Below are 72,089 nucleotides of genomic sequence, written 5' to 3'. Positions count from 1 at the left end.
AGGAGTCAATTCTGATAGAATTCCACATTCTTTCAGATGGTCATCAAATTCATAGCTCAGATATTCACCGCCTCTATCAGACCGCAGTGCCTTAATCTTCTTGCCTAATTGATTCTCTACTTCACTCTGAAATTCCTTGAATTTGTCAAAGGATTCAGACTTATGCTTCATTAGGTAGACATAACCATATCTACTGAAGTCATCAGTGAAAGTGATAAAGTAGCTGAAACCACCTCTAGCATTTATACTCATTGGTCCACATACATCTGTATGGATTAAACCCAATAGTTCATTTGCTCTTTCTCCAACTTTAGAGAAAGGTTGCTTTGTCATTTTGCCAAGTAAACATGATTCGCATTTACCATAATCCTCTAAGTCAAATGGTTCTAGAATTCCTTCCTTTTGAAGTCTTTCTAAGCGTTTCAAGTTTATATGGCCTAATCGACAATGCCACAGATAGGTGAGATCTGAAACATCCTTTTTGGCCTTTTTGGTATTTATGTTATATACTTGTTTGTCGTGATCTAATAAATAAAGTCCATTGACTAATCTAGCAGATCCATAAAACATCTCTTTAAAATAAAACGAACAACTATTGTCTTTTATTAAAAAGGAAAATCCCTTAGCATCTAAGCAAGAAACTGAAATGATGTTTTTAGTAAGACTTGGAACATGGAAACACTCTTCCAGTTCCAAAACTAACCCGGAGGGCAACGACAAATAGTAAGTTCCTACAGCTAATGCAGCAATCCGTGCTCCATTTCCCACTCGTAGGTCGACTTCACCCTTGCTTAACTTTCTACTTCTTCTTAGTCCCTGTGGATTGGAACATAAGTGTGAGCCACAACCTGTATCTAATACCCAAGAAGTTGAATTAGCAAGTATACAGTCTATAACGAAAATACCTGAAGATGGAACGACTGTTCCGTTCTTCTGATCTTCCTTTAGCTTCAAGCAATCTCTCTTCCAATGCCCTTTCTTCTTGCAGTAGAAGCATTCGGATTCAGAAGTGGGTTGACTGACCTTCCTCTTTATAGATTTGGCGCCAGTTTGCTTAGTTGGGCTGGCCTTGTTGCCACCTTTCTTAGCATTCCTCTTCTTTCCAGATTTCTTGAACTTGCCCCCACGCACCATAAGCACATCCTGCTTATCACTTTTGAGCGTCTTTTCAGCGGTCTTCAGCATACCGTGAAGCTCAGTGAGCGTTTTGTCCAGACTATTCATACTGTAGTTCAGTTTGAACTGATCATACCCGCTATGAAGAGAATGGAGGATGGTGTCTATAGCCATTTCCTGAGAAAATTGCTGATCCAGCCGACTCATATTCTCAATGAGTCCAATCATTTTGAGAACATGTGGACTTACGGGCTCGCCTTTCTTAAGCTTGGTCTCAAGAATTTGCCTATGAGTCTCGAATCTTTCGACTCGAGCCAGATCTTGGAACATGTTCTTCAACTCACTGATGATTGTGAAAGCATCTGAGTTGATGAACGTTTTCTGCAGATCCGCACTCATGGTGGCGAGCATTAGACATTTCACATCCTTGTTGGCATCAATCCAACGATTGAGGGCTGCCTGAGTGACCCCGTCGCCTGCGGCTTCGGGCATCGCCTCTTCTAGGACATACTCCTTTTCTTCCTGCATAAGAACTATTTGCAAGTTCCTTTGCCAGTCAAGGAAGTTCTTCCCGTTCAACTTCTCCTTTTCGAGAATTGATCGAATGTTGAATGAATTGTTGTTTGCCATATTTAAAACTACAATTGAAAAGAATAAACAAATAAATAACCATTCATAGTTTCTCTTAATAAACTTAAATTCTAGCATACATGCATAATTCAATGTTTATTAAACATTTTATTCAAGTTATGTGTTCCGGCAGGTGTGAATAAAATGATTCCAAGATCCTAAGATCATTGAAGAACTAAGCACAGTTTGTCGACTTAATCCTAAAACATCTTAGGTAAGCAAAAGCCTTTTGCTAATAGTCTAGAAACTATTCTTGGTTGATAGGTACGTCTAAGAACTTATTAGGTAAACCTATCGATTTTGCCACGACATAAAAGGACTCCTTACTTATATCGTTGAGTTTCACCAAAACTAACATGTACTCACAATTATTTGTGTACCTTGCCCCTTTAGGACCAATAAGTAACACCTCGCTGAGTGAAAACTATTACTAGATTGATGTAAAGGATATCCAAGCAAGTGTATATTTTGGCATGGCACCTTTTAACTCAATTTTTAAGTTTGGAACTTAAGGCTCTTACTATGTTGGTTAGATTTTAAGTGAACAAAACTCTTTAATCATGCAACATAATCAAGCTTTTGATCTCATGCATTTTAAGACATATTTAAAAGCAATAAATAACTTAAAACATGCATAAGATAAATGTGATCTAGTATGGCCCGACTTCATCTTGAAGCTTTAACTTCAAAGTCCGTCTTGAAAATCTCCGTGGGAGGCACCATTTTCTTCAAATAGGATAAGCTATAATTAAAACTAATTACAACTATTTGATGGTACGCAGACCATATTTGAATTGAAAAACAACTTTGGTACTTTAGACCAATTACATTCAAATTAATGGTACGCAGACCATATTTTCTATCCTATTTGGGCCATACTAGTCACTTCATAACCTGCAAAACAGTACATATACAATATATACCATTCACCCATTCATTATCATGAATGGCCCACATAGCTGTTTAGTAAAACACATTATGCATCACGTAAACATTTGCAGCAATTAATCAAGGGCACCAATAATCTACCAATTATTCAGTCCTTATTAATTCTAATCAAGTTGTTTTAACCTTAAGGATTTGTAGACCTAATCTAGAGTTTATGACTAAAAGGGCTCCCACTTAAACCAATAAATTCATATGCTTTACTAATTTTAAACATAAAAATGTATTTCTAGTCTAACCGGAAACATACAAATTTAATTAAAATTTAAAGCTCATATAATATTATAATTGAATCCAAAAAGTTTAATTTAATTTCAGTCGTATTTAAATTAATTCATGATTTTAATTTTAGTAAAATAATTAGAATAAATAAAATTTATTATAATTACAATATTCAAAATTAAAATCCAAGAAAATAATTTAAATTATTAATTTTAAAATTAATTAAAATTACGTAAACTGAAAATTTCAAATTAAAATTTCAAAACGATCTAAACGCAACGCAACAACCCCACGCAACGTACGCCCATGGGCCACACGCACACAGCCATCGCTGGCCATGTGCGCGCAGCCCATGCGCTGCGTCGCATCGCTGCTGCTGCTCTCCTTCGCAAGGCATCACGCGAGCTGGTGCTCGCTGCGCGCGCGCCAGCGCTCGATGCACGTGAGCCATCGCTCGCTGCGTTCGCTCGCCAGCGCTCGCTTCATGCGAGCCAGCGCTCGCTGCGCGCGCTCGCCAGCGCTCGCTTCATGCGAGCCATCGCTCGCTGCGCGCGCTCGCCAGCGCTCGCTTCATGCGAGCCATCGCTCGCTGCGCGAGGCATCGACGCTGGGCGTAGCACTCGTGGCACGCGAGCTTGCGCTCGCTGCGCGCGAGGCTTCGCACACTTGCGCGAGGCAGTGCGCGTTGTGGCGCAGCTCGCTTGCTGCCCACACGCGACTGCTTTGCCTTGCTTTCGCCCTCGCCCATTCGTCCATTGCTCACAGCCCACGACACAAGGCAGTGCTGCTGCCTTGTGCTCGTGCACCATGGCCTTGCTCATTGCATTCGTGCCGCATGGGCGACGAGCTCCCTTGCTCGTCGTCACATGCTCGCACTATACAACACCCCTTAAGGGTAACACGTAGCGTCCATTGCTTTGTGCGTGCAAGTTATATGAGCGAATCGCATAAAATTTAAAATTTTATATTTAAAATTAATGACAAATTAATAAATAATATTAATTTCATAATTTTAGGGCGAAAAATCGAAAATTTATTATTCAATTGATTTCCGATTAACATGGATTCAAGCCTAGGTCATAAAAATTTAAAATTTATCATAAATTTACAATTTTTATGGTGGTTTTTAATCATAGGTATCTAATTAAATTATAATTAATTATTAAAATCAAATTAATTCTAAATTATTCAAATTTTCAACAAATTAATCATAATTACAAATTAGATTGCATAATTAACAAGGCTAGGCATTCAAACTTGTTAAACATATACAGTAGGTCAATCAAAAATTCAAGATTTATCAACAAGAATCGCAAATATTTAATTTAACATCTTAAATTTACGAAATTTTGCATTCGAAAAACTAAAACCTCCGAAAAGTCATAGTTAGGCTTCGAATTTGAGAATTCTGGGTTCGGCAGAAAAAGATTTGGATGAGTAACCAAGAAACTGCCGAAAAACTGCGTACGTATAATTAAATAAACGCAATTTGCAATTAATTAACAATTACGAAAATTAATCACCCCTTTTAATTCTTGCAAATTTGTAATATTTAACCATGTTCATGCAATTTAGATTATGAAAATAATAAGAGGCTCGTGATACCACTGTTAGGTTATGATACATATGACAATTCATAAATCATGCGGAAAAACCATAAAGCCAGGAAAACATATTATTTACACATAATCATTTAGCATAGTTTAGATGCATACTCTTTGTTGCGTGCCTTCCCTAGCTGCGCCCGAACCGAACAAGAACAAGTCTTTAGGACTCCAAGTGTCGTCCCTCCGTAGATAGTCCACAGCACGTCCGGATCCGCCTTAAGATTGACCAACTAGAATCGCCCTTAAGGTACTATTATTTTCGGCACTTTTTAGGCAATTGTATGACTGAATTTTGCTCTCAAAAACTCACTTTGAATACTTGAATGCTCGATCTAAATATGTGACCCTAGGCACCTATTTATAGAGTTATGGAAAAGGATTTGGAATCCTATTAGGATACTAATTTATTTAATTATAATCCTACTAGGACTCTAATTAAATAAACTAAATCTTTTCGGATTAGATTTAATCATATGACAAATCCCGGTAGCTTTAGGATTCGAGTAGCACACAAACACACACGCACGCACAGCAGCCCACGAGGGGCGCCATGCGCGCGCGCGCAGCCCATGAGCTCGCAGCCCACTGCCGCAAGCCCACACGCTGCCGCAGCCTTGGCGCGCGCTGGGCCTGCCTTGCGGTGGGCCTGGCGCAGCCTTGGCTGGTGCATTTGTGGCGCGCTGGCTTGCTGGGCGATGGCCCGGCTTCGTGCTGGGCCTTTGTCTGGCAGGCCTCGTCCGATGCTAATTCGTACGATACGCTTCCGATTAATTTCCCGATTCCGGAATTCATTTCCGATACGAACAATATTCAATATTTCCGATTCCGGAATCAATTTCCGTTTCGAACAAATATTTAATATTTCCGTTTCCGGAATTATTTTCCGATTCCGATAATATTTCCGATTCTGACAATATTTCCGTTTCCGGCAATATTTCCGATTCCGGCAATATTTCCATTTCCGATAATATTTTCCGATACGTACCATGTTTCCGTTTCCGGCAACATCTACGACTTGGACAATATTTATATTTCCGATACGATCCATATTTCCGTTTCCGGCAATATCATCGTTTCCGGAGTATTCATTTCTTGCCTGTGACGATCTCAGCTCCCACTGAAACCAAGATCCGTCGATTCCGAATATCCATACATGGAGTATTTAATGCCATTAAATACTTGATCCGTTTACGTACTATTTGTGTGACCCTACGGGTTCAGTCAAGAGTAAGCTATGGATTAACATCATTAATTCCACTTGAACTGAAGCGGCCTCTAGCTAGGCATTCAGCTCACTTGATCTCACTGAATTATTAACTTGTTAATTAATACTGAACCGCATTTATTAGACTTAACATTGAATGCATACTTGGACCAAGGGCATTATTTCCTTCACAGCGATGGCGTGCGAGTGCTTGTTGCGACGTGCGACGAGCGCTGCGCCCAGCGATGGCAAGCAGCTCGCTATTGCGACGTGCGACGAGCGCTGCGCCCAGCGATGGGCTGCGGCAGCATGCTCGTGCGTCGAGCGCTGGCTCGCGCAGCGAGCACCAGCTCGCGTGATGCCTTGCGATGGTGAGCAGCAGCAATGCGAGGCAGCGCATGGGCTGCGCGCACATGGCCAGCGATGGCTGTGTGCGTGTGGCCCATGGGCGTGCGATGCGTGGGATTGTTACGTTGCGATTAAATCGTTTTGAAATTTTAATTTGAAATTTTCAGTTTACGTAATTTTAATTAATTTTAAAATTAATAATTTAAATTATTTTCTTAGATTTTAATTTTGAATATTGTAATTATAATAAATTTTATTTATTCTAATTATTTTACTAAAATTAAAATCATGAATTAATTTAAATACGATTGAAATTAAATTAAACTTTTTGGATTCAATTATAAATTTATATGAGCTTTAAATTTTAATTAAATTTGTATGTTTCCGGTTAGACTAGAAATACATTTTTATGTTTAAAATTAGTATAGCATATGAATTTATTGGTTTAAGTGGGAGCCCTTTTTAGTCATAAACTCTTGATTAGGTCTACAAATCCTTAAGGTTAAAACAACTTGATTAGAATTAATAATGACTGAATAATTGGTAGATTATTGGTGCCCTTGATTAATTGCTGCAAATGTTTATGTGATGCATAATGTGTTTTACTAACCAGCTATGTGGGCCATTCATGATAATGAATGGGTGAATGGTATATATTGTATATGTACTGTTTTGCAGGTTATGAAGTGATTAGTATAGCCCAAATATATAGAAAATATGGTCTGCGTACCATTAATTTGAATGTAATTGGTCTAAAGTACCAAAGTTGTTTTTCAATTCAAATATGGTCTGCGTACCATCAAATAGTTGTAATTAGTTATAGCTTATTCTATTTGGAGAAAATGGTGCCTCCCACGGAGATTTTCAAGACGGACTTTGAAGTTAAAGCTTCAAGATGAAGTCGGGCCATACTAGATCACATTAATCTTATGCATGTTTTAAGTTATTTATTGCTATTAAATATTTCTTAAAATGCATGAGATCAAAAGCTTGATTATGTTGCATGATTAAGGATTTTAGTTCACTTAAAATCTAACCAACATAGTAAGAGCCTTAAGTTCCATACTTAAAAATTGAGTTAAAAGGTGCCATGCCAAAATATACACTTGCTTGGATATCCTTTACATCATTCTAGTAATAGTTTTCGCTCAGCGAGGTGTTACTTATTGGTCCTAAAGGGGCAAGGTACACAAATAATTGTGAGTACATGTTAGTTTTGGTGAAACTCAACGATATAAGTAAGGAGTCCTTTTATGTCGTGGCAAAATTGATAGGTTTACCTAATAAGTTCTTAGACGTACCTATCAACCAAGAATAGTTTCTAGACTATTAGCAAAAGGCTTTTGCTTACCTAAGATGTTTTAGGATTAAGTCGACAAACTGTGCTTAGTTCTTCAATGATTTTAGGATCTTGGAATCATTTTATTCACACCTGCCGGAACACATAACTTGAATAAAATGCTTAATGAACATTGAATTATGCATGAATGCTAGAATTTAAGTTTATTAAGAGAAACTGTGAATGGTTATTTATTTGTTTATTCTTTTCAATTGTAGTTTTAAATATGGCAAACAACAATTCATTCAACATTCGATCAATTCTCGAAAAGGAGAAGTTGAACGGGAAAAACTTCCTTGACTGGAAAAGGAACTTGCAAATAGTTCTTATGCAGGAAGGAAAGGAGTATGTCCTAGAAGAGGCGATGCCCGAAGCCACAGGCGACGGGGTCACTCAGGCAGCCCTCAATCGTTGGATTGATGCCAACAAGGATGTGAAATGTCTAATGCTCGCCACCATGAGTGCAGATCTGCAGAAAACGTTCATCAACTCAGATGCTTTCACAATCATCAGTGAGTTGAAGAACATGTTCCAAGATCTGGCTCGAGTCGAAAGATTCGAGACTCATAGGCAAATTCTTGAGACCAGGCTTAAGAAAGGCGAGCCCGTAAGTCTACATGTTCATAAAATGATTGGACTCATTGAGAATATGAGTCGGCTGGATCAGCAATTTTCTCAGGAAATGGCTATAGACACCATCCTCCATTCTCTTCATAGCGGGTATGATCAGTTCAAGCTGAACTACAGTATGAATAGTCTGGACAAAACGCTCACTGAGCTTCACGGCATGCTGAAGACCGCTGAAAAGACGCTCAAAAGTGATAAGCAGGATGTGCTTATGGTGCGTGGGGGCAAGTTCAAGAAATCTGGAAAGAAGAGGAATGCTAAGAAAGGTGGCAACAAGGCCAGCCCAACTAAGCAAACTGGCGCCAAATCTGTAAAGAGGAAGGTCAGTCAACCCACTTCTGAATCCGAATGCTTCTACTGCAAGAAGAAGGGGCATTGGAAGAGAGATTGCTTGAAGCTAAAGGAAGATCAGAAGAACGGAACAGTCGTTCCATCTTCAGGTATTTTCGTTATAGACTGTATACTTGCTAATTAAACTTCTTGGGTATTAGATACAGGTTGTGGCTCACACTTATGTTCCAATCCACAGGGACTAAGAAGAAGTAGAAAGTTAAGCAAGGGTGAAGTCGACCTACGAGTGGGAAATGGAGCACGGATTGCTGCATTAGCTGTAGGAACTTACTATTTGTCGATGCCCTCCGGGCTAGTTTTGGAACTGGAAGAATGTTTCCATGTTCCAAGTCTTACTAAAAACATCATTTCAGTTTCTTGCTTAGATGCTAAGGGATTTTCCTTTTTAATAAAAGACAATAGTTGTTCGTTTTATTTTAAAGAGATGTTTAATGGATCTGCTAGATTAGTCAATGGACTTTATTTATTAGATCACGACAAACAAGTATATAACATAAATACCAAAAAGGATGATTCAGATCTCACCTATCTGTGGCATTGTCGATTAGGCCATATAAACTTGAAACGCTTAGAAAGACTTCAAAAGGAAGGAATTCTAGAACCATTTGACTTAGAGGATTATGGTAAATGCGAATCATGTTTACTTGGCAAAATGACAAAGCAACCTTTCTCTAAAGTTGGAGAAAGAGCAAATGAACTATTGGGTTTAATCCATACAGATGTATGTGGACCAATGAGTACAAATGCTAGAGGTGGTTTCAGCTACTTTATCACTTTCACTGATGACTTCAGTAGATATGGTTATGTCTACCTAATGAAGCATAAGTCTAAATCCTTTGACAAATTCAAGGAATTTCAGAGTGAAGTAGAGAATCAATTAGGCAAGAAGATTTAAGGCACTGCGGTCTGACAGAGGCGGTGAATATCTGAGCTATGAATTTGATGACCATCTGAAAGAATGTGGAATTCTATCAGAATTGACTCCTCCTGGAACACCACACTGGAACGGTGTGTCGGAACGGAGGAACAGAACCTTGCTAGACATGGTCAGGTCAATGATGGGTCAGGCCAAACTTCCATTAGAATTTTGGGGACATGCACTAAATACAGCTGCACTCACTATAAATAGAGCTCCGTCTAAAGCTGTCGAAAAGACTCCATATGAATTATGGTTTGGAAAGCCTCCAAATGTGTCTTTTCTGAAGATTTGGGGATGTGAAGTATACGTCAAACGATTAATTTCAGACAAACTTCATCCAAAATTTGACAAATGTATCCTTGTGGGCTATCCAAAGGAAACAAAGGGGTATTACTTCTACAATACATCTGAGAACAAGGTGTTTGTTGCTCGAGATGGTGTCTTTTTGGAGAAAGATCACATTTCCAAAATGACAAGTGGGAGAAAAGTAGACCTCGAAGAAATTCGAGTCGAACAACAAACTCTAGAGAATGCTCAAGATGACATTCAGGATGAAACTCAGAGATCTTTAGAAGAATCTGGTGAGAATCATGGTCAATCTAGAAATGTTACCCCGCGTAGATCGCAAAGATATAGATCTCAACCAGAAAGGTACTTAGGTATTTTGACGAACGAGAGCTATGACGTTCTATTACTTGAAAGTGATGAACCTGCGACTTACAAACAAGCTATGACGAGCCCTAGCTCCAAGCAATGGCAGGAAGCCATGCAATCTGAATTAGACTCCATGTCTGAAAACCAAGTATGGGATTTGGTCGATTTGCCAGATGGCTACCAAGCCATTGGAAGCAAATGGGTTTTCAAACTGAAAAAGGACAAGGATGGGAAACTTGAAGTTTTCAAAGCTAGATTGGTTGCAAAAGGTTACAGGCAAGTCCACGGTGTGGATTACGATGAAACCTTTTCACCAGTTGCAATGCTAAAGTCTATTCGGATAATGTTAGCAATCGCTGCATATTACGATTACGAAATATGGCAGATGGATGTCAAAACTGCTTTCTTAAACGGCGTTTTAACAGAAACTGTGTTTATGACACAGCCTGAAGGTTTTGAGGATCCAAAGAATGCTAAAAAGGTATGCAAGCTAAAGAAGTCAATCTACGGATTGAAGCAGGCATCCAGGAGCTGGAATATACGTTTTGATGAAGCAGTCAGTGACTTTGGTTTCATCAAGAACGCAGACGAATCTTGTGGATACAAGAAGGTCAGTGGGAGCAAGATTGCTTTCCTAGTATTATATGTCGACGACATATTACTTATCGGAAATGACATTCCTATGTTGAACTCTGTCAAGATTTGGCTTGGGAAATGTTTTTCGATGAAAGATCTAGGAGAAGCACAGTACATATTGGGCATCAAGATTTACAGAGATAGATCTAAAATGATGATTGGACTTAGTCAAAGCACTTATATCAATAAGGTGCTTGATAGGTTCAAGATGGCGGACTCCAAGCGAGGCTACCTACCCATGTCTCATGGAATAACTCTAAGCAAGACTCAGTGCCCAAAAACACTTGATGAGCGTAGACGAATGAATGGGATTCCATATGCATCATTGATTGGTTCAATAATGTATGCTATGATATGTACACGCCCGGATGTTGCGTACGCACTCAGTGCTACGAGCAGATACCAGTCAGACCCAGGAGAGGCGCATTGGACTGCTGCCAAGAATATTCTGAAGTACCTGAAAAGGCACAAAGATGACTTCCTGGTCTATGGTGAAGATGATGAATTAATTGTTAAAGGCTATACGGACGCAAGTTTCCAAACCGACAAAGATGATTTCAGATCACAGTCTGGGTTTGTCTTCTGCCTCAACGGAGGTGCAGTAAGCTGGAAAAGTGCTAAGCAAAGCACCATTGCGGATTCTACAACTGAAGCGGAGTACATTGCTGCACATGAAGCAGCAAAGGAAGCTATATGGCTAAGGAAGTTCATAGGTGAACTTGGTGTAGTCCCCTCCATTAAAGGACCAATAGCCCTGTATTATGATAATAACGTAGCTATTGCACAGGCAAAGGAGCCTAGACACCACCAGAGAGTCAAGCATGTACTTCGTAGATTTCACCTTCTACGAGAGTTCGTTGAAAGAAAAGAAGTCGAGATAAACAAGATTGGAACTGATGACAACATATCAGATCCATTAACTAAACCTCTGCCGCAGGCGAAGCACAACTCGCACACTGCAGCTATGGGAATCAAGCATATTGGAGAATGGCTTTGATGTCCCTGTTTAATGTTTTAAAGTTTTAGAGTTTAAATCTTTGTAAAACATTATTGGTTAATCATTCACAACAAATGAAAAGAATTCATTTTTCCATTTAATTAGTGGTTTATTAAATGATGAGTCCCTTCAATTTGACGATATATTCAAGATAGACTGTCAGGACCAGTCCTGTGACTAAGAAATGTCTATCAAGTGAACTTGAATGTCAAAGGTTGAAAATGGTCCCTAGTCGGAGTTTTCTATAAAATTGGACGCATAGAAAACGTTAGACGGTTAGAATGCAAGATAACTAGTAGTTCTGTTTCTTGAACTATGTGGACATGGAAATGTCATAATCATTTGCATAGATACTTACTTTGGTAAGACTCGTATCGGACAAGACCTATGAAACTTTACTGTAAGAGATAAAAATCTGTCATAAGTAAATTTCATTAAAATTATTAGACACTAAATCCTCAATACCTGAGTGATTTGAGATTACTTGTTTGAGAACTGGTTGCTTTGACGTTGACCAACCGTCGCACCGTAAAAGGAGGCTATAAAGGCAACGCTCAGGTAATCACCTATCAAACGAAGTCTAATCTCAAGATCGCAAGATTGGGATTGTCCTCCCATAAATCGGGATGAGATGCTTAAAAGTTGTACAAGGCCACTCGGAGAGCTAGAAACTGTGAAATGCATGGCCGTGCTCGGATGAATCATAGGCTATGATTATCTGTTTATTTGATCAGTTGAACTTTGAAACCGAGGAACACCTCTAGACATAATAAGGATGAAAACTCTTACCTTATGTTCAAGAGCAAGCATCGAGCGACAAAGGAATTAGGAAATGCACACTTGTCCCTAAGGACAAGTGGGAGACTGAAGGAAATAATGCCCTTGGTCCAAGTATGCATTCAATGTTAAGTCTAATAAATGCGGTTCAGTATTAATTAACAAGTTAATAATTCAGTGAGATCAAGTGAGCTGAATGCCTAGCTAGAGGCCGCTTCAGTTCAAGTGGAATTAATGATATTAATCCACAGCTTACTCTTGACTGAACCCGTAGGGTCACACAAATAGTACGTAAACGGATCAAGTATTTAATGGAATTAAATACTCCATCTATGGATATTCGGAATCGACGGATCTTGGTTTCAGTGGGAGCTGAGATCGTCACAGGCAAGAAATGAATACTCCGGAAACGATGATATTGCCGGAAACGGAAATATGGATCGTATCGGAAATATAAATATTATCCAAGTCGTAGATGTTGCCGGAAACGGAAACATGGTACGTATCGGAAAATATTATCGGAAATGGAAATATTGCCGGAATCGGAAATATTGCCGGAAACGGAAATATTGTCAGAATCGGAAACATTATCGGAATCGGAAAATAATTCCGGAAACGGAAATATTAAATATTTGTTCGAAACGGAAATTAATTCCGGAATTGGAAATATTAAATGTTGTTCGTATCGGAAATGAATTCCGGAATCGGGAATTTAATCGGAAGCATATCGTACGAATTAGCATCGGACGAGGCCCGCTAGACGAAGGCCCAGTACGAAGCCAGGCCATCGCCCAGCGAGCCGCACGCAGCAACGCACGCCTCGACCAGGCCCAGCGCAAGGCCAGGCCCAGTCAAGGGCGCGCGCGCACGCAGCACCGCACATGGGCTGTGCGCTTGTCGTGGGCCGCAAGGCCTGCGCGGGTGCACGGCTTGTACGATGCATGTGCGGGAAATCCTAATTCTATTAGGATTCGTGCGAAGATTAAAATCCTAATCTTATTAGAATTGCTTTGTTATTTAGAGTCCTAATAAAGTTCTAATTAACAAATCCACATCCTAGTAGGATTACAATTCCTTTTCCATACCTCTATAAATAAGGGCCTAGGGTCATTATTTACATACAAGTTTTCAAGTATTCAAAGCTAGGATTTTTAAGCAGAAAAATCAGCCATAACTCTTGCCCATTTAGCCGAAAATAAGTAGTACCTTAAGGGCGATTCTAGTTGGTCAATCTTAAGGCGGATCCGGACGTGCTGTGGACTATCTACGGAGGGACGACACTTGGAGCCCTAAAGACTTGTTCTTGTTCGGTTCGGGCGCAGCTAGGGAAGGCACACAACAAAGAGTATACATCTAAACTATGCTAAATGATTATGTGTAAATAATATGCTTTCCTGGCTTTATGGTTTTTTTCCGCATGATTTATGAATTGTCATATGTATCATAACCTAACAAAATGTGTTTTTAATGAATTGTGTTTGGAAGATGTGTTTAGGAAGTGAAAAGGTTTTTGAACTTTGCTTCACTTGATCCTGACTTTGTATTTGAATTAGCTTTGAAGGTCTTAGGGCCAAATAAAGAGTTATTGTGTTAAATTCCGCTTGAACATGCTTAGCTTTGAATTGGCACACTTGGAATAAAAACAACAGCAATTTTGAATTTTTAATTTTGATTTGATTTGATTTTTAGGATGCCCTTAATTGAGGAAATTTTGAATTTTTTTGTATTAAAGTGGCCGGGCCTCGAAATGAGGTTGCCTACGTGTCCCGTTAGGGAATCAGGCCGGACGTAGTTCTGACTACCTTACAGGACTTGAATTTGAACATGGAACTTAGACATAGAACTTCTTGAGTTGATCGAGGTTGGTCAGAGATCTGAATTTTGTTCCGTCGATGTCTGTTAGTCCGACTGCTCCCCCGGAGAGGATTTTCTTGACAATGTACGGGCCTGCCCAGTTGGGTTTGAATTTTTCCCTTGGGTCCATGGTGCTTTTGCGAAGGGCTTTCAGGACAAGCTCGCCTTCCTTGATGTTTCGGGTTCTGACCCTTTTGGTTAAATGTCTGGCCACTCGGCGCTGATACACTTGTACATGGTGAGCGGCTTGAAGCCGACGCTCATCGAGCATGACTAGCTCGTCATATCTGGCTTGTACCCATGCAGCTTCTGAGATTTTTCTTTTGAGGACTATCCTTAGAGAAGGTATCTCTAGATCGATAGGTTGTACTGCTTCCATCCCATAGACCAATGAGAACGGAGTTGCACCAGTTGAAGTGCGAATCGAAGTTCGATATCCCCACGATGCGAATTGCAGCTTCTGGGGCCAGTCTTTGTAATTGGTTGTCATTTTCGTGATGATGGTTTTGATGTTCTTGTTGGCTGCTTCGACTGCCCCATTAGTTTGCGGGCGATAAGGCGAAGAACGATGATGTTGAATTTCCAGGAGCATGGGTCCGTTGGGATTGTTGTATTGAAGATTGTACAGTATCCCCTTTTGAAGTTTGAACTATTGAAGTTTGAAGACGTTTTTAGAACTTGAACCTTTGGAATTTGTAACTTGAATTTTGTACTTTGGAATTGTAGATGCCTTGCTTGGCATAACCTTGCTCAGTTAGAGATTATAGAACTTGAATTTTGTACTTTGGAATTGTAGATGTCTTGCTTGGCACAACCTTGCTCGGTTAGAGATTATAGAACTTGAATTTTGAATCTTGTATTTTGAATTTTGTACTTGTTGAATGGGTCTTCACATTCTCCTTGGAAATGGGTTCCCTGATCACTGATGAACTTGTGAGGAACACTGTATTTGTATATGATGTTTTCTTGAATGAACTGGGATACTTGCTTGGAACCCAATACCTTGAATGATCTGGGTACTTGGACTCTTGAATAAACCCGGCCTCTAGTTTCTTAGAGACCTCTTCTTTAATTTTGAGGGAAACATCCGGTTTCATGCGACGGAGTTTCTGCTTGATGGGTTTTGAACCTGGAATAAGGGGAATTGTATGCTGACGGATGCTTGGATCAACCCCTGGAATATCATGATAGGACCATGCGAAGACGTCTACATACTCTGAAAGTAGCTTGATAAGATCGTCCCGCTCTGCTTGAGAAAGAGTTAAACCAATCTGAACTAGTTTTGAATCACTGCTGTTAGAAAGGTTGATTTTTTCTGTTTCCTCAATTATGGGCGTCCTGTTTTCATGATTTTCGATAGCTTTTAGAAATTCAAAGTCAGTTTCTTGTGAAGCAAAGTTGTTTGGATTAGGATTGTGTTTTGAATTAGGACTCGAAGAGTAAATTGAAGTGTTATTGAAATCAGCAATCATTACATCGACTGTTTTGACTTGAAGTTCGGCCTTTAGAGGCTCTTGATTGATGCAAGACTCTAGTTCTAGACACTTAGACTCATTGCTAGACTTAGATCCAGACTCATCCTCCGACTCAGACTCGCTCATCATAGATCCTTCGCCCACAGTAATCTTGAACATTTTGCCATTTGGAGCAGATATCTCTAGGGACTTGAAGCTTGATTTGTAGAAGGTGAACTGGCTTCTCGTTCGATGCCGGCTATGAAGGAGGCTAGGGCTGATGGATTTCTTTTCAACCTCTCTCCTCTTCGGCGAACCCACAAGATCCTTGGACTCCTATTTAGAACACACCAGACGATTTTAGAACTTGGACTTCCCGACACATGATATGATATGCATGCAATGAATGAGACCTAGACTTGACTCTAAGTGCCACTCCGGAGATTCGGGATTTCGGATTTTTGTACTTGTATCCGGGATTTGCAACCCGTTGGAAATGTTTGAGAGGAGCCTTCATTCTTTTGTGGAAGTTGACTCTTTGTACTAGAACTTGGAATATCGAAAAATGAATATTTCGACCTATTGGAAATTGGACTATTTTAAAGGGAATTTCAACCCGCTCAAGAATTTGGAAATTGGACTTGTACTAGGAAATTGAATTTTGTATTATTTCAAGGGAATTCAACCCGTCAATATTTTAGGGGGATTTCAACCCATTGGACTTGGAATATTTGAAGGGAATTTCAACCCGATTGAAAAGGGAATTGACTTTGTATTATTTCAAGGGAATTTCAACCCGTCAATATTTTAGGGGAGTTTCGACCCATTGGATCTGGAGTATTTGAAGGGAATTTCAACCCGCGGGAGAATTGGGATTTGTATTATTTCTGGGGATTTTCAACCCGTTGGAAGATTGGACTTGTATTATTTTAGGGGAGTTTCAACCCGTGGATAGAATTTGAACTTGTATTATTTCAGGGGATTTTCAACCCGTTGAATGGAATCTCGAACTTGTATTATTTCTGGGGAGTTTCAACCCGTTGAAAATGTTTTGAATTTTGTATTGGGGAGCAATGGAAAGCACGATTTCTTTGTAGCTTGAAGATGAATTTGGAATTTGAATTTGGCTTGAAGTTTGAACTTTGAAATGGAAAGGACGCACTTTTGTATGTGGAACATGAGGCTTTGTATTTGGAAAATCCGGCATTATGCCGCCGTGGATTTGAAACATTGAATTTAGGAACTTGAAATTCCGGTGTCATGCCGCCGTGGACTTGGAACCTTGAAGTATAGGACTTTGAGGTTTGAAATATAGAATAGAAAAGTCGGCATTACGACGGCATGAATTTGGAATTTGACCCTTGAAGCTTGAAATTTGGAAGGTCGAGTTGGAAAGTCGGCATTATGCCGGTATGGGCTCGGATATTTGAACTTGAGACTTTGAGATTGGAATTGGCAACTTGAGTTTGAGGTTTGAAGACTTGAATGTTTGAAATAGGAAATCCGGAATGACGCCGTTGGATTTGAACTTGAAACTTGAAACTCGAAATTTGAACCAGAAAATCCGGCATTATGGCGCCGTTGGATTGAGTCTCGACTTGAAACTTGAAACTCGAAATTTGAATTTAGAAAGTCCAGCATTATGGTGCCGTTGGATTTGGATTTGAAAATTGAGGTTCTAGAAAATTCGGATTTGAACTTGAAACTCGAAATTTGGACTAGAAAATCCGGCATTATGACGTTGATGGATTTGAATTTTGAAAATTGAGGTTTGGATTTGAAAATTTGGATTGAACTTGAAACTCGAAATTTGGACTAGAAAATCCGGGATTATGACGCCGTTGGATTTGAATTTTGAAAATTGAGGTTTGGATTTGAAATTTTGGATTGAATTTGAAACTCGAAATTTGGACTAGAAAATCCGGCATTATGACGCCGTTGGATTTGAACTTTGACTTGGAAACTTGAGGTTTGGACTTGAAAATCCGGCATTATGACGCCGTTGGATTGAATTTTGAACTTGGAACTTGGAATTTGGAATTGAAAAATCCGGCATTATTCGTTGGATTGAATTTTGAATTTGGAACTTGGAATTTGGACTTGAAAATCCGGCATTATGACGCCGTTGGATTGAATTTTGAACTTGAAAAATCCGGTATAATGACGCAGTTGGATTGAATTTTGAATTTGCAACTTGGAATTTGGACTTGAAAATCCGGCATTATGACGTCGTTGGATTGAATTTTGAATTTGGAACTTGGAATTTGGACTTGAAAATCCGGCATTATGACGCCGTTGGATTGAATTTTGAATTTGGCATTTGTGCGTGAGGCGTGTTTAAGGGTTTTGAATCAAATGGAGTGACACTCCTAAAGACCCTAAAATCGGCGATTTAGATGCATGAGGTTTGAATGATGCTCCTAGGGGTTTTGCTTCCTAGTTGGAGGCTAATTGGTTTTGGCAAGCTAGAACTCGAGGTTAGCCATTCACGCGTGCAAAGACGCCCACACAATGCACAAGTAGCACATTGTCACACTAGTCATGAATATGAATGCGACATGCAAAGTTCTCAACCTAAGGTCGGTCTAAGTTTTGTATGATGCAAGTGGTCGGCTTTGGGTGTCAAAAGGTACTCGGCTAAGAGACGGATCCGGCGACAAGCTGTCACATCCGCCTAAGGGAAGTGTGTCTCGGCAGACGGCCTCCATACTTGACATCGGGAATGTCAAGTAAATGCCAAGTTTCGGTAGGCGCGGAAATGGTCACACACTTTGGTCGGGAACCGTATAGAGCGTCACAATTTCGTTGCCCCCGGGGCTAGCCCGAATGTAGAACACATCCGTTTGGGCAAAGGTAGAAATTCATTTTGCACAATATGGTTTTCGAAAATGCATGAAATGCCTAGAAATTGAAATTGAAAACGTACTTGAATTTGTATTTGTAAAGCTCGTTTTTCGGCACTTGTTCACGAGGTTTGGGAGCGTCCTTCTAGATTCAAAAATAGACTAACTCCCAACACGAAAAGTTGAGCAAAAGTGGGCGACGAGCCACTGTGAGCCACTGTCCTGGATGCAGGTAGTGGCGTTGGGCGCAGGGGCTGCGCCTGGCGCCAGTGTTGGCATCCAGTACTTAAGCAGATCAGTGGCTTGTTGCTCGAAATCTGCCCGCATTTTCGAATTAAAATTAGTAGAATCCCCAGTTGAGTCGCCAGAATTATAGGGGAGTTTTTTTGTGCAAAACTTGTTTCCCGTTCTACAAGAGGGGCGGTTCTTTAGAAAACCGTAGAATTTTTGTACCTCGAAGGAGTCGCCACCAAACATTGTTTAAAGTCTCGTTTGGAAAGACCGCAAGTGACTCTATTTTGGATAAGGCCTTGAATCCTTGAAACGGATGGGTGAGATCCGGGCACGGGAACAAAAATGCTTATTCCGCGAGCTTTAGAAATATTCAAGTGCGTTGGCACAACATTTTTTTCGAAAATATACCCTAGATTAGACTATGTGGGTTTGAATTTAGAGCAAATAGAATCTCTAATGTTATGGTGTTCACTTTGCTTTAAAGATTGATTTAAGGAACCTAAGGCCAGTTTGTCCAAAAATATCTTTGTTAAGCGTGATGTACCCTTTATATTTTGTTGTATTTAGCATGTGCGGTGATGAAAGCAATAAAGCAAATAAAGCAACATCACAATACTAAATAAAGTGCGGAATTAGTAAATACAAGACCCCCTAGAAAAAGACTAGGGAGTAGGTCCACATTGCCTAGAAATGGACTAGGCAAGTAAAGATGCGGAATTGAAAGTGCGGAACTGAAATTGCTGTATTGAAATTGCGGTATTGAAATTGCGGTATTGAAATTGCGGTATTGAAAATGTGGTATTGAAATTGCAATATTGAAAGGTGCATAATTGAGATTTGTACTTAGGCACATGAGATTCGAACGCCAAGCGGCTCCTTAAAAATAAGTGCGCCCGACACGAATTCAAAGCCAAAAATCTCAACTTGGGAGAGGTTGCTCAACCCAAATATCCTAGATTTTGCATGTTAAACTTGAACTTGAAAGCTTGAATATTGAAGTTTTGAATTTGAAATAATTGAAATTTGAACTTGAAAGGATCCTAGTTTAGGGAAATAACCATGAACAACCCTAAACATGGTGGGATCTTGAAAATTAAAAACTTGAACTTGTATATTGATAATGGAGTTTTGAATCTCAAAAGACTAAACCTTTAAATATTAAAAGGTGTCATCTTTGATTACCCCATGTTTGAAGGTGATTCTAGTCCAAGAGGTGATTGTAAACAACTTGGACATCCTTGAATCTTGAAAATTTGTATTTTGTATTTTGAAAAAGTTTGTATTTTTAGAAAACATGTATGATTGTTGCAAGTGGTGTTTTTTAATGATTAAAAACACCAACTTGCTAATCATTTAGAAATCAAAGCAACATAGTTGATTAGAATGGGATTCGGATTTACCTAGTTAGGTTTAGGGAAGAGCTCCCAATTGCTTTTGAATTTAGGAATTTTGTATGTGTTTTTGAGGAGTTTTTGAGTTGTATTTTGAGGCGTAATGTCGAAATTACGACGTTGTATTGTTGTCCTCCTCCTCATTATGCTGAAAATGAGGGGTATTTATAGGGGGAATGGGTGCAAGGCGCCAGCACACGCCAGCGCCAGCACACGCCAGCGCCAGCACACGCCAGCGCTGGGCGCTGGTGACGTGGCTTGAATGCCGCCAAAGCAAGGACGCGGGCTCCGTCCTTGTTTTGTCTTTTAGTGTTGTACCTGTTGTACGAATAGTACTAGGTTTGGCGTTTTGTATTTGCTTGGAGGTTAAGGCATCATTTAGCGTCTAAAAACAAGCCTTTCTCGGGTTTTGAATTCCGGTTTTACGGGACGGGGCCCGTTATGCTCGGTTTTGTGGGTCGGCACCCGAATTTGACTTGCCTTATATGATTTTGAGTGGAAAAGGCCTAGTAAAACCAATGGGATGGTCTACTAGATGAGTTTGTACTTGGATTTTGAAATTGAATTTGGAAAGTTGTATTTTGTACCGAGAACCGAAAGGGGAACGGTCTCGGGGGTTGGATTTTTGATCTTGAATTTTGGAAGTATTCTTAGCAATTGGGATTTCCGCCTGGGGTTATTCCAATCACCTAATAAGGATAATGGTGTCGTCATCATCCCAAAGGGGAGACACAAATTAGGTGTCTGCAGTTAGGAAAAGCGCAAGTTAATGTATATTCAACTTTTGCTAATGTATATGCAGACTCGACTTAGGACGCCGATCCAGGACAAGAATGTTTGAATTTTTGAACAGATTGACTCAAAATCGGCACGAGGCGCTGACTCGGACTGCTGGATATTGCGCGGTTTGCGGCTTTGGAATCTTGAATAATTGAGGCTGTACTCTGCTGTCTGAAGCACTAAAGAGTGCGTACTTGGAATCATAAAGGGGACGGTGGCCTCCTCCTCTGTTGCAGCCGGTCTACTGTCATAAGGAAGCTTTTCGGACCATATTTTGCATCATTCCATCCCTGCTTTTATTTGTATACCGCTTCCTCACGAAAAGAAAGAAAATGGCCATGTCCTTTGAAAATGCCTTGAACTCTTGGCTTGGTTCGTTAGGCAAGATGGAGAAAAGGGAGCTCGATGGCATGCATCTTGGGGTGCTCGCCTCTTTCCGGTTTGTAAAGCTTGATGTGCACTTCATTCTTGCTGCTTTGGAGGCTTGGGATCCGAATCATCATGTCTTCCGCTTTGTAAATAATGAGGTATGTCCCCTCCCTGAAGAGTTTAGTTCCATATTGGGGTGGCCCATTATGCCGGAGCCATGCATGCCTAGTGTTGAAGAACACTTTTTCTTGGGCTTTGAAAGATATTTGGGCTTGAAGCCCCCACTTTTGAGTGCTGTTGTATATGGTAGAGGGGTGGATTTGTCCCTCCTTGTCACCTATTTTGCTGGGCTTGATGTCCCCAAGGCTTTCCGCTTGAGGGCCTTGAGTTTTTGTATTTTTGCTCGCTTCCTCTTTTCGAAACAGGGGTTTGGCAATGATGATGCCTCCCTAATAGAGATTGTAGAGCAGTTTACTAATGGTCGGGACCCAATGCCACTTGTGATTGGTGAAACATTGATGGGCCTTGACATGTTGAAATCGGACCCCTTTTCCTTGCCGTCGGGAAGTCCGGTATTACTCCAAGTAAGGATCTGGAGCTTTCTTGTATATTGAACTTGTACTTGTATTTTGATGGTTGAATATTGAAATGATTTTCTTGTATATTCCCCAAGGTCTGGCTTATGGAGAGGCTCATGCTGGTGGCACCACCGGAGAACATGGAAAGCTATAATAGAAAGGGATTCACTGTGCGGCGCATGGTGTATGGTCGGCTTTCATTGGATGAGTGACGCTGCGCACTCTCTGGTGTTGAATCTTGTATAAGGTGGGTAGTTCTTTGGTGGGGAATTGCTGCTATGAGATATGCCCCAGGTTCTACTGCTTTGAGGGTGCCAAGCCTCACAATGTTGCTTTTCTGGATCGCCTACTAGAGTGATGAGACGGTATGGCTTGAAACAGGAAATCCCGGACTGTGCTGAAGAGAATCCGAAACCTGTTGCGCTGAATGCAAATCGACTTGAAGTTTGGAGGCGGTACTGGGTCGCCAAACCATACTTGAGTGTTCAATACCCACCTGAGCCAGTTACTCTGCCTGCGGGTTATGTTGTATGGATTAAAGGCCCAAGCCAGAAGGACATTTCTTTCTCCGGACCAGCTAGAGTCCGAGGTTCTAGAGCTAGACGCCCTACATCAACTGACTATGAAGAAGGTGACGGGAGTGTGGCCCATCCGGTGCTTGACCGATCTGAGTCCAAAGGAGATTCGTCGTCCTCCCGTCTTGGAAGACTAGCAAGTTCCTTCTCTCGCCACTTGGGCAAAGGGAAGATTGATGATTCATTGCGGGAAGATCTAGGGGATAGTACTCAAGGTGGCAAGACTTAAGAGCATAGTCGCCCGAACCTAGATCTTTGTAGGCTAATGTGTTTGAAGTTTTATTGGAAGGAATTGTGTTTAAGAATGTGTTTAGAAAATGTGTTTAGGAAGTGTGTTTAGTGGAAGTGAAAAAGCTTTGAACTTTGCTTCACTTGATTCCAACCTTGTTTTTGAATTAGCTTTGAAGGCCTTAGAGCCAAATAAATAGTTATTGTGTTAAATTTCGCTTGAACATGCTTTGCTTTGAATTGGCACATTTGGAATAAAGACAACAACCACTGAGTTTTGAATTTGATTTTTAGGATGCCCTTAGTTGAGGAAATTTTGAATTTTTTTTTTGTAATAAAGTGGCCGGGCCTCGGAATGAGGTTGCCTACGTGTCCCGTTAAGGAATCAGGTCGGACGTAGTTCTAACCATTACAGGACTTTTGAATTGGATTTTGAATTTGAACATTGAACTTTAGACATAGAACTTCTTTAGTTGATCGAGGTTTGTCAGAGATCGGAATTCTGTTCCATCGACATCTGTTAATTCGACTGCTCCCCCGGAGAGGATTTTCTCGACAATGTATGGTCCTGCCCAGTTGGGTTTGAATTTTCCCCTTGGGTCCATGACGCTTTTGCGAAGGGCTTTCAGGACAAGCTCGCCTTCCTTGATGTTTCGGGTTCTGACCCTCTTGTTGAAATGTCTGGCCACTCGGCGCTGATAAACTTGTACGTGATGAGCAGCCTGAAGCCGATGCTCATCAAGCATGATTAGCTCATCATACCTTGCTTGTATCCATGCAGCTTCTAGGATTTTGCTTTCGAGGAGTATCCTTAGAGAAGGTATCTCCAGCTCGATAGGTTGTACTGCCTCCATTCCATAGACTAATGAGAATGGGGTTGCGCCAGTTGAAGTGCGAATTGAAGTTCAATACCCCCATAATGAGAAGTGCAGCTTCTGGGGTCAGTCTTTGTAATTGGTTGTCATTTTCATGATGATGGTTTTGACGTTCTTGTTGGCTGCTTCGACTGCCCCATTAGTTTGTGGGCGATAAGGCGAAGAACGATGATGTTGGATCTTGTACTCGGTGAATAAATCTTCACACTCTCCTTGAAAATGGGTTCCCTGGTCACTAATGAACTCGTGTGGAACTCCGTATCTGCATATGATCTTTTCTGGTATGAACTGGGCCACTTGCTTGGAACCCAACACTTTGAATGACCTGGCTTTGACCCATTTATTGAAATAGTCGATGGCAACCAGTATGAACTCATGACCCCCGGTGCCTGTTGGAGTGACTTTACCGATGATGTCGATACCCCAAGCTGAGAATGGCCATGGTGATGACTGAGAATATAACAATGATAGGGGAATGTGCTTTAGATTCGCACACTTTTGGCAAGTAGGACATTTCTTGACAAAGAAGTAACAATCCCGTTCCAGGGTAGTCCAGTAATATCGAGCCCTGATGATCTTGAGGGCCAACATCTTCCCATTCATGTGGGTGTCACAGACTCCGACGTGTACGGTGTCCATGACTCTTTGAGCTTCGTGCTTGTCAACACATCGAAGATTGAGGCCGTTAAGGGTCCTCTTGTATAGAACGCCGCCTTCTATGACGAAATTGGCTAATTGTAGTCGTAAAGCCCTCTGGTTCTTGCTTGAAAAGTGTGGAGGATATTCAGAATGTTGTTGATACCTTTGAATGTCTATGAACCAGGGCTTATCTTTATTTGGCTCGATGTCGTCAATAGCATGGACATATGCTGCTTCTTGACGTGTTTCAATTGTAAGTGGCATTTCAGGTGCCATTTGGAATGTTGATCATTGAGGCCAGCTTTGCCAGTGCATCGGCAATTGATTCTCCTCTCTCGGGAGGTATGTATAGCGAAGCTCTTCTACCTGGTCAGACAGCTTCTCAAGATAGGACTGGTATGGGGCCAAGCTCTCGCTCCTTACTTTCCATTTGCCGAAAATTTGATTGATGATCAGGGAGGAATCCCCGTAGACTCGAAGTTTCTGGACACCCAATGCTAAGGCGGCTTCCAGGCCCATAATGCCTGCTTCATATTCTGCCGCATTGTTTGTGACGTTGAATTGTTGTTTTGCTGATATAGGAATGTGGGCTCACTAGAATTACTCTAACACCACATCCGTTTTGATTTGAAGCACCGTCAAAGTGCATCGACCAACTGTCATCACTTGTCATTAAGATTTGCTCGTCGGGTAAGTCGTAATCTTCCTCTTCTTCCTCAATGGGACAGTCGGCTAGGAAGTCTGAGACTGCTGACCCCTTGATAGACTTTTGAGGCATGTATTTGAGATCGAATTCTGCTAGTATGACCAACCATCTGGACAACCGTCTGTTGAGAGCTGGTTTTTCAAATAAGTACTTGAGAGGATCTGCTTTGCTGATTACGTGCACTGTATGGGAGAGCATGTAGTGCCGTAGTTTCTTTTTGGCCCAAACAAAGGCGATATTGAGTTTCTCGAGCTGAGTGTATCTAGTCTCGTACTCGATTAACTTTTTGCTTATGTAATATACGACATTCTCCTTGCCTTCAATCTCCTGGCGAGCATGGCCCCTACTGCTGAATCTGTTGTTGTAAGGTAGAGCGTGAGGGGAATCCCTGGCATGGCTGGCTTTAGAACTGGCAGGTTGGAGAGGTAACTTATGATAATGTCGAACGCATGTTGACAGTCTTCATCCCAGACTTTGGGCTCACTTTTGCGGAGCTTTTGAAATACCGGTTCACAAATCATAGTGAGCTTCGAAATGAACCTACTGATGTATTGCAGTTTGCCGAGAAACCCCCGAATTTCCATTTCATTCCTTGGTGGCTTCATCTCTAGAATTGCTTTGATTTTCAAAGGATCAGCCTCGATGCCCCGAGAGTTGATAACATATCCGAGTAACTTGCCTGACGTTACCCCGAATGCGCATTTTTGAGGATTGAGCCTCATATTGTACTTTGCCCCGGCGACTGGGATGACATTTGCAATCCATTCTGGATATTGGGCTTCTCGAATAAACCCGGCCTCTAGCTGCTTAGAGACTTCTTCTTGAATGTTGAGGAAAACGTCCGGTTTCATGCGACGGAGTTTCTGCTTGATGGGTTTTGAACCTGGAATGAGGGGAATTGTATGCTGACTGATGCTTAGATCAACCCCTGGCATATCATGATAGGACCATGCGAAGACGTCTATGTACTCTGAAAGTAGCTTGATAAGATCATCCCGCTCTGCTTGAGATAGAGTCAGACCAATCTGAAGTAGTTTTGAATCACTGTTGTTAGAAAGGTTAACTTTTTCTGTTTCCTCAATTATGGGCGTCCCGTTTTCATGATTTTTAATAACTTTTAGTATTTCAAGGTCAGTTTCTTGTGAAGAAAAGTTGTTTGGATTAGAAGTGTGTTTTGAATTTGGACTCGAAGAGTAAGAGGAAATTGAAGTGTTATTGAAATTGGCAATCATTACATCGACAGTTTTGACTTGAAGCTCGGCCTTTAGAGGCTCTTGATTGATGCAAGACTCTAGCCCTAGACTCTTAGACTCATTACTAGACTTGGATCCAGACTCATCCTCTGACTCGGACTCGCTCATCATAGATCCTTCGCCCACAGTAATTTTGTATATTTTTCCATTTGGAGGAGATATCTTGAGGGACTTCCTCCAGCCTTATGCATCAAAAAGTGTTTCTTGATTGTCTTCGAGAGCCCTTACGCGAGCCTCAGCTTCTTCAACACGTTCATAGAGCTCTGCTACAACCGCTGCTAGTGAAGTCATCTTGAATAGGATTCTGAGAGAATGAGTCCGAGCACCTAGTTACCACATGATTTTGAACTTTAGAACTTGGACTTCCAGACACATGATATGATATGCATACAATGAATGAGACCTAGACCTGACTCTAAGTGCCACTCTGAAGATTCGAGATTTTGGATTTTGTATTTGTATTCGGGATTTGTAACCTGTTGGAAATATTTGAGAGGAGCTTCATTCTTTTGTGGAGGTTTCCTCCTTGTATTAGAGCTTGGAATATTGAAATCGGACTATTTTAGGGGAATTTCAACCCATTGGAAATTTGACTTGTATTATTTCAAGGGATTTTCAACCCATTGGAAATATTTTAGGAGATTGGATATTGTATTATTTCAGGGGAGTTTCAACCCGTCGATATTTTAGGGGAATTTCAACCCATTGGATTTCGAAGTATTTCAGGGGAATTTCAACCCAATTGAAAGGGAATTGATTTTGTATTATTTCAAGGGAATTTCAACCAATCAATATTTTAGGGGAATTTCAACCCATTGGATCTTGGAATATTTTAGGGGAGTTTCAACTCGTTGGAAGTGTTTTCGAAATTTGGATTTGTATTATTTCAAGGGATTTTCAACCCGTTGAAAGTGTTTTCGAATTTGGATTTGTATTATTTCAAGGGATTTTCAACCCATTATAAAATGCGGAAATTGAATTTGTACTATTTCAGGGGATTTTCAACCCATTGGAAGTATTTTGAATTTTGTATTTGGAAGCAATGGAAGACAAGGATTTTTTTTGTAGCTTGAAGATGAATTTGAATTTGACTCGGAGTTTGAACTTGGAAAGAGAAGCATTTTTTGTATAGAGTATGAGGCTTTGAGTTTTGAAAACCATGGTGCGATTTTTCCGGAACGGAGGAAGTATTGAACTTGAACTTGAAATATTGAATTTAAGAGTCCTGAATCTCAAATATTGGACCTTTTAAAGTTGAAAAGGCTTGATCTTTGGTGAGCTCTTATTTTGAAATAATCCTAGTTTAAGGAAGTGATTGCAAACAACCCTATCGGATCTTGAAACTTGAACTTGAAATTTGAAAAATGGAGTCTTGAATCTCAAATATTAAACCTTTAAACATTAGAAAGGCATCATCTTTTATTATTCCATGTTTTGAAGGTGATTCTAGTTCAAAGAAGTGATTACAAACAACTTTGAACATCATTGAATCTTGAAAGTTTGTATTTTTGTATCACATAAAGTTTGGATTTAGTAAGAAATGTATGATTGTTGTAAGTGACACTTTTAGGATTAAAAATGCCAACTTACTAATCATTTTTGAAGAGAAAATCAAAAAAACATGATTGATTAGGGTTGGGATTCGGAATTACCTAGTTAGGTTTAGGCAAGAATTCCTTCTAGCGCTCCCAATTGCTTAGAACTTGAAAATTGTATGTGATTTTGGAGGATTTTTTCTATTTTTGATTTGAGTGGCAATTTTTGTATTACGACGTTGTGTTTTGATTTTGCCTCCCCATAATGCTCAGAATTAGGGGTTTAAATAGGAGAAGCTGCTGCTAAACACCATCTCACGCCAGCGTCCAGCGCAGCTGCCAGCGCTAGGCGTTGCTGACGTGGCGCAGAAGCTGCCAAAAAGGACGAAAGATGTCGTCCTTGTTTTGGCTTGTATTGGTGTACCTTCGTACGAATTGTACGAAGTTGGCACGTAGTGTTTGCTTGATGATTAAGGAAGTTTGCGACTAAAAACTAGCCGTTTCCGGGTTTTTGAATTCGGTTTTACGGGACGAGGACCGGCTCGCTCGGTTTTGTGGGTCGGCGCCCGAATTTGGATTGCTTAGTGTCATTTTCACTGGAAAAGGCCTTGTAAAACCAATGGGATAGTCCATTGGGTGAGATTGTACTTGGATTTTGAAATTGATTTTTGGAATTTGTATTTTATACCGAGTTCCGGAATGGGAACGACCTCGGGGATTGGATTTTGGCTCTTAGATTTTGGACATGTTCTTAGCAATTGGGATTTTCGCACGGAGTTGCTCCAACCGCCTAATAAGGATAATGGTATCGTCATCATCCCAAAGGGGAGACACAAATTAGGTGTCTACACCTAGTATATAAAATCAAAAATCAAACAAATCTCAGATCGCAAAAACAACTAACTCAATCATAAAAAGCAGATCTAGAACCACATAAATTAAATACCTTGAGCGAGGCAGCGCCATGAGGACAAAATTATCATAAACAACAGCAACAGAAAAAGACGACGAAGAATTGAATTGGGGTTTGAGAAATCGAGGTGAGAGAGACTTTATCTTTGAATCTAATGTATGTGCTTCTACAAACTTAAAAACAATTAATCAATTGGGAGGAGAGGGACCATGTGAGATTGTGAGGAGAGCTGAGAGCACGGTGGTAGTCGTAAGAGGAGAGGGGGGCTGGAGCAAACACAATGAGAGGATGGACAATTGTGTGTTAGAGGATTCAGATAGTGTGAAAGGGCAATGCGATAATCTCTCTATTCTTAAGAGAAAATGAATATTTTTCAAAAAGGAATGTAAGGGTAGAGCAGTAATTTTACTATTCTTAAGGAAATTCATGGCAACTCTTGCTTTTTAAAGGGTTAGGATTGATGTAATCAATAGAATTTATTCTACTTTATTTTGTACTGTTAATTGTTCTACTTTTCGATATATTCCATGTATACGTTTTTGTTTTTAACTTTTTCTATTATTATCATTTATTTGAAAATTTGATTTAAAATATAATTTATTTATAAATATTTAAAAAGTAATTTAAAAAGAAAAATAATAAGAAATCACCAGGAGATGACACGTATTATTCCTGGTGTCTCTTTTAGTATATAGTAATAGTAATAGATAGATAGATGTGAAAATATGTACAAAATTTCATTGTTTTTTTTTGTTATAATTGAGTTATTTAATTTTCTATAGTTTTTTCATCGAAATTAATAGAAAACTTTGAAAATCTAAAATTATTTTATTAATTTCAACAGTTTTCTTGATTATGCTAACCAAACAATGGAAAATTAGGCAAACTATCAAACAAGTGAAATCATTATTTTCAAAAAATTTGCTTGTCCTCATTGTTTCTACAGCTGATAGAATTCTGAAACATAAAATAAAGATATTCTAATTTTACAAGTTACCACCATCTAAAACCCTCAATTTAAACCTTCATCTTTTCCCTTCGCATTTCCAAACACCCACAGAAGCCACAAGGCAACACCACCTTCTAATAAAAACCTCCAACAATGGCGTCTCAACTGTCTCTCTTCTCCTCCTCACTCCTCTCTCACCCCTTCAAAACATCCATACCCTTTTACAAACTCCCGTTCAAAGCCCCAAAACAGCTCGCTTTCAATGCCTTACCTTCTTCCTCGTACTCTTCTTCGGAAGAACAAGCAATGCTTGAAGCCGTGGCTCGGTCGCAGGGAAATTCACTCCCCTGTGTTCGCACCTACGAAAACGACATGGCTCGGCTCTCTCTCACCGGCTCCGTACCCTTCGAGCAAGCTCTAACTGCCGCCGCTTCCGACGGCGGAGAAACCGCCAACGAACATGTTGATGCTGGGTTATCGACGATGGTTGTGGAGGCACTTTACCCTGGTCCTGATGATGAGCATAGCACTGTGTCGACTAGGCTGGTCAGTTTGATTTTACTTTTGGGGGTTTAATTTTTTTTATTTTATTGAGAATTGTCTATCTGAAATTTGTGCAATTTGGTTTATGTTGTTGTAATTTTGTTAATATTGTTGCAGTTGGTGTTTTTTTTTCCTTGGAAATTTATTGCCTTTTGCAAATGTGTGGAACGAGTATGAGCTCAAGTTCTTTTATTATACACCCGGGTGTACTTTGCCTAAGATACATCCAACCTCTTTACTGCGTATGAGAAAAATGAACATGGGGAAAGAAAATGGGCACCAATTTTGTTAATTTGCCAGAAAAAAAAGAAAGAAGAATATAATACAAGTATAAAATTCGCACTGGGGGTATATTAGACAAAATAGAAATTGCCATTGGTATAGTTAATATTGTTGGTAGTATTTGGGAATTTGTAGCCTAAAACAAGTTGTTTCCAAAGGAGATTGTTGGCTCTGTGAAGTATGTAAATGTGGACTGATCTAGGTAGTGTCGTGCCACTTTTCCAGGTATATGAACCTTTTGGGGTTTGAGTACTTCAATTGTGAATTGTGTGGAGGTGAGGAATCTTCCGTACGAAGGAGCGTAGGTACAACAAAATGTTTTGTTGTAAGTATTGGAACGCAACCAAGGAGCGAGAAGTGGGTTGAGAAACTAGTTCTATTTCCATATTCCAAAAAAGGTTGTCACTTATGGTTTTAGGTGAATTTTGAGGAAACATATGAATGTGCAAAATACCCTAGTTTTGGTTGTTTTAGGTGACAATTGGACCATTTAGTCAAATGAGACATGGATTGAGATTAGAATAAGTGAAACGCGTTTGTTACTTAAGAAAGCTTCCGGGTTTAGGACGATCCTTCCTCCTATTAGAAATAGTTGTTGCTTTGGAGTTTTTTTATTTTAAAAGAAGTGTTGTTTTACATGAAATCTCTTAGCAAGAAAAAAATATCTGTTTTCAAACAGTATTTATCGATTCAAATAAGTGTAACTTTTCCCTAGCTTTGCATTTCTTTCTAGCCAAAAATCCTAAAATAACATTTGTTTTCAAACGGAGGGACACTTTGTTTTAGGGATGTCATAGGTAAAAAAAAAAAAAAAAACATTGTTCGTAGGTTTCATGAAGTACATAATTTTAGGAGTTTTTTCTTTTTGTATTTTCCATTTTGAAAATGGAAATGGGCAAATGGCCCAGTCAGAAGGAGTGAAACTTGTTTTAACTTCCTTTTTTGATTTGGGAAGATAGTTTACTAAAGCTAGTTTCTGATAGAAGAAATGGGGAGTTTTAAGGCCAATATGTTGATAAAGTTACTATAGATTTTCAACAATAGCGAGCTTCACTAGGTCAAAACTCATCGTTGCAAGGGTGTGTACATTTGATCCTTTCAAGATGATACGGCCTACCAAACTACTGGTTGTAGCCTGGTAGAGGGCCGGGGTTGGTTGCTGTGTCTTGCCAATAAGTCACGAGTCACAGTAATTTTTCAGCCCTTGCTTTTGGCAAGTTCAATCATCTATATTTTTTTTTACAGTAGCAAGTTCAATCATATGGTAATTGCAATAATGTATTCCGTAATATTAGTTAATTGATTTCACCCGTGGTACTTAGTATCAAGCCCTTATCAATGTACCGTGAGATCTTAGACTATCTGATGGATAAATTGTTTCCTTTCAGTTTTTGCCAGGACTGAAGTGTATACAATTCCAGCCAACTGTGATTGCTTATCATATTTCATGATTTTATATGAAACTGAAAGTGATACTGGGATAATATCTGTTAAACTTAAACCTTTTGACTAACAATCGAGTATCTGTTCTTCATATTTGGTAGTTTCTCCCAGCTAAGAAGGTGAAAGAGAAAGCAAGGAAGCTAAGAAGTTCTCTTCCCAACGATATTCTCTCTAGTACAAATTCCAGAAATATCCTGGCAATGACATTTAGACAAGTTGTAGTGCAGGAGCTCTGGAACTTCGAATTGGCAATATTCCGACCTGGATCACAAAGAAATATGGAGGATCTTGGAAGCCCAAGAGAGGTTAGTCTTTGTCCCTTACTATTTTTCCTTGACAATGTTTTGTGATAGGTATGTGCCTTTCTTTGTTGTAATACCACAAAAATATGGTTGGCCTGCAGGTATCACATGGTACTTATTGGTTCAGTTCTCTTATACCTTTGCCATCGGCAGGTTACTGCTTCTTTTGTACTCAGCTCGTCAGATGAGAAGGTCATTGCTGGACTTGCAGAAGCAGTTTGCATTTTAGCTCTTGAAAGCACTCAAAAGGATTTTCTTCAAGAATCAGCAAGAAAAGCATCAAATGGTCTCTTCAATTGGTTTTCAAAAAGTAAGAAGTTTTCATCAAAAGATTCTTCGGTGATCATACATATGTTTGAGGATGCAATAATTGAAAATGCCAAAAGCCTTTTGGATAAGTTCAACTTGGTAAGAGCAAAATACGACATTAAAAACAAGAAACCAACAAAATCGGCATGGACGTCGTTGATGTGTTCTAAATTGGAGAAGATTGGTGGATCTGAGTTTAGTATGTGGACAATGGAATATGTACCTGCTTATAGGCTTGAGATTGATGCTGATAGAGTCACTAATCTGAAATTTGAAGGTTGGAAAAAGACAATGGGAAATAGTTGGGAAGTTTTCTTGACCCACTCAGAAATGGTAATTTTGTTTGCTCCCCCCTTTCTTCTTTAAATTTAGGAAATTATTCCATTTTCTATGAACTTTGTTATATTCTGAAAAAAACATTGTAATCTGCAAGTAACAATGTAGAGTTTTTTTTGTTTCCTGAGAGCTGGAAAACTTTGGTGTTGTCTGTTGTGTATTGAGAGGGGTTCGTTGTATATACTGCTCCCTTTGTCATCTCAGTTTACTATTGTACTTTAGTTAATGCTTACTTCATGTACATGACAGAAGCGGCAATTTGCAGGTTGGATTGGCTAACATTCTAGATTTATATTTTGAGGACTTCTGCACACTTCCCAGTAAACAGCAGCTATCATGTGATGCAGTCAGAATCCCGAAAAAGTTGTCAAAGAGTAAGGTGTGAGTATGCAGATTATTCTTATTCCCCAAGCTTCTTTAGGCTGTAGTAATGCTCTCTAGTTTATATGGAACTTGATGTAGGTGTTCACTTCCTGCCTTTCAAATTTATTTTTGAATTGATGATTATGATTCTCTTTTGGTTTAAAGGTAACTACTACAATTTATGGTTCTGAACTTCTAATACTCAAATAACAGTTAATGAGTAGGAAATATATGATAACCTTTTTGTGTGTGGGCCTGTGGCACATTATAAGTTACAAATGTTGCATGTTTCCATCCTTAATCTTCTTTTGTGCTTCTCAAAGATGTATGATTAATCCTCTAAAAAATGGCCTGGACTGTGGAGTGAGGGATGATACCTCTCCTTTTCTCTCCCCCTTCTTCGTTTAGTAGGACAAGGGTTTTGAGGTTTGGGGAATGGCTTTGCAATTATTTTGGTACCTTTTCTGTTAGTTTACTTTCGGTGGCGCCGGTCCTTTATTTGTTTACCTTGCTAATCTATATCTTCTGGTTTTATTTCTGACAGAGAGGTTTTTCTTGGCTTGGTTTTCTGAGAAGCACTCTTGTCACCGCAACTTTACTGGTTTCTGTTGGTGTGCTGGTCAAACTATTTATGCCGCATCTAAACATTCCAAGAAGATATCCTAGAGAAAAATATGTGATTTCCTCAGAGAATGACTACGAACAAGTGCAACCTTTGAATTTAGAGGCTTCTGAGGTATATGACTGAAAAGTGAAAACAGTAATTGTCTAAAAGCTAATACGTAGACTTTTTATGAGAAGCCAATTCATCATTGGTGCAACTCATTTCAAGATAATTTCTGATAATTGAAAATGATTGCGGTTTAATCGTTTAATCACCAATGTTTTTAACGTTCTTGCTTCTGCTTCTTTCCTCTTTCAGCGCTGTCTAAGATTATATGCTGATTCTTTTATTTTTATTTGGTAATATCATCTGATAACTTTTGGATTTGTTTTTGTACAGCTGGATGTTTATTGCTCTGCAATTGTTAAGAAGATAAAGGATTGTTATGGTTGGAATGGAGATGTAAAATTTGAACCCAGTGTTGGAGCGTGGATTGGGGAATTTCCCCTTTATTTAAGGTACGGTTATGAGGCAGATCCAAACGGTCAAGATATTACAGGTAGCTCTGAAGTGTCTGCAACAAATAAGGAAGAGCTGGAAACATCTGTCCACGAAATTGCTAGTTATCAGGTGTGTCCCATTTGCTATTTTCTTTTCTTCTTCTTTGATCAGCCGGTCACTCTATAGCAGTGAGGAAGATCAGAACTAAGTATACTAATCAGATAAAGGGGATTTTAGGAATTTGATTTCAAAAATGTGAATTTGGTCGCTTATAAAGTAAGGCCAAATTATGCTCTGGAGTCTGGACTGAATATTTTTACTGAAAATTTACAGATTAAATCTAATTTTTATTGATTCAGGCTGAATTCTGCTCATTCTCCAGTGTTTTTCTCATGTGGAGTCACTTGTTTACTGCCATTACTAAAAATATATGCTTTTATGAGTGCCTAGATTGTTAATCAAAATGCTGTTGAAATTGTTAGTATACAAATTATCATTAACTTGGCAATTATTTTTCAGCATAATCTTTGAAACACCAAGTCCTGAATTTTGAGGAACCTTTAGTGCGGAGGGGCTTTTCCCCCAACCCTTTGTAGCTGTGTTTAGATTTGTCTTCATATGTTGTCAAAATTTTCTAGGCAAGCAACTCATACTGTGGCGTAGTTTTTTTTAATAATTTTAAGGCTTTTTTTGGGTTCTATTGTGGAGTTGTTGTTTAATTGTGATCTGAATATAGGTTGTTTTAACGCCCGAGGGAAAAATTGTTGGCTTCCAGCCAACGAGTCGTGTAGCAGTTAATCACTGGTCAACCAATCCCATATCCAAAGAGTTGTACGGTGGCAAGGAGCTCTCCCCTGGTATGTATCAGCTGCTCCTAAAATTTTTGCTGCCTTCCCTAACTGATTTCTTACGTTTTCGAGCATAATTTCAACATCAGGGCTTTTGGAACCTCGTCTGAAGATCTATAAACCCGAGAAAGTGATTGTCCTTGAGTTGTTGATGTCATTGAATCAAGATAATCATTTCGCATTAGCCAGACAAGCACGGTAGTGACTGTTGTTTCTCTAAGGTAAGTCCTGTCCCTAGTCTGATTTGATTACGAGAAGGTGTGAAGTTCAATACTTCTACTAGACTTTAAAATGGTGACAATTGCCATTTTTTACTGCAACAACATTCCTGTTGTTCATGTCGTATCTGGAATTGGAGTTGCGTTGTTATCTTTGGTCGCTAGTGATGGTTTCAGACATTGTTAAAAGTGACCGAGTTTGAGCAAGAATTCAGAATTCTGTGAATCTGTAGTATACAGAGATTGAAGTTTGAGTTGGTTAGTGAGTATCGAAAGGAGATCTTCCTGATGTTGATGCGACTTCCGTAGTGATCATCTTTTTCACTTCATTTCTTGGTTTGGAAATTGCTTCTTTGTCAGTCACTCATCAAACGAAAGCTGAAATTAGATTTAGGCTGGAAAAGATCCAAGTTGTTACAGATGATCGAGAAGATACAATTGACAAGTTGGATCGAACGTGTATTAGTAGCTTGGATATTAAGCATTTTGATTTTTGAGCACTTGTATTAGGGGCAATTGATAACATCAGCATGTGGTTCAACCTTTGATTTTTTTAGAGGAATTAACAATAAAGTGGTTCAACCTTTGATTTTTTTCCCAGTTGCATGAAAATGTGAAAAGATAGTTCATAATTTATTTATTTCGTGACACTAATCAAAATTCCTTAAGAAAATCATTCTCTTGTTGCCTTATGCTTAGGGAAGAGGCCGAAGAGTTTTGGTAAAGGGCGCCAAACGCTTGGACACTAACCAATACAGCAATACTCACCATTTGTTTTATTTATGCGTCATTTGTTTTTATTGGTTAAAAACCTGTTAGCCTTGAGTCCTGAATTATTTTGTGAAGGGTAAGACGAAGTAATAGTTTTTTTTTTTTGATGAAAACGAAGTAATAGTTAACAATAAAGATAACTAGTAATATTTCTTAGCCAAAACAATGCTCAAGTGACTGATGAACTTCTCTTACTCTTACAGAGTACAAACGAAGCAAGCCATTAATCTCCGAAATTAATGTGATTAATTTTTTCTGACGAGGAAATGAAAACTAGGTTTGTTCTTAACATATACGGAGTACCAATCTAACTCATCTTTTCTGAAGATAGAGGAGAACTAATCATTACAATATGACAATGTCAATACGAGCAAAATATATATTTTTCAATCCCTGACGAATATTTTTATTTTTAAGTACTTGACTTAATGTTCAAAGAAATGAATCAAAGTGGATCGTTCCCTTGAAAAACATTATAACTAAAATCAAAATGGGTCATTAATTTGTCTATGTTTCTTATTGAAATATGCTAAGAGGGATGTTGCATATTGAAGAAATGGTCAATCACAAATTAACTTATTATGATATATTGATATGGATAACATATTAAAATATTTCCAGTGATCTTAATGTTATACTAAGAAAATTAACACGGTCTTCGTGGTTTACTAACAATGTGTCAGCTACATCCACTGAGGGAGCTCATTGATGTTACGGAGTTTAATATAGACATAGAACATGATATTTATGTCCATTTCCGATGGAGCTAAAGATTCATTTGTTCTTTTGGCTGTGGGATGTAATAGATTAAATTAAAATGACTCTTAAAATCTTTTCGTTTCCTTTCCATGAAGTAGCAGATGGTCGTCCCGTTATCGCTTTTAGGTCAATTGGAAACAACCTCTCCGCAATTGCAGGGGTAAGGTTGCGTACACCCGACCCTCCCTTACCCCGCTTCTTGCGGGAGCCTCTTGAAGGCAATGGGGTAAAGATAACGATGAATGATAGAACAGGACATTCCAACACGTACGTTACTTTGCCTTGCAGTAGGTTGTTTGACTTGTTGGGCACTAGCTGTTACAAATTTCCAATTATGGTTATGCCACATAACACATGGATCATTGTGAAAAAGCTGTCCTCTTGTATGCAAGATATGCTAGCTTATATATAAAGCATGAAAGGAATACACAAAGAATACACATACATTAGCAAAAATGTCCATGGAAAATGAGAATAGCAATGGAAACGACGAGCATTTGCATATAGCAATGTGTCCATGGTTTGCTTTTGGTCACATTACTTCTTTTCTCCATTTAGCCAACAAACTTGCTGAAAAGGGTCACAAGATCTCTTTCTTCCTCCCTACAAAAACCAAAAACAAGTTTGTCATTCACAACCACCACCCAAATCTCATCACTTTGATTCCAATCCAACTCCCGTCTGTGGATGGACTTCCTGTTGGAGCTGAAACAACTGCGGATGTTCCTGCTTCTTCTAGGCCTCTCATAATGACTGCCATGGACCAAACTCAGGATACAATTGAATCCCATCTTTGTACCCTTAAACCTGATTTCATCTTCTTTGACTTTGCTGACTGGGTTCCTAAAGTGGCCCGAAAACACCAAATTAAGTCATTGTTTTATTCCACAGTTTACTTAGTAACAGTTGCTTACTTGCTCCCTCAGCCAAGAAACCTACCTATCAACTGCTTCTCAGAGGAAGATTTGAAGCAGCCACCACCAGAGTTTCCTTTGCCTTCTATCAGGCTACGATCCCATGAAGCTCGTAGCCTTTCTAGTGCATCTAAAGCTGAGTTTGGAGGTGGTGGGATGTCATTGTTGGAAAGAGTTTCAGTAGCTTTCCGAGAGTGTGATGCTGTTTGTATCAAGACTTGTAGGGAGATGGAAGGGCCTTATTGTGACTTTGTTCAGAAGAACTATGGTAAGCCTGTGCTTCTTGCTGGGCCTGTGGTGCCAGAACTGCCTTCTGGTAAGCTTGATGAGTACTTCGAAGATTGGTTGCAGGGTTTTGGAAACGGTAGTGTGTTGTATTGTGCACTTGGGAGTGAATGTTTCCTTCAAAAACACCAGTTTCAAGAGATTGTTTTGGGACTTGAACTCACAGGTGCGTACGTGTACACCTTTCAACCTAATTAAACCATGTACTACCTATGTTCCTTAATGTTCTTTACGCTTACTATTTGCACAAACTCCAACGCAATATTTAACCACTTATATATCCAATTTCGTATGTGAAAAGATTGTAAAAAGTTAGATATTATAAAAATACATTACGAGACCAATCTAACAAGATCATACATGATAGCGTTTTGATGAATATGATAATGATAATTTATGGTCAAAGTTTTCATACTCTAGACACATATTTCAAGACATAAAGAACTTTCAGAAACGGAGGTAGTATATGACAGAGTCTTTACTGAAAATTGTTGTTGGTAAAATCTATTGAATGTATTTCCTTGCATTAGTATGATGAGAATAATAAATAATTGTATGATGATATAACTAATTTCAGGTATGCCCTTCTTGGCCGCCCTTAAGTTGCCTATAGAATGCTCCACACTCGAGTCAGCCTTACCTGAAGGGTTCACAGAAAGAACAAAAGGAAGAGGAATTGTTCACATTAGTTGGGTGCAACAACAACTGATCTTGCAACATCCTTCAGTGGGATGTTTCCTAACACATTGCGGGGCCGGATCCTTGTCAGAAGCTATGGTTAGCAACTGTCAAGTAGTGATGTTACCTCACGCAGTTGATCAATCCATCAATGCAAGAATGATGAGCCTTGACTTGAAACTCGGGGTGGAGATTGACAAGAGAGATGAAGACGGTTTCTTTACTCGTGAGGCGGTTTGTAAGGCAGTGGCGACAGTCATGGAGGTGGAGAATGAAGTGGGAAGAGAGGTTCGAGCTAACCATGCAAAATGGAAGGAGTTTTTGTTAAGAGAAGGACTTGAGGAATCCTACATCAGTGGGTTTATTCAGAGTCTAAAAGACCTTGCATAATCAGCTCGAATTTGACTAGTACCTAAATTCTAAAACTATTGTTTTAGGAATTGAATGGGTTTTCTTATTAAATAGTTTACATTGGAAAAGAATGCTTTCAATAAATGTTGTAATCTTTATACAACACAGAATAATCGTTACTTTTCTTCTTCTTCTCTCTGTTTTTCGATTCCCAATTTCTACTAATGGTGTCCAAGAATTATCAACTATGACTAAATTGGTTAATTAGTTTCTTTTTGGTTCGTCTTTTGCAGGGAATTTTCTCCTAACTCTTTGTAGTTGTGCATAGATTTGTGTTAATATTGTTAAAGAAGTACGTACTGAACAAAGTGGCAAAGTCTGGGTAAGAAACTAAGAATGTAGGGAAGTACGTTAGAATCTGTATTATACAAGATTGAAGTTTGAGTTGGATGCTGATCGATCTTCCTGATATTGACGCAATTTCCCCTAGTTATACTTATACATCATTTTCACTTCATTCCTTGGTTGGGAAATTGATTCTAAGTAAGTCATTCTTCAATCAAAAGACAAAAGCTGAAACTAATTTAGGCCGGAAACGGATGGAGTTGTTACAGACTTACAGAGTAACAAATGACAAGACGATACTATTGACTAGCTTTGATGAAACGTGTATTAGCATTTCAAGCAATCATTAAGTGTAACTAATCAAGCATGATTAAGGTGCTCATATTTTCCCCAGTTTCTCATGAAATGCGTTAATGATGATAATGATAGTTGTAACTTGTAGGCCAAAACAATCACATTAATCTTTTTTGTTATCACATCACATTGTCATTATTACTTTTGACTTTAAAATTTCATGAAATCAATTCAAATGGTTCATATATTAATTTGTTCATTTTTCCTTCTTTTTTTGTTTTTTTAATCAATAAAGAGGTATAGATGGATGTTTCAATTTGAATCATTTGATCAAGTAAAAATTCAGATTAATCATTTTCATGTTATAAGAGATGCAAGAAAAATAGGAAACAAACAATAAGGCACATGTAGTTCATTGAATAAGTGGAAAGGAAAAAAGAGAAAAAAAATACATAGACAGATCAAAGTTGTGACACCATGTTAGAGTTATGAAAAAGTTGGACTATATTGATGCTTATGTGGGAGAATTTATACTACCTTGGAATATTACAAAGTCAATAATAAGGAAAATTTAGCATAGCCAAGATTTTTGAATTTGGGTGTCTGCATTCTTGAATCATGGTGTCGTTAATAAAACAATTATTAAATCCGTATTAAATACCTTTCTAATAGATATAAGGTATAAACATTTATTTTTTTTACAAAATTGGATGGGCTCCGCAACTGGTACTCATAAGAGCTGCATAAACTAATACTTTGAGGAGGTGTTCTGTTCACCTTAAAAAAAATAAGTTTCAGGTCCAATTAATTCAAATAAGTTTAGATAAGTTCACATAAATTTCCAATAATTTCAATAATAATAATAATAATAATAATAATAATAATAAAAAAACGCCAATCCTCTCGATTTGGCGATTAGGGCAAGGGTTAGCAACGGCCAAGGAGTCAGCAACGGCCAATCACCGGCCAGTCAGCAACGGCGAGTCACCGGCCAGTCAGCAACGGCGAGTCACCGGCCAAGGGTCGACTCTCGCAGGGCGTTTTTCAGGCATAGCATTCGGCGGTTGTTCGTCAGGTCTTTTTGTTGATTCGACGGTCTTTTTGTTGCGTCTGGTGGCTCAACGACTCTTTGTTCTTCCTCCGGCGGGTCTGAGTTGTCTCGTCGGCGCAAATCCTCGCAGTTTTGGCTTTTGGTTCGACGTGGTGGTGGTGGTTCGCTGCTGGTGGCGTTTGCATGGTATTTGCGTGGTTTTTGCAGGGGTTTAATTTTGCCGGGGTTATTTTGCGTGGGTTTGTGATGATTTGAAGGATCTTGGGGCTTCGGTGGCTCAACGTGCAACATTTGCAGGGTTACGCATTCTACGTTCTCTGTTACATCGTGGGATTTTGTGGTGGTTTCGGTGACGGTTTTGTGACTTCAGTTGGGGTTTCGTGGTGGTTCCAGTGACGGTATTGTGGCTTCGGTTGCGGCATTATTTCGCTGAAGCGTGGTTTTATTGCTACGTTCTTGTTTGCGGCAGCGGTTGTGGCATTGCTTCAGGGGTTTCAGGCAATGTGTGTAGTTGTTCGTGTGTGTTGCAAGCTTTGTGGGCGCAGTGTTGTTGCGGGTTGTTGGTGGGTTGATGGTGCTGCGAGTTCGTGTGGTATTGCTGGCTTTGTGTAGTGTTGGTCTTGTTGAGGTGTGTGATATTTCGTAGGCAAGTGTGCATTTCCACGGTTGAAGTGCTTTGATATGGCGGCTTCCGTGGAGAAGTTTCATTGCCCTTTTGTGGGTCTTAGCGGGTGCCAGGATGGAGGTGGGCGTGGTTTGGTGAGGAGTTCTCTGATCACTCACTTACGGGATCGTCATTGTTGCACTGGAGTGCGGGATGTAACCCATCATTCCCTTACCACCGATTTGCAGGTTTTTTCTACGGCTGAGGTGACCTTTCGTCGTATGGGAATTTGGCTATGTGGAGGTTGTTTCAAGACACATACTCATCGTACTAGGTGTCGACATGGCAGTGGTTCTAGTACTATTTTTGTGGACCCACCTAATTCTGGGGATGGTATTATTCGTTTTATTCTCTACGGTATTCAAAAACCGCAAGCTCCTACTTCCGAGCTTTCTACTTCTGATGCGCCTCGAGAACATCCTTTTTCTTTTGATGTTGCTCTTCTAGACACTTTATTGTCTAAGCGGTTGCGTTCTGTGAAATCCATCCCTCCCAAACGTCGTTTGGTTTTTCGCGAGTTCTAAAAGGGGCGCTCGATAAGGTGATTTGCAGGTCAGATGACATCGCTTGTTGGGTTCAGTTGCTCGTGTTACCTCTTTGTGTCCTCAAGACTTTTTCTCCGCGAAGCAATCGTGAGTGTTCCTCTGGTGTTAGGCGGCGACGACAGGAGGAGAGTATCACCTCTGCTATTCGTTCTTGGGGTGAGCCTGGTGGTTCTGAGCAACTTGTCATAGACACATTGGCTAGCGTGTCTCCATTGGATGTTGACGAAGACCAAGATTTGGCGGAGCGTAATATTAAGCAATGCAAGAGAAAGATTTCTGACGGTCACTACACTGCTGCTGTTAGAGTTCTTTCGTCCTCAGGTCTTGCCCCTTACAGTGACGCTACTCTTGCAGATTTGCAAGCAAAACACCCTTCCTTTCCGGTCCCTACCTTACCGGATATCCCTGTTGATCACCACGTTACTGCTTCCTCCGCTGTTGTGTTGGAGCAGATTAGGGGCTTTCCGCGTGGTACTTCGTGCGGTAGAGATGGCTTGCGTGCTCAACACCTTTTGGATTGCTTGGGTGGTGCTGCTGTAGCTGTTTCTGATGAGTTGGTGGATGCTATTACTCAGGTAGTTAATCTCTTTCTTGCTGGAAAGTGTCCTCGTGAGCTTGGAGGATATATTGCTAGTGCTCCTCTTACGCCACTTGTTAAGCCTGGTGGTGGTATTCGGCCTATTGCTGTGGGCACTATTTGGAGGCGCCTTGTTTTTAAGGTCGGAGCTGCTATGATTGGTCCGCGTTTAGGAAACTACTTAGGAGGGCTTCTGTTTGGAGTTGGGGTTCCAGCAGGTGGTGAGGCCATTCTCCATGCTGTCAATCGTTTGGTTGAGGCTCAAGGGGCTGATGTTGGCCTCTCTATGTTATTGGTGGATTTTCAGAATGTGTTCAATTTAGTTGATCGATCGGCTTTGTTGCGTGAGGTTCGGCTACATTGTCCTGCTCTTTCGCGTTGGGTGGAATTCTGCTACTCTTCTCCAGCGCGGTTGTATTATGGGGAGCATACCTTGTGGTCTTGTCAAGGTGTGTAGCAAGGGAATCCTCTCGGCCCTTTGCTTTTTTCTCTGGTTCTACATCCATTGGTGTGTCGAATCAGAGACTCTTTTGATCTATCTCTTCAGGCTTGGTACTTGGACGATGGCACTATCGTTTGTGACACTTTGGTGGTTGGAAAGGTCTTGGAGTTGATTTTGGAGGAGGGTCCTCATTTAGGTCTCCATGTTAATGTTGAGAAGACAGAGGTTTTCTGGCCTTCGGAGGACCCACGCAGTCGTCTAGAAGGTGTCTTTCCTACGGATATTGCTCGTCCTGCGCTTGGTGTTAAGTTGCTTGGTGGTCCAGTCAGTACGGATTCCTCTTTTTGTAAGGAGTTGGTTTCGCAGCGTGTGTCGAAGACTGTTGTGTTGATAGAGGCTGTAGCTAAGATTAATGATCCCCAGTGTGAGTTGTTGCTTCTTCGTGCGTGTACTGGAGTTTCTAAACGCTACTTTGCTATGCGCACTTGTCCGCCTCATCTTTTCGAAGCGGCCCAATTATCTTTTGATGTGGCTCTTCGGGCTTCTTTAGAGCGTATCGTGACTGCTTCGGGACCTGGGTTCGGTGACTGGCAATGGCGTCTTGCCACCTTGCCTTATTCTTATGGAGGATTGGGTGGTTATTTAGCTGGTGATGTTCGGCATTATGCTTTTCTTGCATCCCGTTTGCAGTCTTCTGGTTTGCAGGATTCGCTTCTTCGGCTTTCAGGTGTTGATGGTCCGGGACCGGCCTTTGATGATGCTCTTGGTCTTTTCAATAGGATCGTGGAGACCGACCTTATGAGTAGCCCTAGTGAGATCGCTGCCCCCACACTCATGAAGAAATTGGCAGACATATATTTCACGAAGGTTACTGCTGATGCGGAATCCGCCTACTCCTTATCTTCACGTATTGTTGCCCTATGGAAATCACAGCAGGGGGATCACTCCTCAGCTTGGTTGCGGGCAGTCCCCATCTCGGGTTTAGGCCAGACTATGAACGGTAAGACTTATTGTTCGGTTCTTTGCTATCGGTTGGGTATTCCGTTGTTCTCTGATTCGACGCCGTGTTCTGCTTGCTCTCGGGTTTTCGATGGGGACATTTATGGGGATCATGCCGTGTCTTGTGCTGGGATTGTGGGTATCAAACATCGACATAATGTTGTTCGTGATACCCTTTTGGATATTTGCTATCGGTCGGGGATTTCTGCTCGCAAGGAGGTTGATGTTGGGATGACTTGTGAGAGTGATGGAGCTCTTCGTCCTGCAGATATATTGCTTTATTCATGGGATGGCGGTCTAGATGTGTGTGTTGACTTGACTGGGTCTTCCCCTATGACGCAATCTGGGTTGTCAGGCTTCGTTCCGGGTCGGGTTGTGGCGGTTGCAGTGCAGCGGAAACAGGATAAGTATGCGGCACGTTGTAGGGCTTTGGGTTACGGTTTCTTTCCTTTTTCCTTCTCTTCTTTTGGGGAATTAGAGAAAGGGGTTGTTTCTTTGCTGAAGCGGGTCCAGACGTACTCCAGGGCTCAGGACATTGGGGCACGGGCAGCTGCCCACATTTTCAGCAGGATCGGGTTCGCCATAGCTAGAGGAGTGGGGGCCCAGATTGTATCTCGGCTCCCCTCCAACTTCTTGTAGTTCACTTGATCTTTGTAGCTTGTTAAGCTTGTAACGTTTTGGTGTTTTCCCATAATAATAATAATAATAATAAATCACACGTTTTCTCTCTACTAGGGAGATTAGGGCACGATGGTGTTCCACGTCAGCTTCACTGGCGACAGTTAGGCGGTGGTTCCACGGCAGTTTACCGGCGGTTCAGCGGCAGTTTACTGGCGGTCCCACGGCGGTTAGTGGTGCAGTTTACTGGCAGTTTTTGGTGCAGTTTATCGACGTATCACAGGGGGTTTGTTTGAGGTCTGTTTCTCGGCAATTCCGGTCTGTTTCAGGGGTTCAGGCGAAGGTTTAGAGGCGGTAGTAGGGGTTGTCCATTTCCGGCAACAGGGATACAAATTCCGGCGAGTTTGAAGCTGCGAATTCATTGCGGTGTGTCGGTTGCGAATTGGTTGCGGGGTGTTGGTTGCGAATTGGTTGAGGTGGTTTGCGGTGTGTTGTTGTTGTTTCCGGTGTTGGTTGAGGTGATTTCCGGTGTGTTGTTTACGTTGTTGTTATTTCCGGTGAATTGGTTGTGGTTGAGGTGGTTTCTTTGCGGTGTTTGGTGTTGTTTTCGGTGTTGTTTGCGGTGTGTGGAAGGTTGTTTGTGGTGTTTGTTTGCGGTGCGCCATTGGTGGTTGTGTACTTTACCCAGGTTACTCCACAGCCACCACATCGTGGCATAGCTGCTGCCACACCGTGAGTACCAACGAAGTTAGCTACTGCTCCCGTATCATCGTGGAAACCTCATAGCACAAAGTAAGTAGCTTTAAGTGATGTTTGGTGTTGTTTGGTTTTGTTACAGTAAGTTACTTTGATAGTGGATTTTGTTGTTTGGTGCTGAGATTGGAGTTGTTGGATTGTTATTAGTGTTAGGTTATGATACATATGAATAAACATAAATCATGCGGAAAAACCATAACGCCAAGAAACATATTATTTACACATAATCATTTAGCATAATTCAGATGCATACACTTTGTAGCGTGCCCTCCCTAGCTGCGCCGGAACCGAACAAGAACAAGTCTTTAGGACTCCAAGTGTCGTCCCTCCGTAGATAGTCCACAACACGTCCGGATCCGCCTTAAGATTGACCAACTAGAATCGCCCTTAAGGTACTATATATTTTCGGCTAATAGGGCAAGAATATGGCTGATTTTTCTACTTAAAAGTCTTAGCTTTTTATTGTTTGAATACTTGAAATTGTATCTTATAAATTGTGACCCTAGGCACCTATTTATAGAGTTATGGAAAAGGACTTGGAATCCTATTAGGATACTAATTATTTAATTATAATCCTACTAGGACTCTAATTAAATAAACTAAATCTTTTAGGATTAGATTTAATCATATGACGAATCCCGGTAGCCTTAGGATTCGAGTAACACACTTCGAGTGATACGCTAGCACCGCACGCAGGCCTTACGGCCCACGCACAGCGCCAGCCCACTCGTCGCAGCCCATGTCGCATCTCCGCGCGCGCGCCAAGGCCAAGGCCGCGCACGCAACAACTCATGGTCTCCAATCCATGTTGCCATTTCAAGACACGATGCTCTATAGCTCGTCCTTGCCAATGGTTAACTCCAAAAGGGATCTTGCTTGATCCTTTGCCAGTGTTTATGCGTGTAGCATCAACTATTTAGCATATCCTTATTTCCTTGAATCAAGAACTATTCTTATGTACCTTTTCAAGTACCATAAGTTTTTCTTGATCTCAATCTAGTTGATCTTCTCTTAGATCAATAGAGATTGGTATATGTTCGTTATGCCTATAGCCATACGATACGTTTTTGGCGATCCTCATATTATATCATACATGATAAATTCTTTTGCAGAATAATTCCCAATTGAATTCTATTCATGTAACTTTAGCTCATTCTAGTTTCAGTAGACACTGAATCCAGCTAAATTTGTTGACATATAATATAGGTTTAAGAATCTCACTTGGATCCTTTGATGTTTAACTTAGTAAATGCTTATACATAGTTCAAACATTCATTACTTAGATTTATTCATATGGGTCGAATATCTCCAATGGAGTCTTTCGTGTTTGAATTAGTAAATGCCATTACTTAATCTAAAACAATATTATAAGATCTTAAATAGATCTTAATTCCCAGTATGTACTAAGTTTCTCCGTGGTCCATCATTGATGAATAATTTCAAATCTAAGTCATTAGCATTTGAATGTTATTTCACAATAGAGAGATATGTCTGTGATACACATAGGACCAATTAAGTTTTACGTACTCCCACTAAACTTCTTATATATCTATAAGAGTCATGTACATTTTATGAAACTAAAATACTTATTAGATTCACTAAAATACATTTCTAATTCCCAATTGCTTGCTTAAATCTGTACTTAGATTTCATAAGCTAGCTTTCCTTTTTAGTATTTATTTGGATCCACAAATCCTATGACATACCATGTACATCGTTTCTTCCAACATTTGATTGAGGAATTCGTTTTTGTCATCCAATTGCCATATGTACCAATATGCAATCATTGCTTGAATTATAGACTTCAGCATTACGATTATGCATGAGGTTTCAACACAATCCATGCCGTGAATTTGCTTGTAACCTTTAGCAACTAATCTAGATTTGTGTGTGAACACAATTCCACGTTTGATGGTTTTTATCCTTAAAACCAATTTGCAACCAATAGGTGTTAACCCATTCTTGCAAATCAACAAAATTTCAATTTTGTCATAAAAACATTGGTTATGTTTTATGGCCTTTAACCATCTAAAACATTTGAGTCTATATATGGCCTTCAACTATTTTAGGGAATCTAGGTTTCGTCATAGTTTTCTTACAAGTCACAAACTTATTAATCTACATGATAATAGTTTGACTGCAAGTTGTAGGTTTCTTCACTATCTAATAGAAGAATCTCATAGCTTCATTGACCCGAACTCTATGTTTCTTCACTATCTAATAGAAGAATCTCATAGTTTCAGTGACTTGAACTCTATGCCTACTTGGGTATAGAACATCAAACAATAGAATATCAACAACCACTTGAAAGTCCTTTGAATATTCTGTTCTCCTTGAAGCACTTGTAAAGTCTTCTAAGAGATGTCTATTCTTTAAAGCCACTTCTAAAGTCCTTAAAGAATAAGTTCGGATGTTCTGAAGCACTTCGAAAATCCTCCGGAATGTCCGTTTATATTTGTTGTTCGCCTCGAAGACTTTCGAGGTCTATTTTCTCCCACTTGTCATTTTGGAAACGAATCCCCAAAAGGACATTATTTCGAGCAAACAAACATTATGTTCTCAAAAATTCGTGGTAGAAACAATACCCTTGTGTCTCATTTGAATAAATCACAATGAAACATATATCTAGACTTGGGCCTTAGTTTGTCGAATAACAAACACTAAGCTCTCACTGAGTTTAGCAACTCTTTAGATATATATTATCGAAAAGATACTCTGAAATTACTTTTCAGTAGCTTTGACGAATTTGGTTTAGTTTGGTGGTAGTTGAGCATTTTGTTTAGAAATTATAGGAAAAATCTTTATGAATCATCATTGATCGAATCAAGTACCAATTGACTTCGATAATTTCAACGTAGATATGCCATATCTTATGGAGCTAGATTGTGAAATTACAACACACAATCATTTATGATCATATTTGGTCTTAAAGTAATCATCGTCATGATCTAACCTAGATCTTTATGATTTCTTGCCATGCGGATTTTATACCTTTGAATCTTTGAACTAGCCAAACGGATTCAAACTTATATCACATTGAGTAAATAAACCAATATTCACTCAAATCTAGGTGATATAATAAATTCATAAAATATTTCTTTAGCTTTAAACTCTATTGTCTAGGCGTTCTAACAATAGTTCATATCTTTTGTGACTTTCAACAAATAAGACTAGCTTGTCTTGAATGATCTAGAAATCAATCAACTTTCAAAAGTCCATCAAAATAGAGCTTTTGAATGTTAACTTGTTGTTATGGTCTAAGCAACAATGCCAAAGATTAGTGGAACTCAAATCAAGGGGTTGATTTGAACCTAGTAAAGTTTTTAAAGAGTTGTTTGTTTTTAATCAAGCATATTGACTCAAACCGTAAATGACCATTTCATTTAAATAAACAAACAAACATTGTTTTTGTTCTTCTGAATGTGAGTCTTTCTGTGTTTGAAGCAGAAATTTAGGTATGCTGATTGTGGAACAAAATAGCCATTAAGTTCCAGCCTTTGAAAGGACTTAAAACAAACTAGATGACCCTACAACTATGTAGCATTGCCATGCTTCATTTCCCACTTGTAAGCCATTAGTGTAGCCTAGCTTCCATTGTTTGAGTTATTACCGAAGTAAGAACGTCAAGCGGTATATGATACCAAGGAAGTTCGATTGCTAGGTCACTTCTCTTTAAAAATAAACTTATAGGTAGAAACGGAATTGAAAATTCCTTTCATTTGTTCCTTTGTTTTCCTATTTCTTGTACCCTTTCTAAGAGCGTTAAGAATTGAATTCTCTAGTGTTGACTTTTATACTTTGTTTAGACATGTCCAATGTCACTCCAATAAAGTTCTTACCATTTATGTTGAATATTCTGTTCAACTAGATGATCTTACCAGGAGCTTCTAAAGTTCTCTAAGCATCGATCTATTCGAATGTCTAGGGACTAGACTCATTCGAGAATTAAATGGGAAAAAGATTTTAGGTTGTTAACCATTGGTAAAGCTGAGCGTTTAAACTCAATGCTTTATGATCTCAAAACTACATTGTCTTTTGAATTCACAAGCACCAATCGGTTCGCCATTCGACTTTGATACTCGAAAACAACCATAAAAGTCGCTAAAAGAAACGTACATTTTAAATTGCTCATTTTCTCTCATTTCCGTGCATCGTTCTTGGATTCACTACCAATCGAGGAAATTTACTGTTACCTTTCTAAAAGGATTTACTGTAGTGCAAGATATTTAATTATAAACAATAATTAAAACATAAATTGAAGCATGCAAAGTCTAAACATTTATCATGAGTAATAACTTGAAAATTAAAGCAATCATGCAATTTAAACAAGTCATTGGCATTTTATTCAAATTTATTGTTCCGGCAGGTGTGAATAAAATGATTCCAAAACCTTAAAAACCATTGAAGAATTAAGCACATTATGTATTTTGACTCAATTATAAAATATTTTAGGTAAGCAAAAGCCTTTTGCTAATAGTCTAGAAACTACTCTTGGTTAATAGGTACGTCTAAGAACTTATTAGGTAAACCTATCGAATTTGCCACGACATAAAAGGACTCCTTACTTATATCGTTGAGTTTCACCAAAACTAACATGTACTTACAATTATTTGTGTACCTTACCCCTTTAGGATCAATAAGTAACACCTCGCTGAGCGTAAAAATATTACTAGATTGATGTAAAGGTTATCCAAGTAAGTGTTATTTTGGCATGGCACCTTTTAACTCAATTTTTAAGTTTGGAACTTAAGGCTCTTACTATGTTGGTTAGATTTTAAGTGAACTAAAATCCTTAATAATGCAACATAATCAAGCTTCAATCTCATGCATATTTAAGATATATTTAAAAGAAATAAATAACTTAAAGCATGCATAAGATAAATGTGATCTAGTATGGCCCGACTTCATCTTGAAGCTTCAACTTCAAAGTCGGTCTTGAAAATGGATTGGAAACTTCGTCTTGAATTTCACCGTGGGAGGCGCCATTTTCTTCAAATAGGATCAGCTATTATTAAACTAATTACAACTATTTGATGGTACGCATACCATATTTGAATTGAAAAAACAAATTTGGTGCATTAGACCAATTACATTCAAATTAATGGTACGCAGACCATATTTTCTATCCTATTTGGGCCATACTAGTCACTTCATAACCCGCAAAACAGTACATACACTAGTAGAAAAAACCCTTATTGCAGCGGGCTTTTAGACCCCTATTGCAGCGTACATCGTATGCTGCAACTGGGGGGCCTGCAACAAGTATTAACTTGTTGCAGCGTACAATGTACGCTGCGAAAAGTACTTTTTTGCAGCGTACATTTGCATGTAAGCTGCAACAAGTCGCAAAATTGTGGCAAAAATATGGGTCTTTTGCAGCGTACAAATTCATGTACGCTGCAAAAGACCCCACTTGTTGCAGGGTACATCTATTTGTACGCTGCAACAAGTCTGAAATTTTGCCAAATTTTTCACCCTTGTTGCAGCGTACATATATATATGTACGCTGCAACAAAGCACTTTTGGCGGGAAAATTTTAGTTTTATTTTAGTTTTGTCTAGGGATACCTAGAGTGCCTTGCACCAAATATAGAAACCTGTCACAACAATAATAGAATATCGCAACCTGTATAACAAATATAAAAACAATAACTGGTGTTTTGTATATATATCCCAAAACCAAAGTGCACGTACCATATATATACATTTAAATAAATATATGTACGTTCCAATTTCAACATAAGCATACATTTCAACATAAAAAATTGTTCTATAACATCTAAACCAACTCGATCAAGCGCCCTCAGATCAATAATAAATACATGCTGGTATAAAACTTAGCCCATTGCTCACGAACCACATCATTTTCCTCACTAGCATAAGGCGCAGTCTTCGGAGAATAGACCTTTACAAAAAAAAAATTTTGATGGGAGCATTAGATCGATTAAATGCAAATGAAATGTCACATTTTAACATTCAAGAAACTAATGACAATGTACTAATAGTCTAGAATACGAATCAATTAAGAGTAAGAAAAATTAATTGATTACCTATAACGACCCAAAGTTGGGAGCGGAAATGTCATTTTAGCTCTAAATATGACCTATAACGACCCAACGAGCCTTAAATGTGTATAAATAGGTTCGAATGAGTTTTAGAAAGTTAAAACTATGCATATTAGTCATGTAATAAGAATCAAATGTTTCCTTAGGTTTTTTAGTTCAAAGTTGGGAGCGGAAATGTCATTAGCCTAAATATGACCTATAAGTCTATAACGACCCAATGATCTTTAAATGTGCATAAATAGATTCAAATAAGTTTTAGAAAGTTAAAACTATGCATATTAGTCATGTCATAAGAATCAAATGAGTCCTTATGTTCTTTAGTTCAAAGTTGGGAGCATAAATGTCATTTTAGCCTAAATATGACCTATAACGACCCAATGAGCCTTAAATGTGCATAATAGATTCGAATGAGTTTTAGAAAGTTAAATCTATGCATTTTAGTCATGTAATAAGAATCAAATGTATCCTTAGGTTCTTTAGTTCAAAGTTGGGAGCGGAAATATCATTTTAGCTCTAAATATGACCTATAACGATCCAGTGAGTCTTAAATGTGCATAAATAGATTGCAATGAGTTTTAGAGAGTTAAAACTATGCATATTAATCATGTAATAAGAATCAAATGAGTCCTTATGTTCTTTAGTTCAAAGTTGGGAGCGGAAATGTCATTTTAGCTCTAAATATGACCTATAACGACCCAATGACCCTTAAATGTGCATAAATACATTCGAATTAGTTTTAGAAAGTTAAAACTATGCATATTAGTCATGTAATAAGAATCAAACGATTCCTTAGGTTCTTTAGTTCAAAGTTGGGAGCGGAAATGTCATTTTAGCCTAAATATGACCTATAACGACCCAATGATCTTGAAATGTGCATAAATAGATTCGAATAAGTTTTAGAAAGTTAAAACTATGCATATTAATCATGTAATAATAATCAAATGATTCCTTATGTTCTTTAGTTCAAAGTTGGGAGCGGAAATGTCATTTTAGCTCTAAATAAGACCTGTAACGACCCAATGACCCTTAAATGTGCATAAATAGATTCGAATGAGTTTTAAAAAGTTAAAACTATGTATATTAGTCATGTAATAAGAATTAAATGAGTCCTTAGGTTCTTTAGTTCAAAGTTGGGAGCAGAAATGTCATTTTAGCCTAAATATGACCTATAACGACCCAATGACCCTTAAATGTGAATAAATAGATTCGAATGAGTTTTAGAAAGTTAAAACTATGCATATTAGTCATGTAATAAGAATCAAATGAGTCCTTAGGTTTTTTAGTTCAAAGTTTGGAGCGGAAATGTCATTTAAGTCAATTAAGTTAGTGCCCAACAATTTACGTAGTATTCCATTAGTTTATATATATATATATATATATATATATTTTCTGAATTTCCGATGTTAGATTTTAAATTTGGGAGGAGCAGCCCTATATAATTAAATTACAACATATCAAAATGTACTAAATCTTACCAAATACAAGTTACACTAATATAACTAACATTAATATATCAACAATTATGTTGCAAAACATTGTGCAATAAGGTACAAAGTTGTACAGTACGTGCCAATCATTAATTCCAAATACACATGTCAATTAAGACATCACAAACAAATATTGCTAGCTCATTTCCATTCCATCAGTTCATATACTAATCACATTGATAAATTTATGCAATATTTAATATTATGTTGATAAGACTTTTCTTCAATCAATTTCAAATTCGTTACATCTTAAATAAACAACTTGCATTCCATTTTATTTTATTTTATTGTATTGACTATCATTTTATCACATTTCAATTCCCTTGTAGGAGATCAATACGTGTAGTAGATCAGCACTAGTGCAGCAGCAGCAGATCAGCATGTAGGCAGCGGATCAGTGCGGCATCAGCAGCACCGATCAGTGCAGCGGCAGCAGCAGAACTGATCAATGCAGCAGCACAAATCAGTACAGATCAGTGCATCCCTGTGCATCTTGGTGTGCCTTGTTCCTTTTAAAACTAAGATAGGTTTTCCAAAAGAAACCTAAACTAAGTTTTGATCGTGCCACAACTCTACTGAAGGTCGTTGGGCAGTGCTTTGAAGCAACTTTTAAAGGTTAATTAAGATAGCTGTTAAAAATGACCGAGCCAGCAAACATTTCAGTAGCTCGCAAAAATGTCTTCCAATAACAGACCCAGAATGAGAAACAAGAAAGATTTATGACTCACTCATCTATAATACACCTCTACAAGATAGGTTTGGGAGAGGTATCTTAAAAGACAAACCCTGATTAACTTCCTACATTCCTAAACAATCAAGACTCAAGAATAGGAGAGGTAATTGGACGAGGCAGAAAAGGTTAAGCTCAAAGTATCACCCTCCACATTGATGGAGTACTCTTTGATAAGGTAAAGGAGTTTATATGACTGCAAATTTGAGAGATCACTAATCATCTTAAGTTTGGACTGAGTGACTTATCAAGAGTAGCAGTAATAAAGCTTGGACCTAATGAAGGCTGTGAGAGTGTGAACTACTGAAATCACCTAGGTACCTTAGGGCATAAAGGCTATGCATTTCATTAGGATTCAGCTTATAGATATCAAACCATCAAATAGCCGAATCATAATGACATCTGTTACTCATAATTTTTTGCTAAGTTTGTAACAGCACATTCAAAAGTCATATTTATTAGCATCTTCTGGCGAAAATGTCATTTTAGCCTAAATATGACCTATAACGATCCAATGATCCTTAAATGTGCATAAATCGATTGGAACGAGTATTAAAAACTTAAAATTAAGCATATTGATCATGTAATACGTTTGAAATGAGTCCTTAGGTTATTTAGTTCAAAATTGGGAGCAAAACTGCTTTATTTTAGCATAAATATGACCTATAACGACCAAACAAGTCTCAAATGTGCATAAATAGATTGGATTGAGTCTTGGAAACTTAAAACTAATCTTATGAATCATGTAATAAGTTTGAAATGAGTTCTTAAGTTCGTTAGTACAAAGTTGTGAGCGAAAATGTCATTTTAGCTTAAATATGACCAATAACGGCCAAACAACTCTCGAATGTGCAAAAATAGATTGGATTGAGTCTTGAAAAGTTAAAAATAATCATATGAATCATGTAGTAAGTTTGAAATGAGTTTTTAGGTTCGTTAGTTCAAAGTTGGGAGCGAATATGTCATATTAGCCTAAATATGACCTATAATGGTCAAACAAGTCTCAAATGTGCATAAATAGATTGGATTGAGTCTTGGAAAGTTAAAACTAATCATATGAATCATGTAGTAAGTTTGAAATGAGTTCTTAGGTTCGTTAGTTCAAAGTTGGGAGCGAAAATGCCTCATTTTAGCCTAAATATGACCTATAACGACCAAACAAGTCTCAAATGTGCATAAAGCGATTGGATTGAGTCTTGAAAACTTACAATAATCATATTAATCATGTAATAAGTTGGAAGTGAGTCCTTAGGTTCGTTAGTTCAAAGTTGTGAGCGAAAATGTCATTTTATCCTAAATATGACCTATAATGGCCAAACAAGTCTCAAATGTGCATAAATAGATTGGATTGAGTCTTGGAAAGTTAAAACTAATCATATGAATCATGTAGTAAGTTTGAAATGAGTTCTTAAGTTCGTTAGTTCAAAGTTGGGAGCGAAAATGTCATTTTAGCCTAAATATGACCTATAACGATCCAATGATCCTTAAATGTGCATAAATCGATTGGAATGAGTATTGAAAACTTAAAACTAAGCATATTAATCATGTAATAAGTTTGAAATGAGTCCTTAGGTTATTTAGTTCAAAATTGGGAACGAAAGTCCTTAGGTTCTTAGGTGGCCTGAAGTATAAGATTAATTAGCTCATATGTTTCAGTTATGTACTTCACTTTAATAGCTTCATATTGTTTTTCACTTTTTTGTTCTTCTATAAATAGCGCTTATGAGCAGTACGGACGCAGGATCAGAACATAAGAGCAACTATCTATTTCAGAACATAATCTCTTAATTTATGTTGATACTTCTATTAAGCTCAGATGTATTACCGTGAAACATTTCTGAATCTTAAGCTGTATTAGGTGTTTGAGAATAAGAGCTAGAATGTGCTTGAATCAGAAACTCTGAAAAGAAATAGTGCTTTGAAGTGGTATAGTTAAGAATAAAAACCTTTATTTAGCAGTGCGTCATTTCAGAAACATAGATGATTTGTTCAACTCCGAAATAAAGCAGTACTTGAGCAGCCTCCATAATTGCCCGATTATTGTAGCTAGAAATCAAAATCCAAAGTAAATCAGAAACAATTAACAAACCACATAATATACACACTGGATGTAATAGAGAAGGTTATTATTAAGAGTAGTATACCGCATAAGTTAGTACCCTACAAGAACAATGTTAAACACAAGAATATAATACCTGAGATGCATTCAACTCTGGAAGACCTGGAGCGCCAAATCGACGAGGCAAAGTATTTCAAACCACCTGCATCTCGACTTCATGTCCCATCAAATGGTGATAAATATACCTGTACCAATTCACAGACTTAAAATATCAAGCAACAAAGTGAAGGAAAATTTGGTAATATTAATCCAACCTTTGACCGATTTTCTTTTATTAAGCCCACCTACGACATATTTTTTAATAATCCCACCTTTATTACCCAACAACTTTTATTGGGCCCAACAGGTCATAAAACTGTTGTAAGCGGCATTATTTCTCTACATGGCAGTACTCTCTCTCGATATATTCAGTCATCATCATCAATTCATCACCATCTCGTTGACTTTTTCACCGATTACCGGCCACTTAAGCCCAATAAAAGTCGTCGGGTAGTAAAGGTGGGATTATTAAAAAATATGTCGTAGGTGGGATTAATAAAAGAAAATCGGCCAAAGGTTGGATTAATATTACCAAATTTTCCCAAAGTGAAAAGGAATACATTTCTTATAATTGCATGGAAATGCTGACATAAAGAGATGTCAAAGAATAACTAGTATTTTATAAATTACGACAACTATCAATACATCTTGTTCTCAAAAATCTAACACTGTAGTTGACAATAAAATCATGTAAATATGGGATAATCAAACTATAAAAGCAAAAAATTAAACAGGAGGGGCAAAAATTGCGTAAAAATCTAATCACAGGGCGATTTAAGGTCTACTTGAAATCTAAATCTCACATTATATATGAAGTATATATCTTTTAAAATCCCTCAAAGTTCATCTCATGTAATTGTTCCACTGTGAGTGGGGCAAAATTTCAGCAGCTCTAGAGTATACGACGACTATACTCGGCGAAGGTAGCACACAAGTCATGTATGACTAGTTTAGGTTAGTCCTAGCATTGTTGTAATCTTGTCCAAGCTAAGGTATGTAGTTTACCAGAGTGTGGCCTCCTGAAAGCGCGACAATATCCTTGTCAGAAAGCCCCATTCTGTAAAAGATTTCTCTCAAATGTCCGGCACCTGCAACCCATTTTATGCTGTTAGTAACATGTACTACTAAACTGTCATATTACTGATGAGAGGGTAGAATACGTACGTACCTTGATTTGCATCAGGAAGGCGTCCTTCATCAGGAGAATCTGCGCAATCCTGGTATAACATCGATGATCAGGTACTATTGTTACAATAACGAACAAGAATATAACAATCATGAATGTATAGGAAGCACAAACCATTCTTCCTGGAACAAAGTCGATGGTTGGCCCTCCTGTGACTTCAACCGCAACAACCCCAGCAAGCTGAAATTAAGAAACAAGGGATCGATGCTTGAGAATTAATGACCTAGAAAGGATGCAGTTTGAATCATATAACTAGGAAATTCACCTAATAATCTTTGGGTGATTAGCCTTAACCTCTTTTGAAATCAGCGACCAAAATAGTTCAATTACTGCTACTAGAAATTATTATGCACAATTAATCAGTTTTAGCCCACCACAAAGTTCAACAACAATCTTGAGGCCACTGCTGGCTTTGTAAACCTTATCAAAATAGTTCAACATTTGTTTTAGTTCACATGATTAGCCTTAACCTCTTTTGAGATCAGCGACCAAAATAGTTCAATTACTGCTACTAGAAATTATTATGCACAATTAATCAGTTTTAGCTCACCACAAAGTTCAATTCGTTTTTAGCAATTCACATGATAATTTTTTTATGCTGGAAAGTGTAAACCTTATCATGTGAATTGCTAAAAACGAATTGAACAACAGCCAAAAAAAATCAAAAAAAAAATATAAATTGAACAAAACCCTAATCTGAAAACGAAAATACAGCTAGGAAGATAATTACTTACTGGTTGTGGCGAGGAGAGTAACGGCCGAGCAAGCACCGGAACCAGGACGCGACGGGGGGACGCTGAACCCCCGGCCGACCAAGCTGACCGAGTTTTCAGCAATTGAAAAGTCACCCATCGGAGAGGACAACGACGGGGGAGATGAGGCGAGAACAGACACCCACCGGAGTGGACAGCGACGCAGGGCCGAGCAAGGGCGGATTTCGACGGCGACGCAGGGCCGAACAAGGGTTGGAGTTCGACGGCGACGGCAAAAAATTGGGAGATGTTTGGAGAGTTGGAGTTGAGCGCGAGGAAATGAGTTCTAAAATTTTGAGATATTTTGGAGTATTTTGAATTGCAGTATTTTGAAACACGGAGCCCGCAACAAATTTTGAGAAATGAGCTAATGTATTTTGAAACACGGATCAGGACCTGTTGCAGGGTACAATAGCATGTACGCTGCAACAGAGTCTGTATATTGCTGCGGGCTTTAATTTTGTACGCTGCAATAAACTATTTCGCAGCGAACAATAAAAATGTACGCTGCGATAACCCTTTAAAAGGTTTGACCCGCGTTGACCGACTGGTTGTTGAAGCGTATTAATACTTGTACGCTGCAACAAGGGGGTTGCAACAGGGGTTTTTTCTACTAGTGATATACAATATATACCATTCACCCATTCATTATCATGAATGGCCCACATAGCTGGTTAGTAAAAACACATTGTATGCATCACATAAATATTTGCAGCAATTAATCAAGGGCACCAATAATCTACCAATTATTCAGTCCTTATTAATTCTAATCTAGTTATTTAACCTTAAAGGATTTGTAGACCTAATCGAGAGTTTATGACTAAAATTGCTCCCACTTAAACCAATAAATTCATATGCTTTACTAATTTTAAACATAAAAATGTATTTCTAGTCTAACCGGAAACATACAAATTTAATTAAAATTTAAAGCTCATATAAATTTATAATTGAATCCATTTTATTTAATTTATTTTCAGTTGATTTAAATGAATTTAAATTAATTCAAGGTTTAATTTTAGTAAAATAATTAGTATAAATTAAAATTTATAATAATTATAATATTCAAAATTAAATGCGAGAAAACAATTTAAATTATTAATTTTAAAATTAATTAAAATTATTTCCGAACTGAAAATTCCAAATTAAAATTAAGACGAACCAGTCGGGTCAAGACAAGGCCATGGGCTTGCGCCCATACCTCGCCAAGTCAAACAAGCAACAAATTAACCCCTTGTCACTCGATTGATCGTACCGCAAAGCCCAAGCAACAACGCACCAATGCGTCAGGCCCAGTGAGCCACGCTTGCGCGCAGCCCACTCGCCCATCGCCTTGGCGCGCTGCTGGGCATGGCTAGCTTGTTGGACAGCTCGTCGCTGCCTTGGCCCATGCCTTGGCGTGCTGCTGGGCGAGGCAACGCATGTGTGGCGCATCATCCATCGCTGCCCACGCGTACGTGCTTGCCTTGCTCGCTGCACTTGCTCGCCCGTTGCCCCATCGCCCACACGCGTAGCACACACCCCTTAGGCGCATTGCCTTTTGCATGCCACGCTCGTTGCTCGCTGCATTCGTAATTGTTAAACATATACTGTAGGTCAATAAAAAACTCAAGATTTATCAACAAGAATCGCAAATATTAAATTTAACATCTTAAATTTACAAACTTTTGCGTTCGAAAACCTAAAACCTCCGAAAAGTCATAGTTAGGCTTCGAATTTGGGAATTCTGGGTTCGGCCGAAAAATAATTATTTTTGTCAAAATTTTAGAATGCCTTTTACATACGGAATTGACACAAAAATCACCCGATTTGGATGAGTAACGAAGAAACTGCCGAAAAACTGCGTACATATAATTAAATAAACGCAATTTGCAATTAATTAACAATTACGAAAATTGATCACCCCTTTTAATTCTTTTTAAATTTGTAAAATTTAACGATGTCATGCAATTTTAGATTATCTAAATAATAAGAGGCTCGTGATACCACTGTTAGGTTATGATACATATGAATAAACATAAATCATGCGGAAAAACCATGAAGTCAGGAAACATATTATTTACACATAATCATTTAGCATAATTCAGATGCATACACTTTGTAGCGTGCCCTCCCTAGCTGCGCCGGAACCGAACAAGAACAAGTCTTTAGGACTCCAAGTGTCGTCCCTCCGTAGATAGTCCACAGCACGTCCGGATCCGCCTTAAGATTGACCAACTAGAATCGCCCTTAAGGTACTATTATTTTCGGCTAAATAGGCAAGTAATATGGCTGATTTTTCTACTTAAAAATCTTAGCTTTTTATTGTTTGAATACTTGAAATTGTATCTTATAAATTGTGACCCTAGGCACCTATTTATAGAGTTATGGAAAAGGACTTGGAATCCTATTAGGATACTAATTTATTTAATTATAATCCTACTAGGACTCTAATTAAATAAACTAAATCTTTTAGGATTAGATTTAATCATATGACGGATCCCGGTAGCCTTAGGATTCGAGTAACACACTTCGAGTGATACGCTAGCACCGCACGCAGGCCTTACGGCCCACGCACAGCGCCAGCCCACTCGTTGCAGCCCATGTCGCAGCTCCGCGCGCGCGCCAAGGCCATTTGCTGGGCCTGGCCTTGCGCTGGGCCTGGCGTGGCTTGGCAGCGTGTGTTTGGGCGCTTGGGCTTGCTGGGCGTAGGCCTGGCTTCGTGCTGGGCCTTCGTCTAACAAGTCTCGTCCGATGCTAATTCGTACGACGCGCTTTCGATTAAATTCCCTATTGCGGAATTCATTTCCGATACGAACAATATTTAATATTTTCGATTCCGGAATTAATTTCCGTTTCGAACAAATATTTAATATTTTCTTTTCCGGAATTATTTTCCGATTCCTATAATATTTCCGATTCTGACAGTATTTCCGTTTCCGGTAATATTTCTGATTCCGGCAATATTTCCATTTCCGATAATATTTTCCGATACGTACCATGTTTCCGTTTCCGGCAACATCTACGACTTGGATAATATTTATATTTCCGATACGATCCATATTTCCGTTTCCGGCAATATCATCGTTTCCGGAGTATTCATTTCTTGCCTTTGACGATCTCATCTCCCACTGAAACCAAGATCCGTCGATTCCGAATATCCATAGATGGAGTATTTAATTCCATTAAATACTTGTTCTGTTTACGTACTATTTGTGTGACCCTACGTGTTCAGTCAAGAGTAAGCTGTGGATTAATATCATTAATTCCACTTGAACTGAAGCGGCCTCTAGCTAGGCATTCATCTCACTTGATCTCACTGAATTATTAACTTGTTAATTAATACTGAACCGCATTTATTAGACTTAACATTAAATGCATACTTGGACCAAGGGCATTATTTTCTTCAATTAGATATGGTTTTTTGGGAGTCTCTCGTTTATAGGTGTTGTTGTTTCTAATGCCAACGGCTGTGGTGCGTTTTCATTGCCCATTTGTGGGTCTTAATGGGTGTAAAGATGACGGGGGAAATGTGTTGGGTTATGATACATATGAACAACAAAAATCATGCGGAAAAACCTTAATGTCAGGATACATATTAATTGCACATAATCATATAATTAGTCTATGATGCATACACTTTGTAGCGTGCCCTCCCTAGCTGCGCCCGAACCGAACAAGAACAAGTCTTTAGGACTCCAAGTGTCGTCCCTCCGTAGATAGTCCACAGCACGTCCGGATCCGTCTTAAGTTTGACCAACTAGAATCGCCCTTAAGGTACTATTATTTTCGGCTGAATAGGCAAGTAATATGGCTGATTTTTCTGCTTAAAAATCCTAGGTTTTATTGTTTGAATACTTATTAAACTCTCGTATAAATTTGTGACCCTAGGCACATACTTATAGAATCATGGAAAAGGATTTAGAATCCTATTAGAATACTAATTTAATTAATTAAAATCCCTTTAGAACTCTATTTAATTAATTTCTATCTTCTAGGATTAGGATTTAATCATAGCACAAATTCCGATAGCTTTAGGATTCGTATAGCACGCACACAAGCACGAGAACGAGCACCGCACAGCCCGCGCGCATGCTTCACGGCCCACGCGAGCTGCACGGCTTCGCAGCCCATTGCTCGCAGCCCACTTGTTTCCGCGCGCGCGCGCGCCATGCCTTGCTGGGCCTGGCCTTGCGCTGGGCCTGGCGAGGCTTTGGCGTGTGGTTTGATGCGTATGGCTTGTTGGGCGAGGGCCTGGCTTCGTGCTGGGCCTTCGTCTAGCAAGTCTCGTCCGATGCTAATTCGTATGATACGCTTCCGATTAAATTCTCGATTCCGGAATTCATTTCCGATACGAACAATATTTAACATTTCCGATTCCGGAATTAATTTCCGTTTCGAACAAATATTTAATATTTCCGTTTCCGGAATTATTTTCCGATTCCGATAATATTTCCGATTCTGACAATATTTCCGTTTCCGGCAATATTTCTGATTCCGACAATATTTCCATTTCCGATAATATTTTCCAATACGTACCATGTTTCCGTTTCCGGCAACATCTACGTCTTGGATAATATTTATATTTCCGATACGATCCATATTTCCGTTTCCGGCAATATCATCGTTTCTGGAGTATTCATTTACTTGCCTTTGACGATCTTAGCTCCCACTGAAACCAAGATCCGTCGATTCCGAATATCCATAGATGGAGTATTTAATGCCATTAAATACTTGATCCGTTTACGTACTATTTGTGTGACCCTACGGGTTCAGTCAAGAGTAAGCTGTGGATTAATATCACTAATTCCACTTGAACTGAAGCGGCCTCTAGCTAGGCATTCAGCTCACTGAATTATTAACTTGTTAATTAATACTGAATCGCATTTATTAGACTTAACATTAAATGCATACTTGGACCAAGGGCATTATTTCCTTCAAAATGGGCTTACTAGGAGCTCTTTGATCACTCATCTTCGTGATCGTCATTGTAGTGATGATGCCGCTAAAGCTGTAACACGACAATCTCTTACCACTAACTTGGCTATTTTCACTGAGGCTGAGATGACCTTCCATCGTATGGGGATGTGGCTTTGCGGGGATTGTTTTAAGACGCATTCTATTCGTTCTAAATGTCGTCATGGTGCAGGTTCTAATTTTGTGGCCCCGCCTGATAATGGGGATGGTGTTGTTCGGTTTGTGCTCTATGGTCTTTCTAAACCGCAACTCAATTCGGATGTACCTAGTCACGTGGATACTACGGTGCAAGAGCTTGATTGTGGTTTTACCGTCACTCTTCTTGACAGATTGCTTTCTACACGTCTTTGCACCGTGAAATCCATCCCTCCTAAATGTCGTTTGGGTTTTTCCCGGGTATTGAAAGGCGCGCTTGATAAGGTGATTTGCAAGCCTGACGACATCTCTTGTTGGGTCCGTCTTCTCGTGTTGCCTTTGTGTATCCTTAGGACCTTTAGTCCGAGGAGTAATCGCGAGTGTTCTTCTGCCGTCAGGCGGCAACGGCAGGAAGAGAGCATTAGTAATGCTATTCGTACTTGGAGTGAGTCGGGTGGTAGTATGTTGCTTTTGCGGGAAGCTTTGGCAGCTAGATCCCCTTCTTTGATGGATGTTGATGAGGATCTTGATTTGGCAGAGCGTAATATCAAGCAGTGTCGTAGGAAGATTTGTGATGGTCATTACACTGCTGTAGTCCGTGTTCTTTCCTCTTCTGGTGTTGCACCTTATAATGAGGCCACTCTTGTGGATTTACAGTCCAAACACCCTTCTTCTCCAGCTCCGTCCTTGCCTGATATTCATGTTGATCACCATCATCTCATGGCTACTTCTGCTGTTGTTTTGGACCGGATTAGGAGCTTTCTGCGTGGCACATCTTGTGGGAGGGACAGTTTGCGAGCTCAACACCTTATAGGTTGTTTGAGTGGTGCTGCAGTGGCTGTTTCAGATGAGTTAGTTGACTCCATTTCTGGGGTGGTTAATCTCTTTTTAGCTGCAAAATGCCCTACGGGTTTGGGTGAGTATGTTGTTAGTGCTCCCCTCACCCCTCTTGTCAAGCCAGGTGGTGGTATTCGTCCTATTGTTGTGGGTACTGTTTGGCGACGTCTTGTTTCGAAGGTTGGTGCTGTTATAGTTGGGCCATCTTTGGGAAGCTATTTTGATGGTCTTCAATTTGGTGTAGGGGTTTCTGCAGGTGGTGAGGAAATTCTTCATGCTGTGAACCAGTTGATTAGGGATAGGGGTTCTGATGTGGGTCTTTCGATGTTATTGGTGGATTTTCAAAATGCCTTCAATTTAGTTGATCGTGCGGCCATGTTACGAGAAGTTCTCCTTCGTTGTCCGTGCATTTCGCGGTGGGTTCAATTCTGCTACTCTACTCCAGCCAGATTGTATTATGGAGAGCACACGTTATGGTCGTCTCAGGGGGTGCAGCAGGGTGATCCCCTTGGTCCTCTACTCTTTGCTTTGGTTTTACAACCGCTGGTTTGTAAAATCAGGGACGCTTTTGATGTATGTCTTCAGGCATGGTATTTGGATGATGGCACTATTATTGATGACACCTTGGTGGTTGGGAAGGTTCTACAGTTGATTATGGAGGACGGGCCTTGTCTCGGGTTACATCTTAACGTGGAGAAGGCCGAGGTTTTCTGAACTACTGAGGACCCTCGAAGCAGGCTTGTGGGAGTCTTTCCCCCTGATATTTCTCGTCCTTTGCATGGTGTTAAGTTGCTCGGTGGTCCCGCTAGTTCCGATCCAGCTTTTAGTGGTGAGCTTGTGATGCAGAGGGTGACCAAGACCATTGAGCTTATGGATAAGGTTGCTCAGCTTGATGATCCTCAGTGTGAGCTATTATTACTTAGGGCATGTACCGGAGTTTCTAAACTCTACTTTGCTTTGCGTACTTGTCCTCCTGGTATTTTTGAGGCGGCTCAGCGCACTTTTGATGAGGCTCTTCGATCTTCCTTGGAGCGTATTGTAACTGCTTTGGGGCCTGGCTTTGGCGATTGGCAGTGGCGTCTTGCCACCTGTGAGGGGGTCGAAAAAGCACGAGGCTAATGCGTGACCTCGTCTCTCGTGGGTGTGACGTTTCTTTTTGTCAAATCAAGTGTAATTGGATTTCCTGTGAGTTTACACCCAATTGACTAGTAATATAGGAGTCGCCATTCAGTTTTTAACGAAAATGAGAAAAACTGACAAAACCTGGTTATCGTGACATAAAGGGAGTGCAATTATGTTTGACCACGACGGCCGTAGGTTCCCTTGTGATCCCTGGTGGTGGGGATCGCTCAACGTACACCCGCAGGGTAGAGATTGAGGGTTCGGGGGACTGTAACTACCGAGAGGAGTACTCGCTCTTCGATAACTCCAGAGGCAGGATATCCTTACTAGCTCAGCATAAATAATTGAAGGGACATGCGTTAACTATTAAACTAATCTGAGTCGATTTTAAAAATATGCAACATATAATACTAGATCGAGCGCGATTATCTGATTTAGATTGTATTAAGGGACCTAGCATGATAATCCAATTTCCCAAAGACATAATCTTTGTTAGGCGTGATAGAACAATCAGATTTAATTAGTTTAAAAGTTCATAAAAGGGCGAGGAAAGCAATTAAATCATAGAAAAGGGACACATTATGACGCACCCTTGAGAGGTACGTCAAGGTTCTCAGAAAACTAACCACTTTGACTTTACTATTTCTCCTTTTATTTAACGAATCTCAAGTTATGGGACAGGATACGTTCTGTTCGATTTATGGATCGATTGCGACAGAACTCGTGATCAATTTCACAGCGTGAGGCTTAGGCTTAGGGGTTGGAGTCAATACTCAGAATAATAATTGTGTGTTCTTTTTTCACGTCGAACATGGGCTATATTTATAGAAAAGAGTTCGTGGAAAGATAGAATTGTAGAACTCTAATCCACGAGGAATTAGGAAAAAACACGTACCAGGTATTTTCAGCGCCCAGGGCTGGGCGCCGAAGATTTCGGCGCCCAGAGCCAGGTGTTGAAAATAGGATCCGGGCAATTTCAGCGCCCAGGGCTGGGCGTTGAAATTGATGTTTTGGCCGTTTCTTTGTCAGATTCGGACTCTTAAAATCGGGAGTGTATGAGACTTTAATCGAGTCTTTTAGTGCGTATTAATTTTATGACGGGATGCGTCTGGGCCCGTTACGAACTCTAGGCTCGTTAGGATTTTAATTAATACGTAACTCTTATTTTCGAATCGTATTAGGAACAAGATTCTTCTCGCAATTTCTAACTCATTTAGGATTTATGTTGGAGTGCAACACCTAATTCTGACAGGTTTCTATCTTTTATGACTTGCCACTTTTAACAACTACCCATTACGGCAGTTACTATTTTTAGCAGGTTTCCATAAATGGCAGGTTTCTATAAATAGCAGGTTTCGGATGAAATGAAAAGGGGAATTGAGATTCGTTATTTTATAGGAAATGCGTTGTCAAGTGGAGATTTATGTTCTCATCACCGAACCTTTCCCTTTTTGGGAATGGGGACAAAAGTAGGTGTCTACAGTTAGCCCCCACTTTGACTGAGTCTTGGAGTAAGACGATGGTCAAAGTATTAGACGGAGTGCGTCGCACAAGCCATGGTGACCTGTTTTTGCGAGGGTCTAACGAGCCCCCGAGTGATAACATTTGACTTAAGGGTCATCACTTGAAATGTCGAAATATCCCTCACGTGTCATTGGGATTTGTCAACGGATAGTATAGAATACTCCCTCACTTTGTCATTGGAAGTATCTAAAGAGGCGTAGGAACTCCCTCACTTTGTCATTGGGAGTAGCTACAGATGTTTTCGAAATCAAAGCTATAAAGTGTAATTGGGTCTGGCCAAGCCCAATCACGAGGTAAAAATGTTTGTTAAAGATTCTCATTTTCAGGGTTAGCTAAACGAGAAAACCCCCTTGTTTTTATGGGACGTAAAACGAAGGAAAATCCAGCACATCGTTCTTTTTGGAAAAAACGGAAAACCACTCTTTTAAATTTTGGAAAAAGGGAAAGCTACTCACATCGTTCTTTTTTGGAAAAACGGAAAACCATTCTCTTAAATTTTGGAAAAAGGGAAAGCTACTCACATTGTTCTTTTTTGGAAAAACGGAAAACCATTCTTTTAAATTTTGGAAAAAGGGAAAGCTACTCACATCGTTCTTTTTTGGAAAAACGGAAAACCAGAAAAAGTTATCACTGCAGTGATTAAGGACCTGCGCGGTTAGTGACGCAGACCCCGTCGGCTAAAGATGGCGAGCCTGTCCGCTAAGGCTGGACACCCCGTCCGATGGAAGTGGAGGAATATGTTTTTTGAAATTTGAAAATAAGGACCTACGCGGTTTGTGACGTAGACCCCGCCGGCTAAAGATGGCGAACCTGTCCGCTAAGGGTGGACACCCCGTCCGATAGAAGTGGACGAATCTATTTTGAAACTTGTTTGTGTTGTTTTGAAAATAAGGACCTACGTGGTTTGCGCCGTAGACCCCGCCGACTGAAGATGGCGAGCCTGTTTCATTTTGAAGATTTTATTTTTCGAAAACTGAGGACCTGCGCGGCTAGTGACGCAGACCCCGCCCGCTGAAGGTGGGCGAGCCCTGTCCGCTGAGGGTGGACGTCCCTGAATTTATTTTTTCTTGATTTGGAACTCGCGTGGTTCGTGGCGCGATCTTGCCTGATTGAGGCGGGCAAGTCCCTATTTCATTTGTTCTTGTGATTTTTTTTGAGAATTTCTTTTTATTCATTCTTGTAGAAGCGAATTCTTTCGAGGGATGCTCGGATTTAGTTGTAACCTGAATGTGGGTTGACAACGTGATTAGACGGACCATTGTCTTGTGGTCATTATCTTTTCATGGTTTTGAGCTAACCTTTATGGCTCATTTTTGCCACTACCTGGGTCCTTTGATTAGGGGACTATGTATAGGTATCAACGGCGACCTTTGTCTTGAGGTCGTAAACCGGTTTTTTTTATTTTTTGAGACATCCAAACACGGGACTTCGTATAGCGTAGTCTGGGAATATTGTTTTTAACTTTGTATACTCTATATTTTCTTTCGAGCCCCCAAGCACTCGTGCTTGACGGTCATTTCTTGTTGAAAAGGTTCCTTGGGGATACGCATTTTGTAATGTCCTTGATCGTGTTTGGGATTGTGCTCGTAAGTGCGAGCGATCTTTGTAGTGGTGTGCTACTCTTAACAAAGTCGTGAGGTGCGAACTTCAGTAAAGAACTTGGCAATTTTAGAGTCGAGTGGATACGGTAAGGCCCTATAGAAGTCAGAGTTTTTTCGGGCCTGGGTTCATTTTCGGCGCCCATGCCTGGGCGTTAAAGATTTCGGCGCGAAGCGCTGGGCGCTGAAAATAATTTCTGGCGAGGTTTCTTGATGACATAGTTGGCCTCTTGTTCGTTCGTTTTCTTTTTTTTTCTTTTTTTTGAACGCGTTCGTAAATGTTCGATACTTAGAATGATGATATGTATGTGCGAATGAGCGTTCATAGAATGGCCGTTGTGTGCGGTCCATTAATCAGTTTGCTTGAATCATTTTTTTTTTGAGCAATGACTGATTTTGAATAGTTTGCTTTAGAAACTTGATAGGGTTCAGGCCCATTCATGAAGCGGGCTCAAACATCGTGCCCTTTCGATTGTTCAAACATTTGCTTCGAGATTTTTTATTTTGCTATGGTTGTTTCGTAGCTTGGAGCCCCCAAGTATGCATGTTGGGATGCTTCCTTTTGGCGTACGATTTTTGTAGGTTCTTTCGAGAAAGATGCCCTGGGGTTCCGCTCGTGTAGGTGCGAGCTATCCCTTTCGTGGTAGGTAATATTTTGCTACCTTTAATCCTTAATGTAGAAGTCGTGTGGCTTGCATTTTGAATTTGGGCGATAAGTAGTCTTTGCCTCTTTTACACATGCTCTTTGGTCGTGCCCGCATTAGTGCAATATGCCTTACTCTTTTTTTTAGCCTTGTACCGTGGGATAGTTGAACTTATGGTGCGATGTAGGCTTGTGTGGCCTAACCGCATGTATTAGAACATTTCTCCAGGTGTTGGGATATCATTATTATTTTTTGCATTGGAGTACTTCATCACGCCTCGTTCAGGTGCTTGAACAAGTGTAGCACCTTCTGCGTGGGTTTGCACGGCTTATTACTTCGTTCGATGCGAGGATTCATAGGTGTTTCTTTCTTGTTTTTATATCTGGGAAAAACATGGCTAGCTGAAAGATTCAGCGCCCAGGCTGGGGCGTTAAAGATATCGGCGCCCAGCTCTGGGCGTTAAAAATGATTTCCGGGCAGAATTTTGACAGTTTTTGATTTTTTTTCTTTCTCTTTTGCTTTGGAACGATGTAGACTGTGTAACGGGCGCTTTATAGGGCGAGCGTTATGTGCAGTGGTTTGATCGGAGTTTTGGTGACTCGCGATTTTCAGTTACCCTTGTTAGTGGGGCGACTTTATATACTCTAAGTAGTGCTTAGAATTTGGGAGGGGTTGTAGTCATTCTAAGGTTCGTTTTGCACGATTAAAGCTTAGGATTGAGCCCCTATGACATATGTATAGCATTAGCGTCGAGAATTTGCGATGAAATCGTCATTTCGAGCATTTTTAGAGTGTTTTTCTCAAGCCTCCAACTGTAGCTACGGGATTGGCTTGGTGCTGTAATGCCTTGCATACGTTTTTGTGCATTCATGGTGACATGGATCATGAATAGTTTGAACCAGACTCGTTTAGTGCGAGGTACGTTCGAGTAGTGATCTGCTACTTCTCTTGTAAATGTCGTATTGTTCGACATTGCCATGGTCAAGGTAATCACATGTTGAAGTGTGCCTTGACCAAAAGCTAGGTGCCTTTCTTTACCCATAATCATATTTAGAAATATCTTTGACTCACTTGCAAAACGCATACTTAGATTAAACCAATGACACTTTATTATGTTCGAAGAAGCCTTTGAAAATTATTTGAAATCCGAGTCCTACTATGTACAATCCGAGGTGTCCTAAGTAGGTTGACTTATAGAAGTGTTCGTACAGGATTACATGAGTGAATCAAAATACTGTTACCATTTTGGAATGTTGTCTAAGGATTTGCTGGAAGCCAGGGTGCAGGTGTCAAGATATTACTTGTGCCCGTTTGGCATATGCTTTTAGGCTTTTAGGGCCATCTTTTCCAGAATTGCGGGAATATAAACCGTTTTCAAATTGACTTAGATTTACTTGGTGTATGTCTGCACAAAAGGTCAAGGTATACTTAGTTCTTTCCCTAGCTCTTTCATTTCAATTTTTAGCCCCCAGTTGTTATGTCTTCCCATTAATAATGCTTTCAGATTTCGATTTTAGATGCCCGTGTCACATGTCTGTGTAGGGTGAGCCTCGGTTAAGTGCCAAGTCCTATTGACAATGTCTTATTTTTTCCAAAGGGGATTAGCAAGCATTTGAATTACCATGAACGGGTGCCCTGAGTTCGAAGGAACGATGGGGTGATGCCGTAGAACAATCCTCTTTATTGCAAGCTTACTGCCTTTACTACTTGTCGGCGACTATGACTGTGTCTAGGGGTGAAAGAAGGTCTTTAAGCGAACGACTATGTCTAGTGGTGAAAGAAGGTCTTTAAGTGAGTTAGTTCTCTTTAGGGAGGGTCAAGTCGAGTATTTTAGAGGTCATGGACGCTTGCGCTAGCCCCCATTCAATTGAGGCAAAGCGGTCTTTTGAGTCTTGGCTAAGTGCCTAGGAGTGTGAGTGCTCCTTCTGGCAAGGGTACGTGCCCTTTATTATTTTTCGATGTGTGCTCATTTTGGCATCTTGACGACTTGGATTCTTTCTTTGACTTAAATTTTTCTTTCGACTTGGATTGCAAGTAATTAAATTTCAATAAGGGACTCTATTTCTTATTCTTGTTATTCTATAGGCTCTAACATTTTTGCAAATTGGTTGGACCGACTCATGGATTGCCTACGTATTCGCCTTAAATAGATTTAATTTGGAATCAGGTCTTGCGTAGTTCTTAGCCTAGAAAATGGTTTCTTAGAATGCCGATTTTAAACAAGTACGTTCTGAGGTGGAAACATATTATTTGAAACGGTAGAATAAGTGAAGTTTATTATTATTTTAATCTGCTGCCTTGCCGTAAGCCAAAAATTTGTTTTATATTTTTTTTTTGAGTACATGTATTTTTTGGTGGTACGTATGTCTGAATACGTGTTGTACCCCCCCAAGTGTTCGTTATTGTTCCGTGTATGTGCGGATAAAATGACGAGCACTTCTGGACAAATTTTAGCAAGCAAAGAGATTCAGCGCCCAGGCTGGGGCGCTAAATATTTCGGCGCCCAGCTGTGGGCGCTGAAAATGATTTCTGGGCGGATCTTTTATTTTTTGGTGCGCTAAATGCTTCTTTTTTTTCTTTTTAGACTAACTTTAGAGGCGCTTTGCAAAGTTTCTTTTTTACTATTCACATTTTATTTATTTATTTTTTATTTTTACGTTGAGCGTAGAATGTACTCTTCATTTTTCTCTTGTTTATTTGTGACTCAAGACGGCTTGAAAGATGGGTTGAATGAGATAGGATAAGTTGTATAGGTATTAGTCGAGCATGAGGATTACATCAACCAAGGCCAGTGAATAGCATGGGGACAGCTCAAGGGTATAGGATGTATCCACACAAGTTATGAAGGAAATAATGCCCTTGGTCCAAGTATGCATTCTATGTTAAGTCTAATAAATGCGGTTCAGTATTAATTAACAAGTTAATAATTCAGTGAGATCAAGTGAGCTGAATGCCTAGCTAGACGCCGCTTCAGTTCAAGTGGAATTAATGATATTAATCCACAGCTTACTCTTGACTGAACCCGTAGGGTCACACAAATAGTACGTAAACGGATCAAGTATTTAATGGCATTAAATACTCCAACTATGGATATTCGGAATCGACGGATCTTGGTTTCAGTGGGAGCTGAGAACGTCACAGGCAAGAAATGAATACTCCGGAAACGATGATATTGCCGGAAACGGAAATATGGATCGTATCGGAAATATAAATATTATCCAAATCGTAGATGTTGCCGGAAACGGAAACATGGTACGTATCGGGAAATATTATCGGAAATGGAAATATTGCCGGAATCGGAAATATTGCCGGAAACGGAAATATTGTCAGAATCGGAAATATTATCGGAATCGAAAAATAATTCCGGAAACGAAAATATTAAATATTTGTTCGAAACGGAAATTAATTCCGGAATCGAAAATATTAAATATTGTTCGTATCGGAAATATAGTCCGGAATCGGGAATTTAATCGGAAGCGTATCGTACGAATAAGCATCGGACGAGGCCTGCCGGACGAGGGCCCAGCACGAAGCCAGGCCATCGCCCAGCAAG

General features: G+C 39.5%; 2 protein-coding genes and 1 long non-coding RNA gene across 4 annotated transcripts; 2 read left to right on the top strand and 1 right to left on the bottom strand.

The window, feature by feature from the left end:
• The first annotated feature begins 29,605 nt into the window (after positions 1-29,605).
• LOC110778063 (uncharacterized) lies at positions 29,606-35,890 on the top strand. Its single transcript, XM_021982623.2, has 8 exons — positions 29,606-30,094; positions 31,918-32,121; positions 32,272-32,760; positions 33,029-33,142; positions 33,671-33,862; positions 34,130-34,360; positions 34,968-35,088; positions 35,169-35,890. Exons 1-8 carry the CDS (start codon positions 29,702-29,704, stop codon positions 35,279-35,281), a joined length of 1,857 nt encoding a protein of 618 aa, XP_021838315.2. The 5' UTR covers positions 29,606-29,701; the 3' UTR covers positions 35,282-35,890.
• A 1,362-nt stretch (positions 35,891-37,252) lies between these two features.
• LOC110778064 (cyanidin 3-O-galactoside 2''-O-xylosyltransferase FGGT1) lies at positions 37,253-39,247 on the top strand. The gene is made up of 2 exons (XM_021982625.2): positions 37,253-38,192; positions 38,604-39,247. The coding sequence occupies exons 1-2, from the start codon at positions 37,283-37,285 to the stop codon at positions 39,092-39,094; spliced, it is 1,401 nt and encodes a 466-aa protein (XP_021838317.1). The 5' UTR covers positions 37,253-37,282; the 3' UTR covers positions 39,095-39,247.
• Positions 39,248-50,985: 11,738 nt separating this feature from the next.
• On the bottom strand, positions 50,986-57,724 carry LOC110778337 (uncharacterized). Of its 2 annotated transcripts, XR_008923731.1 has the most exons (7): positions 57,706-57,724; positions 57,086-57,151; positions 56,954-57,002; positions 56,791-56,873; positions 55,823-55,931; positions 55,574-55,673; positions 50,986-51,250 (listed from the first exon to the last, which is right to left on the bottom strand). It is a non-coding gene; the product is annotated as an uncharacterized lncRNA (long non-coding RNA). The 2 variants fall into 2 exon arrangements; XR_008923730.1 differs by lacking the exon at positions 57,706-57,724 and having other exon boundaries at positions 57,086-57,224.
• Positions 57,725-72,089: the final 14,365 nt, after the last annotated feature.

The sequence above is a fragment of the Spinacia oleracea genome, chromosome 6 (assembly GCF_020520425.1).
Source record: "Spinacia oleracea cultivar Varoflay chromosome 6, BTI_SOV_V1, whole genome shotgun sequence".
In the NCBI taxonomy this organism is placed as follows: domain Eukaryota; kingdom Viridiplantae; phylum Streptophyta; class Magnoliopsida; order Caryophyllales; family Amaranthaceae; genus Spinacia; species Spinacia oleracea.
This window is presented reverse-complemented; position numbering and strand designations above follow the sequence as displayed.

Bases quoted from the DNA above. Each gene is read 5' to 3' on its own strand.
- LOC110778064 (XM_021982625.2), top strand. From the start codon at position 37,283: ATGTCCATGGAAAATGAGAATAGCAATGGAAACGACGAGCATTTGCAT. The intron at 38,193-38,603 runs GTGCGTACGTGT...AACTAATTTCAG, and splicing joins TTTGGGACTTGAACTCACAG to GTATGCCCTTCTTGGCCGCC.
- LOC110778063 (XM_021982623.2), top strand. From the start codon at position 29,702: ATGGCGTCTCAACTGTCTCTCTTCTCCTCCTCACTCCTCTCTCACCCC. The intron at 32,761-33,028 runs GTAATTTTGTTT...GGCAATTTGCAG, and splicing joins TCTTGACCCACTCAGAAATG to GTTGGATTGGCTAACATTCT. The intron at 33,143-33,670 runs GTGTGAGTATGC...TATTTCTGACAG, and splicing joins AAAAGTTGTCAAAGAGTAAG to AGAGGTTTTTCTTGGCTTGG.